The sequence below is a fragment of the Cetorhinus maximus genome, chromosome 21, assembly GCF_964194155.1.
Source record: "Cetorhinus maximus chromosome 21, sCetMax3.hap1.1, whole genome shotgun sequence".
Taxonomy (NCBI): Eukaryota; Metazoa; Chordata; class Chondrichthyes; order Lamniformes; family Cetorhinidae; genus Cetorhinus; species Cetorhinus maximus.
Window position 1 is genome coordinate 20,500,550 of NC_135899.1, and position 72,089 is coordinate 20,572,638.

General features: G+C 46.0%; 1 protein-coding gene and 1 long non-coding RNA gene across 2 annotated transcripts; both read left to right on the top strand.

The window, feature by feature from the left end:
• Positions 1-9,255: 9,255 nt before the first annotated feature.
• On the top strand, positions 9,256-21,762 carry LOC144695357 (uncharacterized). Its single transcript, XR_013579942.1, has 3 exons — positions 9,256-9,376; positions 17,481-17,807; positions 21,537-21,762. It is a non-coding gene; the product is annotated as an uncharacterized LOC144695357 (long non-coding RNA).
• A 4,353-nt stretch (positions 21,763-26,115) lies between these two features.
• On the top strand, positions 26,116-52,312 carry LOC144695533 (uncharacterized). Its single transcript, XM_078566409.1, has 9 exons — positions 26,116-26,168; positions 26,539-26,672; positions 36,120-36,236; positions 44,694-44,798; positions 45,881-46,006; positions 46,090-46,185; positions 49,175-49,273; positions 50,837-50,883; positions 52,149-52,312. Exons 1-9 carry the CDS (start codon positions 26,116-26,118, stop codon positions 52,218-52,220), a joined length of 849 nt encoding a protein of 282 aa, XP_078422535.1. The 3' UTR covers positions 52,221-52,312.
• Positions 52,313-72,089: the final 19,777 nt, after the last annotated feature.

Sequence of the window (72,089 nt, forward strand, 5' to 3'; positions counted from 1 at the left end):
CTTAATGTAGATTTCTGGAATTGGCACTGGTCCAGTGAATATATTGTGAGTGAAATATTTTAAATTGAGCAAAACTAATCAGAATCTACCTATCTTCTGCCTGGTATCAGGTTGCACTGCCAACATTAACCTAACCACTTTTGTTCACGTTGAGCGGCTAATAAATAATTGATGTCCAGCAGTTAATTCTGCTCCAAATCTTTCATCAGCAATGAAGCATCTTCTGGAAAAAAGAACAGCTTAATGTTTGTCGTGATCAGGAACAAACTTGTGCATTCAATGAGGTTGTTGTCTCTCTCTACTATGCATCTATGTTCTGCAATTCTTGGCTCAGCTGTGGTCCATCTGATCCGAGGCAAACGGCCAAGTGTGAGACTGTCTGAGAGGCGGATATGAGCACAGACTGACCAAGGGTTCCATTTAGACTGTCTTGTTTCGGTCTCAGTATCACAGCAGCTAAAGGTGGCGATAATAATCGGTAACAATCAATAACGAGTGACAATATCCAAAAATTGTTTCAACAATTGACTATAACCAATTTAAATAAATATTCACAGTCTTATAATTCAAAACATAATAGGCTGACAGCATATGGTTTACACAGGCGGTTCCAATGGTATGCACTGTGTACACAGGGAAGACTGGGGTGCCATGGTAATGTCACTGATTAGTAATCCAGAAACTCAGGATATTTCCAGCGGAATAGGTTCGCAGCTGGTGGAAATTGAATTCAATTAATAAAAAGGTCTGGAACTGAAAGCTGGACCCAGCAATGCTGACCATGAAACTATCATAAAATGTTGTATAGGGAAGGAAATCCACTATCCTTACCTGGTTCCAACTCCTGGCAGAGTCTGAACTGTTCATTCAGTTCAAGGGCAGGTAGGGATGAGCAACAAATGCTGGCCTTATCAGTGACACCCATACCCCATGAAAGAATAGACGGGGCGGTGGGGGGGTGGGGTGGTATTGAGAATGTGTAGGACAAGATCCGAGCAGTGCAACAAGTAAAATCTTTTTTTTTGGTGATGGCAACATTTTTATTTGGAAGATGCTAGTAAGAATGAACAGCATAGCTTTCTTGAGAGTTGAGATATCTAAAGTTGGGTGGCTGCTGCGGAAATGGATCATTGGCAAAACACTAGGATTTGAGAAGAACCGGTAGCAGGACAGAAGCAAAAGCGGAATTGTTTATGGGGAATGCAAAATCCTGGCAACACCAGAGTCTTCGCGCCTAAGTGGACGTGGGTTTGAAGCTCCGGGTCAAAGGAGATACGGAGATTGTACATTATCTTCAGCAACCTGTGAACTCAAGTCTTTTCAGTCCAGTATTTTACCCTGTTGGACATTGATCCACGTTAGTCTCACACATACGATCACACAGTTACAGGCAAGGAAGGTGAATTTTGCTGCTGAGCTTTGGGGAATGGGGGAAGATGGAAAGGGTCGCATTTGCTGTTCATTCCGAATTGGGTAGGAGAAATTCCTGTGTTTTACATTTCATTCAGTGTGAAGTTTCCAGTTAGTACGAATAATATCCACTTGTTCCTGTGGATTGATGCTCGCTTTCTGCACCAGTAGCCACTCTCCCTTTGTACAGGTGAGGTTTAGCCAGTCCCTCTGCTGCGATTTTAACAATATATAGATGTGGGTTTCCGTGTTTATGGGTGGGGTTGCGGTGGTGGATCTCCCGAGTCCATCACTGTGACAGGAGCAGCCGTTCTTGAGCTGTCCCCTGGGTTCACAAGAGGTGACGGGAGCAGCTCCGCATTCTGGACCAGTTCTCAAACTCTGCCCGGCAGCGGAGAGGCTGGTACCCCTGCCTGCTGGGAACCCACCACTGTGCCAGCCTGAGGGACCCGTCACTTCTACACTCAAGTTTAAAGGCGGATCTGACCAGCGTTGCCACTTTCCACACACGGGGCAAACTCCGGTGCATATGCCTGATTCCTCATTAAGCACCGAGATCGGAAAGAGTTCAGGAATAAAAGTAATAACAATAGTGAAACACCGCAGGCTCTGTTTGCTGCCTGTTTGTGGACTGACCCAGTTGTCCTATCATCTCCTTTGGCTCGGTGTTACTTTTGTCATGACTCACTGGGGATGGTGCGCTATAATTTCAAGCCTCACTGTTCACCGAGCCGCGACAAGTGTGATCAGTTTGATCAGACCACCAAATTGCCCCAATTCTACCTAACTGTTGAATTTAGGTTAACAAAATACAAGCACCAGGTATGTAAATTTAACAAGTAAATGATGTTTAGTAAGCAAATTGTCTTTAACCAGTGGCAAAAGAAAGAAATATGAACTAATTTCTAACTCTATAACTTAAACTCTACCCCTTCTTAAACCCCTATAAACAAACACACACACACACACACACAAAACATGGATTTTAAGGGTGAGATAAAACAGTTCAATAGCACCAATCCTGAGTACAGGATTAGATGGGTTGATTTTGATTGATGTCTTCCAAATTCCTTGCAGTTTGTTGTTGATGACATAAGATGGTCTCCCAGCACTTCATTCTTACTTGCTTTTCAATGTCTCAACTGGTGATTTTTCCCCTTTTCCTCTTTACAGGGGTTTTCAGAGAAAGTAGGTTACAGAGATGTGAGGAATAGCCAGCTAGCTACTATGGTAGAATTACTGGAATCTTACAAACACAAAGGAGAGAGGTTTTTGGTCTTCCTTCTTTGCAAGCTAGGAGCTGTTATGCCTGCACTGTTGCCACAGAAAACCTTGGTCAGGAGCTAATTAAAATTCTGTCTTTAGGCAGTTCCCCTTAGTCCAGGACTCTTTTCTGGCACCATCCTGTTCTTTTATGACACACTCTGTTCCAGGATAGCAACATTGCAGATATTCCTCATCCTGTTCCAGTGAACATGTCTTTCAAACTGCAGCCATGGTAGTTTTTGAAGCTACAGTTCAATTTTAAAGCCACAGTCTAAGAAACCTAAAAATAGGTTCTTTACACTTTGGTGAAGAGCCTTCTGACGCCTGATAGGTTAAATGGGCTACAGAATTTCAATTTGCTGCTGTTGACTATCACTGGGCTGGGGAAAGTACCCACATAACTGATTTGGATCTTAAGATAGGACAAGAGTTTTTAAAAGGTGACATTTATTTGTTTTGTTTTAGTGTTTTTTTTTTAGGTTTACAGAATTTTTTTTGTGGGGGTGGGAGGGGGGGTGATTGAGCAAACTAGGTAAAACTAGGTCCTTTACCAAATAATTCAGCTCTGGTGACAAAATGCTGTTTTTTTTGCAAAATATACTTTATTCATAAAATATGCGACAGAACATCACAAAACATTTCAAAATGGCTGTCACAAAACGTGCAATCAGATTCAAGTTTCCCACATAGATCATGTCACCTGATGACAACATTTTGTTTTGTTGCTAAAATATACGTTATTCATAAAATATCTGGAAGAACATTACAAAACATTTCTAAATCACCATCACAAAAAATGCAATCAAATTCAACTTTTAGACATGGATCACGAGGTGCTTCAATACAATCAATGAATATTACAGTCATTTCAATATGGTCATTACAGACAGTCAGACAGTGCAATGGTATTGGAGTTATCGACATACATCCTGTTGTACTCTGAGGTGCTTCAATACATTTAGTATTTACTGCATACATTCATTGTGAGTCGTACAGCCCGAGGGGTCTATACAATTCCCAGTCTCTCGGTGCACTATGGCAGAAAGGTCTTATTCCCCATTGTCTGATGACAAAATACATCAGAATTCAAAGGAAATTGAACAAAAGATGCTATAACTTCACAATAGCATTACATGAATGTGGTTTCCTGCAACCATTTTAACATATTACCTGTCACTTCTGCTTTTATATTATCATTTCTGATGGCTTAAGGAGTCCCAACTCAACGAGCAATTCTTGCAACCTTAGCAAAAAAACAAGTAAGGGTCCATCTGGTAATTATTTCCATCAACTCAGCTTCAACACCTAAACAAGAATACCATATTAGCAAAGCTAATAATATGCTGGAGTGATACTATTCATGTCATGTTTTTGTATATTGCCATTTTACCGTAATTGTATGATATTGATCTGAGTTTTACACCTGTGCAACAATGAGTATTTTACTTAAAGGTGAACAGAATTGAACAGCAGGAGTATCAGAAAGCCGCCGGGCACAGGGGGTACAGACTACCCGCAAGAGGGGAGGTGGGAAGTGCTCTGACACAGGGAAAACTATCGATAATGGGGGGAGGAAGGAGGAGCTCAAGTACAGGCTCAAGAAATGGGACCAACACTGCCCACCACAGTGCAGAGAATCCTCAGCTGAGGAGGGTGGTGGGAGAGGAGCTGAACATCATGTTAAGATCGGAAATTTATTGAGGCGAGGCCCTCGGAGAAGTGCCTTTTATGACCACAAGATGTCGCAAAAGCACTTAGCCCGGGACTTCAGGTTTGTATGATATTAAAGCTGAAACGTTTGAATGGACCATGTGGAATCTGAGCGATGGATCGGCAGGGAGGATAGTCCAATTGCACAGGAGTCACTTTTTCTTTTAAAATCATCGAATAAATGCGTCTCGTCACCGAATCTTTTACTATCATTTACCTAAGAGACAAATTTTTGAATGGTCATTAAAATGGATAAATTAAATAGCTTGTGCCCAATGGAATGCCTTTGAAGTGTAGTCACTGATGTCATGAAATGTTGAATTTATCTGCAGGATCATAGCCTCACGCTATATGCTCAGGTGACCTGCTGTGGACCTACCTCAACCCTGGTTATTGAGTAACTCAGCCTCACGTCAGCCTTGTGGGGAGGAGCTGAGTTGAACATTACTGAGCTGTTCTTGCTGACTCTCTTCAGGAGGCTGACTCGAGGCTGGTGGGCTCCCGGGGGTTTATTGCAGGTTTTTTTTTTGGGGGGGTGGCTTCTTCACCAACACTGGGCACCAGCGCCCGTTCTGTTAACGACTGGCCCGGCATTTAGCTCTGCCGAGCAGGTTCCAGCCGCGGCAGCGTTCGGGGTTTTAATGACACTAAAGCTGAAACGTTTGAATGAAAAAACAACAACAATCCCTGGAAAAACTCAGCAGGTCTGACAGCATCTGCGGAGAGGAATAGAGTTAGCGTTTGGACTCCGTATGACTCTTCATCAGAACTAAGGAAAAATAGGAAAGAGGTGAAATATAAGCTGGTTTAAGGGGGGTTAAACGTTTGAATGAAACATGTGGAACCTGAGCGATCGGCAGAGAGGATAGTCCGATTGCACAGGAGTCACTCTTTCTTTTAAAATCATTGAATAAATGCATCGTGCATGCAAATGATTCTCTGGCTGTTGTGAACCGGAGGGGCATTGTCTGATCAGGAAAAATATCAACAGGAAGCTTGACTTAATTCAGGAGAGCCAGCATGGATTTGTAAAACGCGAGATCGTGTTTGTTAATCTGCTTGAATGTTTTGATGAAGTAAACAATGAAGGTTAATGGAAGGAATACAATGGGTTATTATCTATATGGATTTTAAGAAAGTGTTCGACATGTATCTAATAAAAGTCTACCCGACAAAGTTGGAATAGGAGGGTCAATGTCAGCTTGGATTAAAAAACGTGTGGTGGTCAATGGTTGTTGTTTCAGACTGGAGGGTGGTGGAAGCCCAAGGGATGGTGCTGGGTCATTTTTTTTCTCTCTCTGAGATATTGTAAGTAAAAGTTTAATATTTGTGGAAGATACCAAACTTGTAATTGTGCTAAACTGTGGTGTCGACGACAATCGACTGCAACAGGAAATGGCTAAACCAGCAGAATAGATGGGCCAGTGGCAGATTGAATTTTGTAGAGAAGCTTCAGGAGATGCATTTTAACGGAAGTAATAAAGAGTGGTAGATTTAACGGCAAAGCTCGAAGGATGTACAGGAAGAGAAGGGTTCATGTGCTTACATCTTTGAAGGTGGCAGGACTCATTGAGGAAGTAATCAGCACAGCATAAAGGACACAAAAACAAAAATTGCTGGAAAAACTCAGCAGGTCTGACAGCATCTGCGGAAAGACAGAGTTAACATTTCGAGTTTGTATGATTCTTCATCAGAAGGTGCTGTCAGATCTGCTGAGTTTTTCCAGCAATTTTTGTTTTTGTTTCAGATTTCCAGCATCCGCAGTATTTTGCTTTTGTCACAGCACATAGGATCTTGGGCTTCATGAGCAGAGGTGTTGAGTGCAAAAGCAGCAAAGTTCTACTCAGCCTTTAGAAAGCTCTGGTTAGGGCACAACTAGAGCATTGCAGCCAGTTCTGGTGACCACACTTTATGGAGGATGTGAGGGCCCTTGCCAAGCCGCAGAGGAGGTTTATTAGAATGTTGCCGGGGATGAGGGATTTCAGCTACCATGTTAGAATGGAGAAGCTGCAGTTGTTCCCCTTGGAGGAAAGAAGGTTGAAGGAAGGCTTGTTAGAGATCCACAAGATTATGACATTTCTATAAGATGTGTAAAGAAAAGCTATTCCCATTTGTTGTTTGCATGAGGACTAGGGGACACAGATTTATGGTTTTGGGAAAGAGATGCAGTGGAGGTTTGAGGAAGAACCTTTTTATGTAATGTGTGGTGATGACCATGGAACCCGTTGTCAATGTGGGTGCTGGAGGTGGAAGTGAAGGATGATTTCAAAAGGAATTTGAATGGGCACTTGAGGGAAATAAACTTCCAGGGCTATGAAACTGAGGAGGGAATTGGACTGGTTGAATTGCGCTATAGAGAGCCAGTCAGTATTCTATGGGCCAAATGGTCTCCTTTTATGCCACAAGGATTCTATATGCATAAATCTTTGAAACTGGAGGAATAAGTTGAGAAGGGGGCAGTAACAAAGTGGTAATGTTACTGCATTAGTAATGTAGAGGTTTGGACTAATGCATCGGGACACAAGTAGGATAATCAAGTCACAATGCTGTTGTTTAGGTGGATTGCCTTGAATCTTGCAGCCACATCATTCACAATATGATGAACAGCCTGATCCAGGTAGCCACAGTTGCATGCTGGGGTGGTGTTAATCTTCTTGAATGTTGTTGGAGCCACATGAACCCTCAGGATGTAGATAGCGGGGGATTCAGTGGTGGTAATGCCATTGAATGTCAAGGGGTGATGGTTAGATTCTGCCTTTTTAGAGATGGTCATTGCTTGGCACTTGTGTGACACAAATGTTGCCACTTATCAGTCCAAGCTGAATGTTGTTCAGGTTTTGCTGCATATGGACGTGGACTATTTCAGTATCTGAGGAGTTGCGAATGGTACTGAACATTGTGTAATCATCATCAAGCATCCCCACTTCTGACCTTATGATGGAGGGAAGGTCATTGATGAAGCAGCTGAAGATGGTTGTGTCTAGGACACTACCCTAAGGAACTCCTGCAGCGACGTCCTTGGACTGTGTTGATTGACTTCCGACATCCATAACTATTTTCCTTTTGTGCTAGGAATGTCTCATTGCTAAACTAACAATGTCTGCACTGATTTGGCCATGTTCATCACATGGCTGATGACCATACACCCAAAGATCTTCTATACAGTGAACTGGTCACTGGGTCATGACCTGCAAGGCGTCCATGCTTACATGGACCCCTGCCTGCATGGACCCCTGCAAATGAGATATGAAAATGGTGGACATTGAGACTGAGAACTGGGACATTGACACCGGTGGCTCTGACCTCTGGAGGCTGACTGTTTGCAGGGATTGGAAGAGGCGAGCAAAATCGGAAAGTTCAGCTGGTCAAGAAGAGGTGGGGGAAACCATCGTCTTATGAGATGGAAGGCTACCAGGAAGCACTATACAACATGATGGAGGGTGTCCTCAGTGTGAAGATGGGACTTCACCTCGTCAAGGATTGTGTGGTGGTCACTCCTAGGAATGCTGTCATGGACAGGTGCATCTGTGAGGGAAATTGGTGAAGGAGTTTTTAATATGTTTTTCCCCTCTTGTTGGTTCTCACCACTTGCCACAGGTTGAATCTGGCAGATGCGCCCTTCAGACCTCGGCTAACACAGTAATGTGGTAATTCGGTAACTTGGCTGACGGCTCAGTAGTAATGCTACCAAGCCCATTGTGGTGATGGTCATTGAAGTAGATTCTACACCCTTGTTACCCTCAGTTCTTCTTCCATCAATATGGAGGAGAACCAATTCATTAGTTGAGGGAGGGCAACATGTGGTAATCAGCAGGAGGCTTCCTTGCCCATGCTTGACCTGATGTCATGAGATTTCATGAGTTCTGGAGTCAATGTTGAGGACTCTTAGGGTCACCCCCTCCCTCCTGCCTGTGTATCATTGCCTCCTCTGTGTCTTCTGGTGCCTAGGTCGATGCTAGGCCATTTCAGAGGACACTTAAGTCAACCACATTGCTGTGGATCTGGATTCACATCTATGCCAGACAGGATAAGGATGACAGATTTCCCTCCCTGAAGGACATCAGTGAACCAGATGGATTTCCCCATGGCAATCTAGTAATTTATTGATCAGCGTTACTAAGACTAGTCGTTTGTTGTTGTCCAGATTTGCAAATTAATGGAATCTAAATTCTTGTCATGTTGGGATTTGAACTCATATCTTCAGAGGACTAATCGAGGCCTCTGGATTACTAGCCCAGTAACATTGCCACTATGCTACTATTCCCTGAGGTCCTATACCCCTAGCTCTGCCAAAAATAATTAAGCCAGTGATTGCCTTGTAAGAAACACAGAAAAACCATATTACGCCCCCATGTGAAAATGTGTTGAATCTTGTGTTTGTGTGTGTGTGTGTGTGTGTGTGTGTACAATGATAAATAGATATCTGTCTGTGGACACTTGCTTAGGATCCATACTGAATGACAGCATGCTTGAGGTCGACATACCAGTGTAGTATTGACGGGATCGCTGCACTGTTCGAGGTACCGTCTTTCAGATAGACATTAAGCTAAGGTCCTGTTTTGCCTCTGGACAAAAAAAAAATCCTCATGACACTATTTTGTAAAAGAACTGGGGTGTTGTGAGGCCCTGGTCAATATTTATCCCACAATCAAAATCACTAAAATAAACCTGATTATCTGATCATTATCACATTATTTGTGTGTGGTAGCTTAGCTGTCGTGTTTCATACATTCGAACAGTTACCACACTTGAAATGTAATTCATTGGCTGTAAAATGCTTTGGGACATCGTAGGGTTGTGAAAGGCTAGACTTTTTATTTTTAAACATCTCATCACAGTCTCTAATATACTTTAACTTCTAACTTTGTAGATAGCGAATTAAATAGCTTCACAAGGATTTTTCCATCTTGACTGAAACTTCCCCCAGACAGAATGTGCTGCTTACTCCAATTGACCATTGCACTCGGTTACTTCATACAACTTATCACAGGTAAGCGGTGTTTCCTGGGGTAAATTTGAAAGGTTTTGCTTTTTGGAGTTATTTAGACTGCCACCATTTCATTTTCTGATGTGTGCGGAGTTGGTGCTTAGAGAAATATTGAATTAAACAGGATGCTGCTGTCAAGCCAAAAAGACATTCTGTCGATGTTGAGTAATGTGGTATACGAATTTCAATGCCGGTGTGATGCCAGGTATGTAGGCTGCACATCCTCAACCACGTATCAAACAGCATGCCCCTTCAGCTTGCAAAACTCAAAACATAAGCTGGAATTTGCCATTCCCATCATTGGTGGGGGTCATGGTGGGCCAGGACAGGGAATTTGAGGGGATGGGAAAAATCAGGTTCCCGAAATTCCGGTGGGAACTTGCGGTCCCAACTGTTATGGCAGGTTGCCTTTCCCACTGAAGGCCAACGGGAACCCGATTAGTATAACATTAATAGAATTAAAATGAGCACCTGAATTCTCCTCTCTGCCCCCACAAACCCAACCCCAACCCCCCAGCACATCAGCTGAGTTTACACTATTGCGAAACATGACCGGAAGGAATTACTGGTAAGTCCCAGCTTAAACGAGATTTATGAGCCACTGTCGTGAGAGTCTCCGGACTGGTGGAGGGTACAGGTGAATGTTGTGACGCCTCTGCAGGTGAAAATTCATTGTCTTCATCCTCGCCTGAGGTCCGCTGTGAGCTGGGGCTCCTTTCAGCTGCAGGGTCTGGCCTCACCATCTTCCTGCTGGCACCCGTAATGGAAGGAGGAGAGAATGAGTGACTGAAGAGGCTGCACAGAGCCTCACCCTCAGGTTTTGAGTTGCAGAGATTAAGCACGCATCCTCACTGGATGGTTGGGGGAGGCCGGTCTCACCTTCACCACAGGCATGGTCACAGTCCTCCCCTGGCAGCTTGGCAGCCCACTGTTCACACTGTTTGAGGGGGTGGATTTCGGCCATGCCCCCTCCTGTCTTCTCCCTCCCGTGCGTGTGCACTGTCTTCTCCTGTGTAAAGGTAGGAGATGGCTTGTGAGCACCTTCTGCTGCAAGTGCAGGTCACACGCTAATCCTGTGCCTAATGAGTGGCCTTGTGAGTCCCGAAAGATTGTCCACCATGTGCAAGGCACGAGTGGGGTGCCTGGGGAATACTGTCCACTTGTCTGGATAAGTGTAGCTCCAACAGCATTGCGGAAGCTGGAGACCATGCAGGACAATGCAGGCCACTTAAGTGACACCCCATCCAGCACCCTCAACATTCAGTCCCTCCACCACTGACCCATTGGCAATTGTGTGTTCCATATGAAAGATGCTCTGCTACTAGTGCCCAAGGGTACTTTGGCAGCACCCTCCAGACCCGCGAACTCCAGCAGCTAGAAGGACAAAGGCAATAGAGGCCTGGCATCAGCAGCATCTGCAAGTTGCCTTCTACGACAAACACCGGCCCCACACAATTTGTGGCAGCAACCCACAGTTGCCTCCCTACTAGCAGACCACATGGACTGCAGTGGGGCTATGAGGCGGCACCCAGCACCTTACAAAGAGTTTTTATACATGAGTGGCACGGATACTGGCCTTGCCATTGATACCCATGTCCCAGGACCGATTCCGTGAGGTCAGTATGGGGAGTAGAGGGTTCAGTTACCCTGGCTGTGTGGATTAGGTCATTCACTTTCTGCACTTCAGGGCAGTCCTCCTCTGTAGTGAGGTGATTGGGCCTCCTCCTTCCATCCCTGGGGAGCAGGACATCCCTCCTGCCCTCCATGGCCTGGAGGAGAGTCTCCAGTGAGGCATCACTGAAGCTTGCGGCTGGTGCCCGCTGCTTCCTGGATGACGCGTCAGTGTTGGAGAGTCCTGGCGTGGTGCAAGAATGAATGTCTAGGTGCTTTTCAAATATGGCGCCCGGACATGACGGCAGGACACCTGACTTCCTGTCCCCCTGACCAAGCAATTCAGTGTCAAACCCCCAGCTGCATAATTTAATGATGTGAGAAGTGCACAATTCAGCATGCTCACCTGCCCTGCTCTCCAGTGGGAGTCCCTCCGGGTTTCTGCTCCAGCCACCGGACTTAGGCCCGGAGCAGTAAATCTTGGCCATAGTGTTGAACATTAGATGTGATTCTGCGATTGGACAGCACTTTCTAAACAATCCTGATTGTCCTAAGAATTTCATTGACAACCAATTTAAGTTTAGCAGTTGGGCCTGCATTGTGGCTCACTTACGCATGCTAGAAGCTACATATATTCCCACACAGGGCCCTGACCTTTGCAGACAGAAGGAGCATGTCGTGCATTTGTCAACTAAACAAGAGCTTGGGGGATAGCCATTCCACGGGGCAATGCCTTGATCAATCAGAGTCTACCTGCCTGCTTTGAATTTAAATAAAATTAACCGTTTCCATGACAATGCCTCTACCAATCAGAGCCTACTTGCCAACCAGTCAGTGCTCTATTCCCATGCAGTATAAATTGTTGTTCTCTTTGGTGTTATTGTGAATTGTTCTGATGAGTGCAAGATGAAAAGCTTTAACAGCATGTCTCTTTTTCTCAGCATTACTAAGTCTGTTTCTGAAAATCTCATGGTTATAGAGTTACACAGACAGAAACAGGCCCTTCGACCCATTGTGGCCATGCTGGCCATCAAATACCTATCTATTCTAATCCCATTTTCCAGCACTTGGCCCGTAGTCCTGTACGTTATGGTGTTTCAAGTGCTCATCTAAATACTTCTTAAATGTTGTGAGGGTTCCTGCCTCTACCACCCACTCAGGCAGTGTGTTCCAGATTCCAGGCACCCTCTGGGTGAAAAAGCTTTTCCTCAAATCCCCACTAAACCTATGCCACCTGGTTATTGACACCTCTGCTAAAAAAGTTTCTTCCTATCTACCCTATCTATCCCTCTCGTAATTTTGCATACCACTATCAGGTCTTCCCTCAGCCTTCTCTGCTCCAAGGAAAACGACCCTAGCCTACCCAGTCTCTCTTCATAGCTGAAATGCTCCAGTCCAGGCAACATGCTGGTGAATCTCCTCCAGTGCAATTACATCCCTCCTATAGTGTGGTGACCAGAACTGCACACTGTACTCCAGCTGTGGCCTAAGTAGTGTTTTATACAGCTCCAACAGAAACTCCCTACTCTTATATTCTATGTCTCGGCTAATGAAGGCACGTATCCCATATGCCTTCTTAACCACCTTATCTACCTGTGCTGTTGCCTTCAGGGATTTATGCACATGTAAGCAAGGTCCTTCTGATCCTCTGTACTCCCTAGGGTCCTACCATTCATTGTGTATTCCCTTGCTGTGCTGGTCCTGCCAAATGCATCACCTCACACTTCTCAGGTTTAAATTCCATTTGCCACTTCTCTGGCCATCTTACCAGCCCATCTATATTTTCCTATAGCCTAAGGCTTTCCTCCCCACTATTTATGACACTGCCAATTTTTGTGTCATATACAAACATACTGATCATACCTCCTATACTCACGTCTAAGTCATTAAGTAATGTACACTACAAACAGCAAGGGTCCCAGCACTGATCCCTGAGGTACACCACTTTTCACAGGCCCCCAATCACAAAAACAACCTTAGACCATCACCCTCTGCCTCCTGCCACTATTTGGATCCAATTTGCCAAATTGCCCTGGATCCCATGGGCTCTTACCTTCTTAACCATTCTCCCATGCGGGACCTTGTCAAAAGCCTTGCTGAAGTCCATGTAGATGACATCAACTGCACTACCCTCATCTACACAACTAGTGGCCTCTTCGAAAAATTCAATCAAATTTGTTAGACATGATCTCTCCCTGACAAAGCCATGCTGACTATCCCTGATTAATCCCTGCCTCTCCAAGTGGAGATTAATCCTGCCCCTCAGAATCTTTTCCAATAGTTTCTCTACCACTGATGTTAGACTCACTGGCCTGTAATTACCTGGTTTATCCCAACTACCCTTCTTGAATAATGGTACCACATTCGCTGTCCTCCAGTCGCCTGGCACCTCTCCTGTGGCCTGAGAGGATTTGAATATTAATGTCAGAGCCCCTGCAATCTCCTCCCTTACATCACATAGCAGCCTGGGATACATCTCATCTAGGCCTGGGGATTTATCCACTTTTAAGTCCGCTAAAACTGCTAATACCTCCTCCCTTTCAATGCTAATTTGTTCAAATATATCACAGTCCCCCTCCCTGATTTCTACACCTGCATTGTCCTTCTCCATACACAGAACACAGATTAAAAAATAATAATTTAAAACCTCACCCTTGTCCTCCGGCTCCACGCACAGATTGCCACTTTGGTCCCAAATGGATCCTACTCTTTTCCTGGTTATCCTCTTGCCCTTAATACATTTATAAAATACCTTTGAATTTCCCTTTATCTTGCCTGCCAATGTTTTTTCATGCCCCCTCTTCGCTCTCCTAATTACTTTTTTAAGTACTCCCCTTAACTTTCTATACTCTAGGGCTTCCCTGTTTACAGCCCTCTGTATCTGCCATAAGTATCCTTTTTTTCCTTATCCAGTCCTCTATATCCCTTGATATCCAGGGTTCCCTGGACTTATTTGTACTACACTTCACCTTTACAGGAACATGTTGGTCCTGAACTCTCCCTATTTCCTTTTTGAATGACTCCCACTGGTCTGATGTGGACTTTCCTACAAGTAGTTGCTCCCAGACCACTTTGGCCAGATCCTGTCTTATCATATTGAAATTGGCCTTCCTCCAATTCAGGACCTTTATTTTGGTCCATCTTTGTCCTTTTCCATAACTACCTTAAATCTTACAAAGTTATGCTCACTATCCCTTAAATGCTCCCCCACTGACACTTCTACCTCTTGCCCGGCTTTAATCCCTTAGATTAGGTCCGGTGCCGCCCTGTCTCTTGTAGGACTTTCTACGTGCTGGCTCAAAATGCCCTCCTGGAAGCACTTTAAGAATTCTGCCCCTGCTAAGCCTTTCACACTAAGACTATCCCAGTTAATATTGGGGAAATTGAAATCCCCTATTACCCTAATAGTTTTACACTTCTCTGAGATTTGCCAACATATCTGCTCCTCTATCTCTCCCTGACTGTTTGGAGGCCTATGGTACACTCCCAGCAAAGTGATTGCCCCTTTTTGTTTTACCAGATGGCCTCATTTGAGGAACCTTCTAAGATACCATCCCTCGTTACTGCAATAATTGACTCCTTAATCAATGGTGCAATGCCACCACGTCTTTTACACCCCCCCCACCCCCCATCATGCCTGAAGATTCTACACCCTGAATATTGAGCTGCCAGTCCTGCCCTTCCCTCAACCATGTCTCTGTCATAGCAACAATATCATATTCCCATGTGTTAATGAACACCCTCAATTCATCTGCCTTACTTGTAAAATTCCTTATGTTAAAATAGATGCAACCCAGCCTTGTATTATTCCCTTGTGCCTTAACAGGTCTATATTTGCTCTGCCTTCCAGACTGACTTAGTTTCTCTTCTATACTTTTTGTTTGTTTTTAATTAAAAGACTATTTCCTTTAATACCGGGTATTCATCCGAGTGAGATTAGGAGTAAAATCATGTTGCTTTAATGACATGCGGAGTGTCAGACAACAGGTAAGTAATCCAGCCACCCCCAGAAAGTGAGGACGGCTTCGGTTGCTGAATTCCCAGAGTAGAGGGAGTGTGTGCGACCCTTAATGGAGGAAGTGCCATCAGAAGGTGATCAGATTAATCCCTGAGTTAGTGCTTTCAAACCGTAGGCAAAACACAACCATGTACAGAACAAATGATCAAAAGAGCATTTCTCCAAGGATAATGATTTATTAATGGTTTTAATGAGTTAAGGGTAAACAACCCATGGCAGAAACTGATAGCAATAAAAAGAGGGAGAGAGAGCAGGAGTGAGAGAGAGAAAAAGGAACTGAGAGAGAGAGAGTTGGAGTGAGAGAGAGCACAATAGGGTGGGAATGTGAAAGAATGAGGGTAGGAGTGAGAGAAAGAAGAGGGTGGGAGTGAGAGAGATTGCAGGAGAGGGAGTGCAACTGTATGGAGAGATAGATGATGAGAGTGAGGGGGGAGCTAGAGTATGAAAGTAAGAGAAGGAGCAATTAGGTGGAGGTAGGAGAGCAAGAAGGGGAAGTGAGAAACAGAGGGAGTGATGGAGAGGGATAAGTGAGAGAGAGGGGGAGCGAGAGAGAGGGGAGATTGAGGGAAACAGGTGAAGGCGGAGGGAGAAATGGAGCAGATAGCAAGGAAAAAGAGGGGGAAATGAGAGAGTCAATGGGAGGTCTATCTTACTTGGGTTGTTCACACTGCTGGTGGCTTATCAGAAAACCATGCCTGTAATTTTCTGTCTACTGACCAACCAATATTTGATGGAAAATAATGGACTCTGGCCCTGGGATTTTCCAATCTCTTGCCTGCTGTTATGGCACAGTTGATGGTAAATGCCGAGTTGTTCAAATCCCAAAAGGCAACTTGAAACAATTGCCACAACTTGTTTTGCAATTTGTATATATTTTGAGATGCGTGCCTTGAAATCAGTAGTAATAAGACCACCAAGTCTTATAGGTTTTTACAAAATTAGATTAAACATTTATTAACAAGAAAAATGATTTTTAAACACATATAAATGTCTACAAATTACTACTGTAATAACTTCTAAATCCCCTAATTAATCTAACTCCCAGTTACACTTTCGTAAAGGCAACAGTAAGACATACAGATTTCATTTTTTTTTAATTAATTTTTTTATTTTTTATCATATATATATATTTAATATATTCATTTCCCATCTATTTCTACGATTATTTTAAAAGATTATTTCCATTCATTGTTTTATCCCCACCTTTTAGCCTATTTCGATCCCGTCCCCCCACCCCACCCCCACTAGGGCCATCTGTCACTTGCTCATCCTGCTTTCCACCCTTAATGTCACCATTAGCACATCCTTTAGCTAATATCACCACCGTCAACACCCCTTTGACCTTTTGTTTATGACATCTTTGGCAATCTCTCCTTTGCCTCCACCTAACACTGGCCCTCTACCCAGCTTCACCTGTCCAACCCCCCTTAAACAGCTTATATTTCACCACATTTCTATTTCTCTTTAGTTCTGCTGAAGAGTCATATGGACTTGAAATGTTAACTCTGTTTCTCTCTTCACAGATGCTGTCAGACCTGCTGAGTTTTTCCAGCAATTTTTGTTTTTGTTTCAGATTTCCAGCATCCGCAGTATTTTGCTTTTATCTTAGATTTTGTAAGTCCCAGGCAAAGAAGCATGATTCCCTGAACAATCTAATTCAAAATGAGTTTCCTTAACTTCAGTTCTTTGTAGACAGCAACTTGAGGCTTAGATGCTGAAGGCTTTTCACACTTCTTAGATCTTAGAATTCCTATCCTTACACATAGCCTTCACTCCTTTATACATATTTTCCCCATTGAATGAAAATTCTGATTGTTTCACTATGTCTTTGGACTTTACATTTCTAATAATAATCTCTCATAGTACTAAGTTTACCAGTAATCTTTAGGAAAAATAAACACACTGTTTCTGAACTTCACCTGGCTGGGTGACACATTTCACCACTGCTTTGAAACAATCTAGTGTGGTTTATTTAAAAATGCAAATGTCCTTTCACCCCTTATATTCTGAACTTCCCCCATGTTTACCTACTTAACATTTCAAACCTAGCTTTTCCTAATACATCAAAACCTTCAGACCAGCTGCCTTTAATCCGATTAAGTCTCTCTCTCTCTCTCTCACACACACACACACACACACATACACGCACACATATATAGACACAGCTACCACTATTTTACAATAACCTCCAATAACATTGTTATATCTTCCTGACACTGCTGCTTGTGAGGTCACACCCAGTGATTCAGCACCTGGTAGTGTGCACCATGGACAACACGGCCAATTTCACACTGCCAATGTGAGCTTGTGGACATTATACATTAGGCCCTGCCTCTGTACATGCATCAGTTGTATCATTGACAGTAAAGTGGTGATGATTCAGATAAGCAAAATTTACTCTCAGCTCATAAAGCAATGCTGAACACACATTCCAGATTGCACAGAGGCTGGGGTAATCATTGTTTCTATTTTTCATAGGTCAAACTGAAACTGAAGTTTACTGTGCTCCTGGGAGTTCTGTGCTCTTTCTTGGAGTGAATGAGGATCAAAGGGACCAGGTGAAGGTTTTCCAATGGAAAGTATCCCATGGCAACACAGAGAATGGAACCACAAGTGGAGTGTTGCAGTTTCATGCAGGGGCTATGAAACCTTCCTTAATGAAAAAGTACTCAGGTCGCCTTGAGTTCTTTCCGTTTAATGGGTCATTTATCCTTCATAATTTAACTCCTTCAGATGAGGGACGTTATATTCTTTACATCAATTTATGGAATATCACTGCTCGAGGTGTTCGGCTATGGATAATAGGTATGTTTGCTTCATGGTTTTAAGTAGCGATGATTTGAATTATGGCAAAATACATAACATCACCACTGCCACCCCCACCATCACTGCTGCGTCCCTACTCCACCCTCCCCCCAGCTGACCCACCATTCCTGATGGGTTTGGGTGGTTGAAAAACCTGGTGTAGCAGCTATGGAATTTCCTGAACAGCTGGCCCTGGAACAGTCTGCACCTGGAAAACTGAAGAGGAAAACCTTGATGGTGGAATGTCCCAGGTGTGAAGGTCCAATTCCCTTTAGAAAGCCATTGATTGAGTCTGCCGCACTCCTAGGCAATGAATACCAGATCCTAAATGCTGACTGTGTAAAAAAAAATGTTTTTCCTTATGTCACCATTAGTTCGTTTGTCATTGACCCTAAATCAGTGCTTTCTGGTTCTCAACACTTCAGCCAGTGGGAACTCTTTCTCTCCATCTACTTTGCCTAGATCCATCAGGATATTGAATACATCTGTCAAATCTCTTCTCAATCTACTCCTCTCTAAGGAGATCAGCCACAGCTTTGCCAATCTATCCACTTAACTAGTCTCTCATCTCAAAAAACTGTTTTTGTAAATCTTCCCTTTGTCCTCTCTCAAGCCTTCGAATCTTTTTTAAAGTGCAGTGTGTAGAACTGGACATAATACTCCAGTTGAGGCTGAACCAGTGGTTTCTAAATACCAATTAAATACCAGCTCAATTGACACCTCTTGGCTGTTGCCCACTGTTCCTGGTATTGCTCTCTCTCAAGAACACCAGGACCACGGCTGCAACACAGAGTCACCAAATGATGCTGAGCAGAGGGACCTACATGAACACAGACTCCCTTAACAGCAACTAGTCAATCCAATTCAAAACTGTCATATCACACCGAGGTAATGCATGAATGCAGCTGGATTAGCACGTGAGAAGAAAAATCATTTAAGTATAAAATGAATCCCCATTCTTCTTAACTCACAAATATGAAAATCACCCTTGTGAACCCATGTGTGAGTAATGTAGTGTTTTCTTAAATCTTTTCTGGGTTCTCCCCCCTCACTGCCAGCTATGCTAGAGACAGGCTGCTGACCCTTATGCCTCTTTGCCTGGGATGACTTTGGCAGGTGTTCTCAGGTCGCTGGGGGCCTTGAGGGCTCTGGTATTTTGGGAGTCTCCTGCACAGGGCCAGGAGGCTCAACTGTCACTGCGACACTCTTGAGGCATCTGTACCGGTGGCAGAGAGCCGGAGGAAAGGCTGCCCCCACGAGAAGTGCCCTAAGGGGTGACCCCGATGGCAGCTGCTCATCCACCACCGAGAGGTCCATTTGGCCCTCCCTGCTTGCTTGAGAGGAACAAGAACCAGGCTCCTTGCGTGCCCCCCACCCACCTCTTTCCCTGGCTCTGGGCCCTGGAGCTCAGAGAGAAGGCCATGGAGTGCAGATCAGAATGCATACCCAGTATCCCATCAGTGAGCTGCTGGGGTTGGGCCCCCATGGCAGCCTCTCAATGGAGGAAACCATGTGTTCCGAAGAGGGATCAGCACAGTGCCCATGGCCTAGATGGACTCCTGCACTGTCTGTGCCAGTGTGTGTGCAACCCCTCTGGAATCTCTTCCACACCTGCATGTACCTCGTGCTGTACCTGCAGCATCTGCTGCCTGACGAATGACTCCGGGGGCTTGTCACCAGCCTGGGGCTCAGCATTGCCTCCAGCACTCCTCCGAGTGCCAGATGCCTGCTCTACCTCTTCCTCCGAAAGCTGATCTTGCGACTGTGATGCACAGTCACCAGTGTGTGAATTCCTTAGAGCCGATTCACGCATACCCGCTGAGGAGAGGGTATCTGTGCTGGAGCTAGTTGCTGAGTAAGGATGTGACACCACACCCTCTGGGGCTTCCTCCTCCTTGGAGGTTAGGGTTGGTCCCTCGGGGCTGGGGGCTGCAGCTGCTGATGTTTGCCCCATGGGGGAGGAAAGCAAGGAGAATGAGGGGCATCATCATAATTTGAGGTGAGTTCAAAGAGACACACTTCCTCGAGACACACACTGGGACTGCTGGGGGATAGCAGCCAGCGTTCGAACCTTCGACCCTTCAACATTGAGATACCCATTCCTCCTTGTATTCTGCAAGCCTCCAAGGTCAAAATGCATCAATGCCACCTTCCCGCCAGCGTCCCCAGTTTCCAACACTATCCCTACCCCCACTCCCAACCCCTTCAGCACTTTGTAAGGCAGAGAAATGTGCCCTTGTAATCTCAGCACCTTGGGCTCTTCCTCCAAACTCACCTCGTCCAATGGATTAACCCCATTGCCCCAGGGACTCCTTCTCAATGGTCTGTTATCATTGTTGTAGGTCTTAGCTTAGGTTGCTCTTGGTGTGGATTGATAGAGGCTACTGGAGACAAGGCTGTTGGTAAACTTTGACTTTTATTAAACATTCTTCATTCTTCTCGCTATATATATAGGGCTTAGCACAAGGCTTCACACAGAACTTTACCTCAGCAGGCGCTGTTATGTAATTGTACATCACTGTAGACTGTCTATTTACATACTGAGCATTAACCCTTTACAGTACAAACAGGGGTGAGAATGGCCAGGTTTGCATTTCCACCCCTGGTCCTGGCCTTCCCTCGGGCACCTTTCCTCCTGCAAATATGAAGGGACATTAGGAATGAAGGTGCTGTGCTAAATCATGCCTTCAGGGTTGCGGCCCGCTGGTGGTGCAATAGTCCAATGCATTTCAAAGTGTCGTACAAACTTCTGCTACCAAACAAGTTCTTCTGCTGCAGCTGCCACGGTCCCGTGACCGGGGTGCCTTTGAAATGGGTGACCATGATCGACGTACGGTTTACAGCCTGACCCCTTTTCTACAGGCGTCCCAGTTCTCCTCAGTAGTGGGCCGGCTTCCTGCCGAGCGGCTGTTACTCGGCCACAAAACGTTTAATCCACACACTTCCAGGTCGGACTGGCGGCCACTGATGAACAACACAAAATCCTCCCCTGTCCCCTCCCGCCGACCCCCCCACACCGAGACTTAAGATAAAAGCAAAAAGCTGCAGATGCTGGAAATCTGAAACAAAAACAAAAATAGCTGGAAAAACTCAGCAGGTCTGACAGCATCTGCGGAGAGGAACACAGTTAAGGTTTCGAGTGATATTGCAGCGCTGGATTGAGGGAGAGCTGTACAGTTTGAAGGTATCATTTTGCAGATAGCTTTTCAAACGGAGAGCCGGGTTGCACACTCCAGCGGTTCAGGTGGAGACTGAAGATCCACTTTTGCTTTTCAAAGAGCAGAAAATTCACCTTTTGTCCTGTTCCACTTTCTTCCTATTCCCTCAAAACCACATCCATCACATTCCTGTTTGTGACGAAACTGTGGGCATATTTGCGACCGCGCTCATCACGCAACAACTGCGCTTTGAAAATGACTGTGAAACACTTTGGGATTTCATTTAAAAGGAATTCCTTTACTTAGAGAGTTACTCAAATCTTTTGTCACAAGGAGAGACCATCTTTTAAGAGGGAGCCAGTGGATTTTACAATGTAAACATTTCCAAATATTTATGCGGTGCAATATGCGGGTTTATAGGCGGGAGGTGTGGATGTGTTTTGGATGCAATATGGTGCTGTATAGATGCAAAGTCCTGCAACACGTATTGCAACCATGCTGTACAGGGAGATTTCATTGCAAATGAAGGCTTCAGTATCACAGTTCTTTAACCAGTAATTTTCCCCTGCAGATCAGCTGTCGAAAGCTTCGATATTAAGCAACTCCAGCTCCCTCGCTTCCACCATCAGTCTGACCTGTGATGTTTCTGGAAAACCTCATGGGTATCAATGGCAGAAAGACGGAAAGGAAATCTCTCGGCCTCACCAGCTAATAAACAGGAACAGAAGCCTCATCATCCCGAGCACTAGGAAAGGTGATTGTGGGAAGTACACATGCATCGCAAACAACCCCGTCAGCTTTACACAGGCAGATTACACATTAACTATTCATGGTGAGCTTGATTTACGGATGGTACTTTGAAGGTGAAGTTTGTATCATCTGCTACTGAATGGATTTTCTAAATCAGTCTGTGCAAATCAGCACTGCGGCAGAGAATAAGAGCAGAATTAATACAAACATTTAAATAAATTATAAACAGTTTTGATAAGAGTGAATAGATAAAGACTATTTCCTCTGGGGATTCAGTGAGAAGGGATCATTAATTAGAAGCTATCGCTCAGAGAGAGGGGATTTCATTTAAAAGGAATTCCTTTACTTAGAGAGTTACTCAAATCTTTTGTCACAAGCAGAGACCATCTTTTAAGAGGGAGCCAATGGATTTTACAATGTAAACATTTCCAAATATTTATGCGGTGCAATCTATTCACTTTCCAAGCTATGTTCAGAGCTGCCCCGCCGGCCGATCCTTGGACAGAAGTTTACTGGTCTCCCGCCGGTGGGTTTATAGGCGGGCGGTGTGGGTGGGTTTGGGGGGGAGGGGGGGTGGGGGGGAGAGGTGTGCGTGGTGGGGTTGGGGAGGTCACCCTGCTCAGGCTTTGGGTGGGTCAGGTGAGAGGTGTGCGCCTCGATCACTGGTTCCCTTTCCAGAACAGGCACTTCCCACCACCCCCACCCTTCAACCCACAACCTCCGCCAACGCCCCCCCCACCACCCCCACCCCCCAACCCCCCAACCCACAACCTCCCCCAACCCCCCCCACCACCCCCACCCTTCAACCCACAACCTCCGCCAACCCCCCCCACCACCCCCAACCCCCCAACCCACAACCTCCCCCAACCCCCCCCACCACCCCCACTCTTCAACCCACCCCTCATGACCCCCCCTCATCCCTCCTTCATTCACTCCCCCTTGTCCCCTCCCCTCACCCCCCCGCCTCATCCCCCCTGCCTCGTCCCCCCTCTCGTCACCCCCCTCGCACCCCCTCCCTCATTCCCACCCCCTCCCTTGTCCCCACGTTCCCCCCTTCCCCCCTCCCTCCCCGCCCCCCCTCCCCCGTCCCCCTCTCCCTCCCCACCCACGTCCCCGTCCCCATCTCCCTCCTCTCCCCCTCCCCCAATCCCTCCAACCCCACCTCCTTTCCCCCACTCCCCTCCTCCACCCCTCCTCCCCTCTCTCCCCCACTCCCCTCACTCCCCCTCTCCTCTCCCCCACTCCCCTCCCCTCTCCCTTCCCCTCTCCCCCTCCCTCCCTTCCCCTCCCCCTCTTCCCCCTCCCTCTCTTCCCCTCCCCTCTCTTCACCCCCGCTCCCCTCCCCTCTCTTCTCCCCTCTTCCTCCTCCCCCTCCCCCCTCCCCTCTTCCTCCTCCCCCTCCCCCTCTCCTCCCGCTCTCCTCCCCCTCTCATCCCCCCTCCCCCTCTCACCTCTCCCCCCTCCCCCTCCCATTCCCCCTTCCCCTTCCTCTCCCCCTCCCCTCTCCCCCTCCCTCTCCCCCTCCCCCTCCCCAACACCCTTTCTCTCCTCTCTCACCCCCTTTCTCCTCTCCCCCCTTTCCCCCTCCACTCTCTCCCCTGCCCTCTCTCCCCCCATCCCCATCCTTTCCCCCTACCCCATCCTTTCCCCCTTCCCCTCACTCCCCTCCTCCATTCCCCTCCCCTCTCTCCCCGCTCCCCGCGCTACCCTCTCTCTCTCTCCCCTCTCCCCCGCTCCCTTTCCCCCCTCCCCTCCCCTACTCCCTTTCCCCCCCATCCCACCTCCCCTTCCCCCTTTCCCCTCCCGATGACGTTGCTAGGACTACGGAGTTGCTGTCCAATCCTGGGTAAGGTGAGGAAGCCCCGCCTCCAGCAAACTAATGCCCGTGCATTAAACGGCATGTCCAATGGCAGTGGGACCGCTGTGATCATTGGCGATATGTTCCCCACCAGCTGTTTCATCGGTACAGTGGGAAACCTCGCCATCCGAAAAATCTTGCCCCTTATTTCCTTTTTCTTATCTCCCCTTCTCTCCTGAGAATGCTGACTCATGCTGAGGTACTGTTCCCTGAGCCTTCACGTACCTGACTTCTAAATATGGGAGCCTTGGCAGCGAGGGTTAGTTGGATATTTCGCGATGAGCGACCCTGTAGTCACTTTTACCTGACATAAATACACAGGCTCTGTTCCACTGGAGCTCATTCAACAGTGACCAGGAATGGGGAAGCCAGACTGATTCCCCACCTCCCCCCCACTTATGGGCATGAAGGCCTATAATTGCATCTTAACTCCTGCTATTGCTGAGATCAGTTAACTGAGTACAGATTCTGGGCTGCTGCCCAAGTCAGGGTAAAAGACAATGTGTTGAGACATTTGTTGGGTTTACAATTAATAAAGAGGAGGTAATGGGTAGGCTGGCTGTACCTAAAACTGCTAAGTAACCAGGATTGATTGAGATGCATCCAGGGGTACTTGGAGGATTAAAGGTGGAAATTGTGGAGGCATTGGCCATAATTTTCTAATCCTCCTTAGATACAGAGGACTAGAGAATTGTTACATGCTTGTTCGAAAAAAGAGGGTTAGCCCAGCAACTACAGATCACTCAATGGTGTGGAAACTTTTAGAAATTATAATTTGGTGCAAAAGTAAACATCACTTGGGCAAAAGCGAGTTAATTAAGGAACGCCAGCATAGATTTATTAAGGAAAAAGCATGTTTAATAACTTGCTAGAGTTTTTGATGAGGTAACAGAGAGGGTAGATGAAGGTAACGTGGTTGATGTGGTGTATATGCACTTCCAAAGGGCATTTGATAAAGTGCCGCACAACAGACTTGTGAGCTAAGTTATGGAATAAAAAGAACAGTAGCAACGTGGATGAGAAATTGCCTGAGTGACGGGAAACAGAAAGTAGTGGTAAAAGGTTTTTTGGATTGGAGGAAGGTATATAATGGAGTTCTCTTGATAGATATTAATGACCTATTGTGAAATATGAGGATTATAGTGTTACAAAATGGGAGAGACAATGTAAAATAAAGAGTATAATTCTAATGGGGGTGCCCGAGCAGAGAGACTTGGGGTCAGGGCCCAGGACTGGAGGGTGCATACGGAGCTAAACATCGGGGCCCATGGCTATGGGGGATCCTGGGCTTGGGCAACAGCATCCCCTCTCTCAAGGCCTCGTGCCTCAGTGTGCTCGCACGCGAGTACACAGTGGGCTCTCTGCTCAGGGATGAGGAGTTATTGAAGCGAGAGCCTGAATCCCTGCAGCCATATGCGTTGACAGCCAGAATGCATTCTGGGTGATATAGTCTGATCTTGGTCAGGCTCTTGCCCTTCTGCGTAGGCTCCGGCCCACTAAAGGCCTCCAGGAGTCAAGATGGCTGTGTAGGCTGGGAGGACAGGAGGAGCAGTGGTTTCAGCAACAGCAAGACCTGGGGCTGAAGTGCTAGATGGGGTGGGGAGGAAGTGCGTCTTGCTACCTTCAAAGCTATCCTGAACTCCTCCTCAGCTATAAAATCTCAAAACCTCCCGGGCCTGGGGAATGATTGAGTGAGAGAGTAAGCGGGCGTGAGGGTAAGCGGGCGTGAGGGTAAGCGGGCATGAGGGTAAGTGAGAATCCTGAGACTGGGAATGAGCCAGGCACGCACACAGAAACTCACACATATATGCATGCACACGTGCGCGCAAACACAACCCATCCTCGCCCCTCCCAAAAACCTATTCACACACCGGGCTGGGAGAGGAGGAAAACCCAGGCTGAATGCAATCCATTTCCAACTCCTGCTTTGCTATGAATTCTGTAGCTGCCAACTCAGAGTGTGTGCCATGAGAAGTGAATGCAAGTCAGATGTTAAACCCAACTCCTTGGCTTAGCCCCTGTTCCCTCCCTCTTCTCTGGTGACCAGGACTTGAGGCCCTAGTCTGCATCTAACTAGTTCTGTTTCTTAAGCAAAAAGGGCCAAAAATGGTTTAATTAGTTAGCTCTGCTGCATGGCACTTATTAATGGTTATTTTTAATTAATTACGCGTTTTTAAAAATGATCAATTTATTGTTTTGCCATCGGGTGGAACCAGGCCAGATTTGCACTAAGTGTGATGTGAAAAAGGACGTTTTACAATGGTGGATTTTCACGCCGTATCGTTCCTCTTCCTGCCTCATAAACTATGCAGTCACGGAAAATACTTCGGATCACTGGTGGGTGGCCTCCGATTTGCCTGCCATGCCACGCTGTTACATCATCATTTCCTCGCGCTGGGCGCCATATTTAAACTGCAGCCACGTGCACGCTTCTCGATGCTTGGAGCCCAGGGTGGCTCCTCTGAGGACATAGCCCCCCAAAAGCCGGCAAAATTGCAGCCTCCGATTCAGTGGCACATCCCTGGGACACATTTTGGACATCATGGAGGCTCGCTGCGGTGTCCTGTATACCCCTGCTCTGGCCGTAGGAGGCCCGTCAGTCTCACCCACTCCGGCTTGGGAGGCGGTGGCGGAGGTGGTCAGTGCCAACGCTGCACACAAGAGGTTGGCCATCCAGTGCAGAGAAAGGATGAATGATCTCACCCATGCCGGCAGGGTAAGTCAACCATCTCATCAATCTCAACTCATCCACTCACAAGCCCGTCACACATTCACTGGCATCTCACTCACTGTCAGCTCAAGGGACATCACCACTCACTGTCTCACACACACACCCTCATCTCCTCCGGAGGCTGCCTCCCCACACCATGCATTGCTCCACTCAGCACCTCATGCATGGCTGGCATCCTTCTCATTTGGCCTGGCATGTGCCTTGCTCAAGCTCTCTCCACCTGTCTTTGTGCAGGGACAAGATTGCACACAAACAATGGGAGCGGCCCCAGGCCGGGAGTGGAGCGTCAGACATCAAAGTCCTCAATCCATCCGAGAGTCGCGTGTTGGAGCTGGCTGGAGAGGACGTGGACTGTTCCTGCAGCGATGGTACACTGTTCCGTGTATAATGCGGCTGCCAAGTACTGATAATCCCCACTTTCTCTCCTAGGCACATCAGCCACGTTGCCCTCAGGCAACTTTGGCCCTGAACCCAGTGCCGAGAATGCCTCAGATGAGGACCCTGAGGGCAGCGCCATCGAATACCCATCACAGTGCTCACCCACACCCTCCACCAGCGCAGCGACACACACCTCGGGGCGATTAAGATGTAGAGTAGCCTCGGGATTACAATCTGGTGAGCACAGCGCACAACCTGTTCCACAGCAGGCGGAGGCAGCAACATCTGAGTTCGCTGACACTCAGAGGACTGCAGGAGGGAGGGATGTGCTGAGTCTGAGTCAGATGACGAGCCTCTGGACTCGGTCCTCCATCAGTTGCTGGAGCTGCAAAGACAATCACGGGAATGTCAGGAAGGGATTTCCGCTGCGCTCCTCAGATTGCAAGGGACGATGGAGGAGTCTGTTGGCCTTCAGTCCAAGCTGATAACACCAGCCGACGTACCGAGGTCAACACTGGCAGGATGGTAGCCACCATGGAGACCTTGGTCCAGGGCATCAGTTTTGCACTGCTGTGCGGGCTGAACTCCATCGCTGACGCCATAGTTGGCCTCCAACAGTCGAGGTATACAGGGCAGCTCAATCTCACTTCAGCTTACTCTCCTCCTCAAGGAGTCACCAGGGGTCCTCGGACACCCATAGGGAGGAGGATCAGCAGGTGCACACCCTGGACCCATCCACCCAGGTGGCTCCAGGAATGTCGGGTGATCCGAATCCCCTCTTTCTGCGACCCCATCATCCCCAGCTCCACAGGCCGAGGAGGGTGCACCTGGTCCACAGCAGGACCCCAAAAGCAGGCTGGGGCCCTACAGGTCTCAGCCCTCCAGAGGACACCTGCCAAGATCATCACAGCCAGGGCGTAGCAGGCTGCAGGCTGCCTCCCCTCCACTGTGGATGCCGGAGAAGAAGGAAGATGTAATGGCAGGGTTAGGAAAGTTAAGAAGATGTAGGTGCACAGCCTGGGCATGGATGTTAATCACTTGTACATACTGTTCACTATTGTAAATAAACTCCCAAGAATGTCTCCTTGTCTACGGCTCCTTGTTCTGATGAGCAGTGTTCATGACACTCAGATGTAAAACCTTTCTGCACAAGATAAAGGCAGGTGTCTCAGTCCAGGGCCTCTTCCCTGGGCAGTGTGTAACCTTCAGACCAAAGTGATGGTCCAGCTTCACACTCCTTGGACACATTAGTGATGCCTGCACCTCGATAGTGCTTGTCATTGCTGCCAGAATGTTGTGGGCAGGCGTCACAAAGTTCCGTCATTCTCTCTGTGTGCTCTCAGCACCTTTTAAAATGGGGCTGGCTCCCATCTTTTCAGCATCTGAGACCAGTGACACTGTGCTCCTGAAGGGGACAGGTGCTGAAGGCTGACAAAGGATCAGGTGCATTTAAAGTTTCATGGCTGTGTCTCTATGATACGACCCTGATCACAGAGCGCAAGTGAGCTGCCCTCAGCCAGACAGGAGTCAGAGATTCACAGTGACAATGTGAAGATCTATGCAATGTCCTCACTGCATGTCATTTTCATCCTCCTGGAATCTAGTGACTGTTAGGGCCTCCACTGTGTCTCCATGACATGAGCCTGAGCACTGAGGGTGTGTGCGCTGCAATCAGCCACACAGGAGTCAGACATTCACAGATGCAAGGTGAGGATGTCAGGACTGTCCTCAATGCATCTTGTCATCATCCTCCATGAATCTTACAGCTATGAGGGCCTCCTGAGTGTGCCTGCCTTCTTTGGCCAGTGCGATGGCCTCATCGTCGGCATCCACGACTTTGAGGACCTCATCACCCTCATCCCTTTCGACGTCCTCCTCATCGGAGGAGACCTGCAGCTCCTCCATCTCCTCCTCAGCCAGGCCCTTCCCCATTGCAGCGCCAGGTTGTGTAGCACGCAGCAAGCTACAATGATGCGTGACAACCCCTGGGGACTGGATTGCAGGGCTCCATCAGGCCTGTTGAAGCACTGGAACCTCATTTTCAAAAAGCTTATCATTTGCTCCACCAAAGTCTGAGTTGCAGAATGAGTCTCGTTACACCATCGCTCTGGTGCAGTCTGAGGCCACCACACGGGTGTCATCAGCCATGCCCTCTGTGGGTAGCCCTTGTCCCCAAGGGGCCAACCCTGCAGCCTCTGTGGACCCTGGGAGATGTCAGGGATCTGAGACCTGCTGAGAGTGTAGGAGTTGTGGACACTCCCTGGGAATCATGTGCATTTGTGCTGATCGCACACCAGCTGAACATTCAACGAGTGGAAGCTCTTGCAGTTGGCTGCTTGTTGCCATGGAGATCTAAGCACCATGTGAGTGCAGTCCATGGCACCCGGCACCTGTGGAAAACCAGAGATCTGCACAAATCCCAGCGGTCTTCCTCCTGGCTTTCCTGATCCCAGGCGAAATGAACAAAGTTCTGTGCCTTCGCAAAGATGGCATCCATCTTGATGACCTCCTGGATGCACTTGTGGGTGGAGGCTTGCGAGACCCCGCGCAGAGGTCACCTGTGGCCTTGGAAGGAGCCGCTGGTGTAAAAATTGAGCTCTGTGGTCAGTTTCTTGGTGGATGTCCTCCATGTCCCCATGGCGCCAAATCCTGCAGCAGGTGGCATTGGTGACCAACCAGTTCCCTTGACATGTGCAGTCTTTGGCATTACTGGTTCTCAGTCATCTGCATGAATAACAAACACTCCCTATACACCCTGGGTCTAGAGAGGCACCTAAGAGCAGCGGCTCTCTGTGGATCTTCAGCAGCATGTGCAGCAGGCTCTGCCGCACCTTTGTCTTGAGGATGGTGCTCCTCCCATTGGCGAGCCAGGCGCCTCCATCGCTCTCTTTATTTTCCTCTCTGCTTCCTGTCAGCCATGAGGAACACCACTAAATCATCAGGCTGCATGACCCTGATGCTCTCCTCTTGCAGGGTCAAAGAGAGAGAGTGGGTTAGCATATGTGTGCTAAGGACGTCTCTTGGTTAAATCTCAAGGCCCTTTCTTGCATGCAGGAGAATGCTGGCTGTCACTTGAATGGCCAGTGTGTAGTGCACTTCATGGCTGTCTGAAACCACACCCACATCCACCCCACTTCCCTTGACCGATTGGTGGCAGCTCCGTCCACTGGACTGCATGCTGTGCTCTCAGCTCAGGCACAGGCATTCTCCTAACCTGCACTGCAAGGCTGCGCTGTTAGTTTGAACCATGGGGGAGACTGGTCCACACCTGAATAAAGACATTGCAATGGCCCTCTGAGCACCTCCATCAGTTGTTGCACCATGACCACCTTTCGCAAGGAGGTTCTACAACTTGCCCTAGCAGCCAATTGTTCTGCTGCCCCGTAAAACTCAGGTTACTTCGCAGTCTGTGCCCAAGGGGTGAAAGGTTCTGGAGCATTTGGTGGCACATTCGTGCTTTTGCGTTGCTTGAGTGGGCAGAGGCCCGACTCCAAGCATATCAATGGATCTGCAGCTGAATGGCCTCAGCTCACTTTTGATGAGCTTTTCCAAGTGCATGGCTGCTTCCCTCAACATCCCCCCTCCCACCATCCCCACCCTGGTATGCTCTTGTGTATCTCCTTCAGTCTGGGCTGCCTTGCACCCCTTGCCTCGGCCCCACCCACACTGGAGCCCTCGCCCTGGCACCGCACTGAAAGCCAGCCGGGGAAAAAGCGGCTTGCCTGTGCCCCCCACCTGCGCCATCCCCCCCCTCCCCCGAATGCGCATAGCCACTTCATTGATGTCGTATGGGCAATGCTCCCGAGCATCTCACCCCCCTGAGTTCCCCTCAAAGTTCAGCTCGTCGGGTGCACACCTTTTAAAGGCAGGCGTAAATCTTGCCGTGCTAAAGCCATGCCAATGTGAGCGGTAAATTTGACACGGGGGAGGTGAATCCAATGTGAGGGCACAATAATGAGATGCAAATGCGTGGAAATGAAGTTCCTGATGTTGAATGGCAGGAAACGTGGCCTGCCATTGACGGTGGAGCAGAACTGATTCTCGGCCTCTCACCATATTGTCCGCTCGTGCCCGCCATTGTTCTTTTGGGCTCAGCAAGTTTTTACGTTTCCTTCATACCTTAACTTTCTTTTAGAAATTCATGTTTAATGTTGTGCCAAAGCACGTCCTCAGGCAGCTGCTGCTGGCTTTCTCGTTGAAGGCAAATGAGAAGCTCACAATATTCTGATCGCTTTTTAGGGGGCTGGCAAAAGAGGGCTAATTATGCTTCAATAGAAATGTGAAGTGCTGGAAATGCTCAGCACATCTGCCAGCATCTGTAAACAGAGAAACTGGGGTCTGTGATCCTTCGTCGGATGCAAATCATGGGCCTGAACCATTGACTTTTTCTTTCTCCACAGACTCTGCCTTCGCTGCTGAGTATTTCCAGCATGTTCTGTTTGTAGTTCAGAATTCCAGCATCTACAGTACTTTGCCCTCCTATTAGATGCTCCATGCTGGGCATTTGTAAGTGTGTTTGTTTAAAATTTAAACTGAGAAGCTACTTATCACTCAAGGCAAAGTATAATTTTTCCATTCATGAAGCCCATTTATGTGGATAAAAATAGTACATGATTGCAGGTGAATAGGTTGCTGCTAATTTACTGGAAGGTTTTGCCATTTTTAAACTTGGAAGATATGTTAGTTCAAGGTATCTTCATGTGTACATGGGATTGTTGTTTGTGTTGCTTGTGGTCTTTAAGCCTTTCAGATGTCACCGTCCGGATATTGCATAGGGCTAAGTTCAAAGTTCATGCTGGTTGCATGATATGAATGACCAAGTTGTGTGTAATTGTCTGACAAAGCAGTGGTTGTAAAATGTGTTATTAAGTGACAAAATGTGTTCTCTTGTCTAACCACTCCTGGTCAGAAATTCTTAACATTTCTAGGCCTACCACTTCTTCTAGGTGCTGCCCTGACATCCGCAGTAGGGGTGGAGACAGCCTGTGCAATGGTTGGCCTTGGTGCCTCTGATGGCTTCGGCATTTGTCTGGAGAGCCGAGGACATGAGGCTTGCTTTGGCTGCCCTCCTGTGGTCCAGCTGCTCCATCTGCGGTGACAGAGGACAAGATTGGGGGGGTCACAGGCAAAGGGGACACAGAGGGAGAGGACAGCCTCTGAGATTCCTGAATGGATGACCCAGGGGTGTCCAGCTGCTGCTGCTCCTCCTTTTGTGTGCCCAAGGGCCCTGGCCTGACCCCTTCAGAAGAAGGAGCACCTGGAGGGATGTTGAGTGTTGTCACTTCAGGAACTCACCCGTGGCTATCACAGGTCTGCGTGCATCTCCGTGTTCTGCTAGACCAGTGCCTCCATGGCGGTCACCGTCCTTCCCATGATGACCTCCATATGCGCACATGTGGGCATCACTTTATCAGAGAGCAAATGGAATCATTCCTCTGACTCGCGTGCCACTCTGTTAGCTCTGGGTGATCTTCCTCTACCTTCTGCTGATGCTCCATGATGAGCTGGGAGGCCGAATCCAGAGGCTCATCATCTGACTGGGACCTCACAGATGCCTCTTCCCCAGCAGTCCTCTGAGTGCCGGGGAGCTCGGCTGAACCTGCCTCCTCCTGCTGCGGACATGTGTCCATGCGGTGACCACCAGATGGTGAACCCCTCTAGATCTAGGTCCCACCGAGGTGTGTGTCTCTGAGCTGGTGGAGGGTGTGGGTAAGTGCTGTGATGGGTCTTCCAGGCTGATTATTACCAGCTCTTCAATGGAGGAGGTGTCCTCTTGGCTGGAGATGGGGGCCTTGATGGAGCTGAGGGACTGGCTGGCTGAGGGTTTCGGTCACTTGGCAGAGCTCCCTATGAACCAAAGTAGGGATAATGTGTACATGTCGGCAGAGTCAAAATCAGGAGCGAGAGCACTCTCAGCTGTGTTGAGAGAGGGAAGATGTGGCGCAGGATCCTCACTTGGGTGTTTACCACCGACCCCACCATCACCGCAGGCAGAGTCCACATCCTCAACAGTCAGCACTCTGGCACGCTGCTCAAAATGGGTAAGGAATCTAACGTGGGCCACTCCACCCTCCTGGCCTGGGACCTCTCCCTGCTGCTGTGGGCCAGCTTCTCCTGCATGAAAACAGATGAAGAGAGTGTGAGCAGGACGCATGTCACTGCATGGAACATTTATATGGTGAGCGGAGCCATGGACAGGATGAGGGCGCGAACTTCAGAGGATATGAGCCTGATAGGGATGTGAGGGTGTGTGTGAGAGTTAGTTGTGTTGTCCCTTGAAGTGTGAGATTCTCTCAACTATGCAACACAAACCACATTAAACGTTAAAGAAAGAAGTTTCTGGGAGATTTACAGCTTTGGCACATCCAGGGAGCACATATCGGACTAAAGCTAGTGGTGAAATTGCTGTTGGGCACCATCATGAATTGGGCGATGGGAAGCAGCCACCCATTTTACAACATGCCCAATGGTCTTTTCCACATATCAAAATGGAAAAGAATTTCAGGCACAGTGTAAAACAGGAAGCTGATTAACCATTGACCCATTTCATGCCACTACCCAAGACCAATTTTCCTCCCCTCCCTTCTCCAAATATTGTAAAGATTTGTGTAAGCTTGTGCAACCTCCAGATGTTCTCTCCCTTCATTTAAAGGCTCAGAGCGATGGGTTGCCACCATTAGAGCTCTGTGTTCCTCTATTCTTCTCCGCCTGATTTTCCTGTGCGCCTACACACAAACAATTACATAGTTCCAGACAGAGGAACACAGGGATCTACTCCCATGTGTTTATCTCCAGGCTCAGATTCAGCCTTGTACCAAGCACCACTTTGTCCAGGTACTAATGGGCAATAACGTTCAATGCCATTTTCGAAACCACAGAAGGTGGCTTTTGTTACTCATGGCACAAGTTTTCACTTTTTCTATTCCACTTATATCGTATCACCCTCTTGTAAGTACACCCTAACTTTAATCCTCCAGTCTCGCACACTCTGGGAATCCAGCCAACCTCTCTGCAATTTTTCCACAGATAAGTAGCTCTCAGCATTCTGAGTCAGAATCCCAGTAGGGGAGGCTTTCACCATCACCACTCCTCCCACCACCCCAGGACTCCTCATTGATGAATATGTTTCTGTAAGATGTTTTAACTGCTGGGGTGTATTTTGACTGCATCTAATGAATTACTGGTATATCTGCAACAAAACTCGCTTTATGTTGCTTTTCACATTGACCCTTTCCTTAAGTGTCAACTGTGCCTCAGTTTGTGGCACTCTCATCTCTGAGTCAGACAAAAGCTGTGGGCTCAAGTCACGCTGCAGAGACCTGAGCACATAATCCAGGCTGACACTCCTGTGCAGCGCTGAAGAAATGCTGCATTGTTCAAGTTGCCATCTTTCAGGTGAGATAGGAAAACGTGGCCCTGTCTGTCCTCGTAAGGTGGGCATGAACGATCCCATGACACTGTTTTCAAAAAAAATCAGCGGGGGAATTCGCCCTTACGTCCTCGTGAATATTTATCATACAACCAACATCATTACAACAACGTCAATGTTCAACAGGACAATGGCTATCCTGATCAAATCGTTGTTCGCTGTGTATCGTACAAACATATAAATGGGCCAAAGGCTGCCACTTTCGGACCTGCACAGGGCCTAACTTCCCTCAAATTACCTTGGAAAAGCAAAATATCTCAACAATTTGAACTGGTTAAGCAAGCTGTTTCACGCTGCTACTCTGCAGTAGCTACTTGAGTGGTATTTTCCACTGACTGCTGTCAGTCCAAGAAGATGTTCTGTCTACCACACAATTGAGCAACATCGTGAATGAATTTCAATGCTGGTGCAATGCATGTACATAGGCCCTACGTGCCAGCGACTGGCCAATCGAATCAAACAGCATGATCCTTTGGTTATTCGTAATAGGCAGTGTAAGACTACTCAACCATCCAATGCTGTCAGACATAATTCCGCAGTTGGGCAGCACCTGCTGAACAATCCTGAATGTAATAATAGCTACACTAACAACAAATATAAGATAATCGGTCAAGTTCATGACATGTTTCATTGACACTTGCTAGAAGCGACATACGTAGGGATCCATTCCCTGAGAAAAGAAAATGTTCAAGCCTTGCACCTTTATTGACTTTCCCAGGAGCTTGGGGTGCCTATAGTTTCCCATTGTTTTCTCCATGGCAATGATTCGGCCAATCAGAGTCGACTTGCCAACTGATAAGCACCCTTTGCTCCTGTAGTATAAATTATTGTGGTTATTTGAAATTTGGCATTCTTTCATTTGTCCTGATGAGTGCAAGTCGAAAATTTTCAGCAACATGTCTCTCTTTTCAGCAATATTCAAGATCTGTACTACCAAGCGACTGTTCGCAAGGTATTTATTTTTTGCTTTGGATAAGTTCACTTAGTCCTTCTTTTAGGAATTAGAGGTAGTTTAAGTAAGTTATATTTGTATTTGTGGGTGTTAGGAATAAGTTCTAGTTTTAAGTTTAAGATTAATTTGTATTTCTGTATTGGTGTTAAGGGGGAAATGTGAGGTTTTTTTTTCATTTTAAAAGTTGCCTGCAAGTCTGTAGGTTTGTTTGTATACCTGCAATCCAATGAGGTTTTATGACTCCTGAAGTAGAAAAGCTGGGCTGCTGCCTAGCAACAGGGGGCCCACAGACACAGGGAGAGACAGAACAGCAGTGTTTTAGTTCCGTTTAGTTTAGTTTTAGAAACCAGGAGCTAGGAGAAGCTAGACACAGCAGAGGGAACTGCAGAGAGCAGATTTCCCAAAAGAATCGAAAGGTCCCAAACCCAAAGTGGTACAGAAAGGAAGGGGGCCCAAGAAAACATTCTAGTTAAAGGAAAAGAACAGGAATCTGGAAAATGTTCTGTTAAGGGAAGTTAAAAGTGAGGAGCAAAGGAAGGCTCCAATCTTAAAGGGAGAAAGCTGAAGGACGCAGAAGTAAAGCAAAATAGGCTTGCGAGAAGTCAGAAGATCCAAGGAGACAACCAAAGGTTGGTGACTCCTTACTATGGGCATGTGAAGCAGTGGTGTTCTGTTGGCACAGCTGAGTATCTGAGAGAGTGTGTGGAAGGCAAAGTTTGAGTGCACGTGGCGATCCAGGGGAGAGGAACATTGGAAGGAGAGTTTGAAACCCTGGAGGTGAACACTTGTGGAAGGCATCCGAGAAATGCATCACCAAATCTTGGTTTCCATAACCATTTAGCAAATAGTGAGCTCACTTCAAAGAGTATGAAGAGTCAATGACATGTGGCTGGGCTTGAAGCCACATGTAGACCAGACCCAAGTCAGGGGAGGCAGATTCCCATCTCTGAAGGTCATCAGTGAAATATTGGTTGTTGTGACAATTGATAGCTTTCATGTCATTTTCTAAGGTTCCATGTGTTCAATTTTTTTAATTGTGTTTTCTTTTCATTATAGGCATTTCACCAGAGCAGAACATAATTGTTGCTGCATCGATCATAGCACTGATGTTTTCTGCAGGACCGTTCCTTGGAATAATGCTTCTGTGCTGGTTGAAGGGAGAGACCAGTCAAGGTATCTGTCAATGAATCTAATGGATATTAAATATGCACTTAAAGAGGAGGCTATGAAATAATATTTAAGTTATTTTTGACTAATTTTGAGCTTTTAACAAAAACATGTACTTACTCTAAAGAGATTGGGAAAGGGACTAATCAACTTCACCCCATCCCTTTGCCCTGTCAAGTGCAATTATGCTACTCTTTTATTGTTGTGATGTGGTTTGCACTTCAAATTAACAATGAAGAGTTAATCTAATTCTGAGTTTCCCCTTACCTGACTGTAAAGGGGAGGAGTGGGTGAAATGTCCTTGTGAGCTGGCAGTTTCAATTCACCTGTGTGTGTGACACTACCTGCAGTCAAGCTCCAGTGTATTGCCAAGTGGGTTTACGACATTGGACAAGGGTCTCCTACGAGCTTGGTGTTGCTGGCAATGGCAGGGGTTTCCCTCCAGCCCAGATAGCAGGCCTATCCCTTGGATCAGGAAGACGGCTGTCCATTGGCTTTGCTATGGGAGGAGTTTTCCCTTGGACCTGATGGTACGGGGCCTCCCGCAGACCTGGTATAAGAGTTTGCCTTGGATTTAGTGCTAGATGACCCTTGAAGCTGGCTCAGGAGTTAGCAGTAGCCTTTAATAAGAAAATAAGAACATAAGAAATAGGAGTAGGCCAATCTGCTCCATTGTACCTGCTCCACTAGTCAATAAGATCATGGCGGATTAGATGTGGCCTTAGCTCCAGTTTCCTGCTTGTGTCTCATAACCTTTGACTCCCTTGTCAATGAAAAATCTGTCTAACTCAGCCTTGAAATATATTCAATGACCCACTCCGTACTGCCCTCTGAGAAAGAGCATTCCAAACACTAATGATCCTCTGAGAGAAGAAATTCCTCCTCATCTCCACCTCAAATGGGAGACACTTTACATTAACACTGTGCCTCCTAGTTCTAGATTCATCCAAGGAATCAGCCTACTGAATCCCCTCTGGACCACATCCAATGCAAGTGAACAGAAAATGCTGGAAAAACTCAGCAGCCCTGGCAGAATCTGTGGAGAGAGAAACCGAGTTAACATTTCGCGTCCATATGACTCTTTGTCAGAGCAGTATTTTCCGCAGTATTTTGCTTTTATCCAATGCAAGTATGTCCTTCCTTCTGTAAGATGACCAAAACTGTACACAGTACTCCAGGTGCGTCTCACCAAGGCCCTGTGTACTTGTAGCAAAACTTCCCCACTTTTACACTTCATCCCTCTGCAATGAAGGCCGATATTCTGTTAGGTTTCTTAATTACTTGCTGTACCTGCATGCTTACTTTTGTGATTCATTGATACACAAGGACACCCAGGTCCCTCTGTACTGTAGCATTCTGCAGCCTGTCTCCATTTAAATAATAGCCTGCTTTTCTATTCTTCCTGTCAGAGTGGACAACAGCACATTTTCCCACATTATATTCTATCTACCAAATTTTTGCCTGCTCATTTATCCTATCTATATCTCACTGAAGACTCTGTACCATCTTCACAACTTGCTTTCCTCCCTATATTTGTATTGTCAGCAAATTTGGCTACAAAACAGTTGGTTCCTTCATCTTGATGGGTTGTTGGGGGTGGTTGTAGGGACAAGCAAGCAGTGATAGGAGCAGATAATCAAAAGATGTCACAGACAAAAGGATCAAAGAGGTGTTGAAGGTGGTGATATTATCTAAGAAAAGTGCTAATTAAGAATGGATGGCAGGACACTCAAGGTACAGTTCTAGTGGGGATGTCACAGACAAAAGGATCAAAGAGGTGTTGAAGGTGGTGATATTATCTAAGTATGTCAAACACTCCTTTCAAGTGAAGCAGCATTTCACTTGCATTTCCCCTAACTTAATCTACTGCATTCGTTGCTCCCAATGCAGTCTCCTCTACATTGGCGAGACCAAACGCAAACTGGGCGACCGCTTTGCAGAACACCTGCGGTCTGTCCGCAAGAAAGACCCAAACCTCCCTGTCGCTTGCCATTTTAACACTCCACCCTGCTCTCTTGCCCACATGTCTGTCCTTGGCTTGCTGCATTGTTCCAGTGAAGCCCAACGCAAACTGGAGGAACAGCACCTCATCTTCTGACTAGGCACTTTACAGCCTTCCGGGCTGAATATTGAATTCAACAACTTTAGATCTTAAACTCCCTCTCCCCCCCATCCCCACCCCGTTTCCTCCCCCTCCCTTTTGTTTTTTTTTGTTTTCAATAATTTATATAGATTTTTCTTTTCCCACCTATTTCCATTATTTTTAAATCTACAACTAATATCTTGTCAATCAATCCACCCCACCCCCACTAGAGCTGTACCTTGAGTATCCTGCCATCCATTCTTAATTAGCACTTTTCTTAGATAATATCACCACCTTCAACACCTCTTTGATCCTTTTGCCTGTGACATCTTTTGATTATCTGCTCCTATCACTGCTTGCTTGTCCCTACAACCACCCCACCCTCAACTTCTCTCCCCCCGCCCCCCACCTTAAACCATCTTATATTTCACCCCTCTCCTAACTATACTTCAGTTCTGTTGAAGGGTCGTGTGGACCCGAAACGTCGACTCTTTTCTTCTCCACCGATGCTGCCAGACCTGCTGAGTTTTTCCAGGTAATTCTGTTTCTGTTTTGGTTCCTTCATCTTAGTCATTAATATGGATCATAAGTATTTGGCACCTGAGCTCTGATCCCTGCGGCACTGCAATTGTTACAGGTTGCCAATCTGAAAGTGACCCATTTATTCTGACTCTCTGTTTCCTGTCAATTAGCCAGTCCTCTATCCATGCTAATACATCTCCCACAACATCATATGCGCTTATCTTGTGCCATAACCTTTCATGTGGCATCTTATTGAATGTCTTTTGGAAATCCAAATACACTACATTGACCAGCTCTCCTTTATCTACCTAGCTTGTTACATGCCCAAAAGAACATACAAACATATGAACAAGGAGCAGGAGTAGCCATTCAGCCCCTCAAGCCTGTTCCAACATTTAGTAAGATCATGGCTGACCTGATAGTCACCTGAAATCTGCCTCCCACCTACCCCTGATAACTTGTCACTCGCTCGCTTACCAAGGATCTATCCACCTCTGCTTTAAAAATATTCGGGAAGAGAGTTCCAAAGACTCACAACCCTCTGAGAGAAACAATTTCGCCTCATCCCCATTTTAAATGGGTGACCCCTTATTTTAAAACTGTGATTTCCAGTTCTAGATTGTCCCACAAGGGGACACATCCTCTCCACATCCACCCTGTCAAGACCAATCAGGATCTTATATGTTTCAATCAAGTCGCCTCTTACTCTTCTAAATTCCAGTGGATATTAGCCTAGATTGGACAATCTTTCCTCATAAGACTCTAATAAATTTGTCAAACATGACCTTCCTTTCACAAAACCACATGGCCTTTGCCCCGTTGTGTTATGATTTTCTAAATGTCCTGCTACCACCTCTTTAATAATGGATTCTAGAATTTCTGAATGACGGACATTATGCTAACTGTCCTATAGTTTCCTGCTCTCTCCTTCCACCCTTTCTTGAACAGAGGTGTTACACTTTTGGCTTTCCAATCTGCTGGGGCCTTTCCATAGTCTTTTTGGAACATTACAACAAAAGCATCCATTATTTCTGCAGCCACTTCGTTTAAGACCCTAGGATTGCAGGCCAGCCAGTCTAGGGGACTTGACTTAAGTCCCATTAGTATTCCCATTGCCCTTTCTCTAGTAATACTGATTATTCTAAGTTCCTCCTTCACTTCTGCCTCTAGATTTTCAACTATTCTTGGGTTGCTTTTTGTGTTGGTTTGCTACTGTGAAAATGCATAAAATACATTTGTTCAAAGTCTCTGCTGGTCCCTCATTTTCCATTATTAATTTCCAGTCTCACCATCTAAGGGATCAATGCTCAGTTTAGCTACTCTTTTCCTGTTTTTATATTTATAGAAGCTTTTACTGTCTATTTTTATTTCTTGCTCATATCCCAATTTTCCCTCTTATTATATTTTTAGTTACGCTTTGTTGGTTTCTAAAACTTTCCCAATTATCTTCCCCACTACTAACCTTCACATTGTACATTTTTTCCATCAATTTGATGTCACCCTTAACTTCCTTAGTTAGCCATGGATGGTGCATTCTTCTGGTAAGGTCTTCTTTCTCAATGGAATATATATTTTTTGAGAATTATGAAACATTTCCTTAAATGTCTGCTGCTGCTTCGCTACCATCTTAACTTTTTAACCTATTTACCCTGTATACTTTAGCCAGCCCTGTCTTCATATTTTTGTAATTGCCTTTATTTAACTTTAAGACACTAATTATGTACTCACATTTCTCACTCTGAAACTGAATATGAAATTTCATCATGTTATGGTCACTCTTGCCTGGAGGATCCTTTACTATGAGGTCTCTAATTAATACTGTCGCATTACACATGACCTTGTCCTTAACACATTCCAGAATATATGGTTCTAAAAATTGTCCCAAATACAGTCTATGAACTCAGCCTCTAGGGTATCATTTCCAATTTGATTTGTCCAATTAATTTGAAAGCCAATTATTGAGGTACCTTTGTTGCAAATCCCAATTATTTCTTGATGTATACCCTGTCCTGTGTAGCTACTGTTAGGGAGCCTGTAAACCACTCAACCAGTGACTCCTTTCCTTTGCTATTTCTTGTCTCCACCCAAACTGATTCTGCAGGGTGGATTGTACGAACCCCCTCCCTCCACCACCCCCCAAACCAGGAGCGTTTTTCTGGGGGCATGTAAAATATATTGGGCAACTAGACAAAGTGTCTCCTCACCCACCCCCAACCTAGTCCCCATAACATGTCGGGGGTTGTGGGGTGTGGATGAGGCACTCACTAGCTTGCCCATCCTTATGCCTATAGAGGCTCTTAAGTGGCCAAATAATGCCCACTTAAGGCCCTCAATGCACCTCCACTAGCATAAAATGCTGGGCAGTGGATGGCAGGCACGAGTGAGAAGCCTTTTTTTAAAATCAAATTTGGTAAAAAGGCAGGTGGGTGCACATCAGGGGCACTCCCCTCCTTTTCACCCCAACTCACCCCCCCCCCACCAACTTGCCAAGATGCTACACCCCTTTTGTCCCTCCCCATCTTGCCTACAAACAACACCCCTCAACTCTCTCTTCTGGTGGCCGATCCCTCCCCACTCAAAATGCCTGACTAGGGCACGGTCGCCATGATGTTCTTGCCAGGACTCCTTGAAGTCCCAGCAGTACTCACTGCTGAGTTCTGGCGCTGCAAGAGCCGTTGGCCAATAAGCTTTGCCGGCATCTTGGAAGGGCAGGACTTCTTTTCCACTGATGTGTGGAAGTCCAACCCTCAGCTTTTTTAAGCCACCCACAGCGCGTTATTGCAGTGGGGCAGCCTTTTTAAAAGCCGGTCAGTAAAATTAAGCACCACACCTCGATCTCCTGAACCAAGATAATTTCTCACTTTTGTACCGATCTCATCCTTTATTAACAGGGTTATCCCACCTCCTTTACCTTTCCCCTTGTCCTTTCCAAATGCCAAATATCCTTGAATATTCAGGTCCCAGCGTTGGCCACTTAACATCCATGTCTCAGTAATGGCTGTCATACCCTAGTCATTTATTAATATTTCTGCTATCAATTCATCCATTTTGTTATGAAGGCTGCGAGCATTCAGATGAACAGCCTTCAAGTCTGTCTTTTTACCATTTTTGCTAACTTGGATCTTATTTGCTGGTGCACACTTATGCTTGTACGCTCTGTTCCTTCTATCATTACCCGTATCATTACCCTGCACTACTGCCTTGCCCTTTCTCTTTAACTTTCCAAATCCCCCCTCACGTGAATCCTTCCACCCCAGCCACTATTTATTCTAAAGGCCTCCCTAGAGTCCTAAGTATACAATTCACCAGGACCCTTGTCCCAGCACAGGTAAGGTGCAGGCCGCCCCACCAGTACAGTTCCCTCTTTCACCAGTACTGATGCTAGTGCCCTATGAATCAAAACCCATTCCCTTTGCAAAGTCTTTGAGCCACTCATTCAACTCTCTGACCTTATTTACCCCACGCCAATTTGTTTGTGGCTCAGTTAGCAATCCAGAAATTATTGCCTTTATGGTTCTGCTTTGCAATTTAGCGCTGAGCTGCTCATACTTCCTTCGCAGAACCTCGTTCTTAGTCCTACCTATGTTGTTGGTACCCACGTGGACCACGACAACTTGCTTACTTCCAGAAAAAGAGGAAATAGTCTGCAGACCTGGTAGCATCCATGGGGAGAGAAACAGAGTTAATGGAAGAATTTTCTGCTGATAAATTCACTTCAGGAGTTGGAAATATTTCTAGTCCTGACCCCGCACAAATCTGCATTATCTTCCAGGAAGTGGCCTCCTAATTGGCTGCCTGCACCTCTACCATCCAAATAAGTGCGGTGGGAGGGTTCCTGAGGCTCTAGGCCAATTCAGAGGGCCTGTAGCTGTGGATGGAACCAACAGGAGAGCTAGGTGCTGCTGAGGCAGTTGGGGGACTGTGGGTGGGTGACTCAAAATAGAGCCCTTGAAATGCTGAAGGAGGCCCAAGAGAGATAGGGACATTGCAGTGAAGGGGAACCCTCTCCAGAGGATTGGTGTTGGCTGAGGGTGCGGCTTTTCAGCTCCATGGCCCAGTTACCGGGGCAGCGAGCCTCCAACTCCGATGGCCACACCTAGCCTGCCACCAGGATACCACCTCCACGGAGCTGCCGGTCTCCACACTCAGTGGGGGCCTGCTCGAAAGCTGGGAAGATCCCAACCAAGTTCTCACCGTCCTACCCATTGGGCACATTGCTGGACTAATTGGTCAGCTACCACTGATGTGTCAGTAGCTGGTGGTGCATTGACCCCCACCTCCGACAATGTCGTCCTGAGGCTGGAAGGCGTCACTATGCAGACCCAATGCCCTCATCTCTGATCTCGCTCCCAATTTCCACCTTCAACGCCATGACCACAGCACCAGGAAGGATCCGCCCAATGTTTCACATCTGTGACGTTTCCTCAGAAATGGGAAGAATTGGAAATATAATGGGCTTTGAGTAATGAAAGGGGGGAGATTGAAAATAAAGAACAAAAGGGAATGTCTGTGATACGATGGAGTGCAGGAGAGATTAAATGACAAAAAGTTTCATGGTCCACAGCCAAAGGGAGCGTGCGGGACAAATAATGAAATAATAGGTTTGTTTTGAGGAGGTGTGGCATAGCTGCCATCTGAACGTGTAAGAAAAGGGAAAAGGAAGAGAGAAAATCAGCAAAGAAGGAAACAAATGGGGGCAGATGTTATAGTGTGAGATAGTTGAATTCCAGTTGGGTCCAGAAGGCTGTAAGGTCCATTACTGGTGGATGAGGAGCTGTTCCTCGAGCTTACATTGAGCTTCATTGAAACCCTGCAGGAGGCCGAGGACAGAGATGTCAGAGTGCGGGGTAGGTGGAGAATTAAAGGACTTGTCCACCAGAAGCTCGGGATCAGGTGTATGGACTGAATGGAGATGGTCCACAAACTGTTCACCCAGGCTGCATTTTGTCTCCCCAGTGTAGAAAATATTGATACGAAAGCTGAACTCAGTTTCTCTTTCCAGAGATGCCGACAAACCTGTTGAATGTTGCCAGTATTTTCTGTTTTAATTTCAGATTTCCTATATCCACTGTATTTCGCTTTTGAATTAGCAGCGGAGCTCCTGCGCATCCTTTACCCTTAGACAAAGCATATGTTTTAGGCTCTGAGCATTTGGACAGTCCTGTCTGCACTCTCAAGAGTAGTTAAAATTTCCATCCAGGAGTGGACTTCTGCCTATGTCTATAAACATCCAGGCACAGTTATGTCCTGTTTCCAACCATCAGAACAGATTTCACTGCCAAACAGTATAATTTGGATATAGCAATTGAGAATCAGTACTGTAGACACTTGCCTAATATTATTCACAACAATATAAATTTTAAGTCTTGAGATCGTGAGATTATTATAGCAGGCCAAATTTGCAGTGGACACCGCTAAAAGGGAACATCACTCACTGATCACGTACATGGGACAAAGTTGGTGGCCTACCCGCCATTTCATTCTCCGGGCAAGGTGTGCAATTTGTGGTGCACCTTATAAAATTGGCTCCTGTATGTAAATTGTGTCCAGAAGTTCCTAACCAGATGGTGTATTATTTTGCACACTCTCATTGGTGCCTCCACATACACCTAGTGCGAGCAAGCTCATGGAGCTCCTTCGTTCTACTGACCTAATGTGTGGTCCATTGATAAGTGGTTGGTTTGCCCCATAACTGGGATACCAGTATGGCCTGCAGCCTGTCCAACCCAGAGACCAGCACTGTTACCAGTTACAAGCTGTCCATTGTTGAATGTGTAATTCACCTTCTCATAGATCTGCTATACGTAGGTTACAGTGGATTTCAAACAACTTTAATGTTCTTGTTCATTTCCCCATAGCATCTGTGATGAATGTCAGACCTTGGTTTCTGATCCTGCTGATTAGTAACATTCTGTCTCTTGTTGCCATTGTCATTGATCTCATATCCTGGATTGCAATTAAAGGTACATGTACATAAAATATTCTTTATTTATGTGAAAATGATCAGTTAAGACAAGGTAAGCCAGTATTCTGCAGGGTAACTGGAAAAGAATGAATAGCTAAGTCAATACATAGTAATCCTCTTCATATAGACCGCCCAATACAACCCTCTGCCAGGTGCAGGTAAACCTGTTAGGTTTTGTGGGCTGATGTCCAGGAAGACCTTTTTAGTGTCAGTCACTGGTCTTCCCACAGCTTAAAAAAGCAGTCTCAGCAGCAGAGAGATAAAGTGTGGCACTCTAGTTCCCATCATTAATTACTTCAGGGTGTCAGCACGTTACACCCCTAATAATGGTAACATCAGAATGTCAGCATGTACATCCCTAGTAATGGTGACATCACAATGTAAGCTTGCACAAACCTAGTAATAATGACATCAAAATGTCAGCAAATACACAATAATATTAGAGCGTCAGCTTGTACACTGCTAGTAGGTGTGACATCACAACGTGAGCCTGCAAACTCCTAGTAACAGCAACATCACAATGTAAATAAGTACACTCCTAGTAATGGTGACATCACAATGTCAGCATGTTTCCCTAGTAACGGTGACATATCAATGTCAGCATGTACACACCTAGTAGCTATGACATCACAATGTGAGCATGCGCACTCCTAGTAACGGTGACATCAGAATGTCATGTACACTTTTAATAATGGAGAGATCATAAAATGTCCCCCGAGTAGTGGTGACATCACAATGTCAGTATGTAACCTCCTAGTAAAAATAACATCACAATGTCAGCATATACAAATGTCACTGGGTTTGTATCCTGGAGTCCCCTACCTAACAACACCATGCTTATGGTGTTGTTGGAGAGCTCCATCAGAACAAAGACATCAGCATTCCTGGTAGAAGATCCACCTCTTCATTCCTCGGTCAATTGGAATGGGGAATTAATGCAGCCTCACTAACGTAACCCCAGAACAAATATATAAAACATGTGAGCTAGGGTGGGGCAAGAACATTGGTGCACCATGTTAGTTTAATATCTCATTAAGTAATATGTATATTAACAACCATTATTTTGGATCATTGGTACAGGTGCTTCCTTTGTGGCTGTGGTGGCTTTAATCGTTGGGGTCATCCTGCTAGTTTTGGCCTTAACAGCCACCATAGCCACTTGGAACTTGGGCTGTCTGTGCATCAAGGAATTCCTGAAACGTGCAGGTAAAGAGCAGTTTCCTTATCTAAAAAATTTTCCAATCTTAAAAATGAAACCACACCATCTAAATCATCACATCACTTGACAGGTTTTCGAGTTTCACTTGATGCAAGCAGTCTCATATGCTCCATCATTGTGATCGTCATCTCAATCTCCACCCTAGCGGAAGAGATTCAGCAGAATAGTGAGTTTACTGAAACCCTTCATTACTCTTCATAACATTTCAACCAATTGAATTCGCTTCTGTGTAATCTGAATGTTTTCAGTAAGTTTCTCCTACGAAAGGTTGAACCTTGTGGAATAGAAAGAACCCAGGTTTGCGTTGAATAAGTAACTCTTGATCTGGCAGCAGCAGTGAAATACCAGATTTACAGACTGCTCAACTTTGTTCTCCATTGGCTTCAATGTGATATGAAATTGTCTCCTCAGAACATCACTGAATGGCCATCAGGATTGGGAATCCAGCCAATTTTACCCTTCTTGGGCTGGACTTTAGTGCCGCCCCAACCTCACTCCACCATCTTCCAACCCAAATGAGGAAGGGTAAAATTGGCTGGATTCCCAATTCATTCAGTGATGTTCTGAGGAGACAATTCCATATCACATTGAAGTCAGTGAGAAACAAACTTGAGCAGTGTCTAAATCTGGTATTTCACTCATTCCCATGGGTTTCCTGCCCAATAAATTAGGTTGGCACCCCTCTTTGTGAGGACATTACACGAGAAAGGGTTAACCTGAGACAGTACTTCAACACATGCCAGGATAACTGGTGAAGGGACTTGGTTAGGACGGCAGCAGCAGGAAGCTTTGGATAGTTGTCAGGAAGCATTCTCCACTTGAAGAATACCTGATTCCTGAAATGGTCTTTTAATAGACAGCTGACAGTCACCCAGGAGTGAGTTAGAGTGATGTGGGAATCTGGGTCTATTGTCTCAATGAATTAGTAAAAACACGGAAGATGGCTTGTTAGTATTTCCTCCTCTGTCCAGAGGCAAATCTGACCTACAGTACCACAACCTCCACCATAGGTAGGGCAAGGAGGTGGGTTGCAAATCCACCCCAGCCAAAAACAGGGATCGCAATGTGTGCATGCTGATGGAATTAGCATGCTCTTGGACCTCCAAGTTGGTGACTTTGTCCTGCCAAGAAATGTCAAGCTCATATGTAAGGCAGCAAAGATGATAATTGTTCAGCCTTTTCTGCTGCCTAGCATTGCCCAGGTCTCAGCACTATAGAGGGGTGCACTGAGGCTGCACACTTGATAGACCCACAGATTGATGTTCTCAGTCAGATTGCTGTTGTTCCACATTCGCTCACTCAGCTTGGACATAACTACTGCGGCTTTTGGGCTGCCTGTGTTGATTTCAGCTTCAAGTGACAAATTGCTGGTGATTTTGGAGCCTAGATATGTGAAGCTATCAACAACCTTGAGCATCACATTGTCAATACTGATAGGTGATGGTATGGCAACATCCTGGACCATGACATTTGCCTTCCTGATGCACTTGGTCAAACCAAACTCATTACTTTCATGAGAGGTGCTGTTCATTTGCTGCTGCGGTTGTTCCTCGGTATGGAATGCTAGTGCCGCATCATCAGCGTAGAACAACTCTCTCATGATGCCAAGGCACATCTTTGTCTTGCATCTCAGGCGAGCGAGGCTGACAGCTTTATGTCAGTTCTGGTATGTAAGTAGACGCCCTCTGTAGATGACCTGAAGGCGTAAGACAGCAACAAAGAGAAGAATATGCCAAGAGTGACAGTGCCAGAAGACAGCCCTGTTTGACGTCACTGTAGATCCAAAAGGGTCTGTTGTTGCCCATCATAGGTGACCTTCTCCATCATGTTGTCATGTAAAGAGGAGCTCGCATTGAACAGCATCGGCAGGCAGCCTGTTTTCTCTTAAAAGGCCGCCCACCTCTGCCCACATGGTCGAAAGCCTTGGTGATATCAATGAAGGCAATATACAGACATCTCTTTTATTCACGCCATTTCTCTTGCAGCTGCCTGACTGAGAAGATCATGTTAATTGTAAATCTTCCAGTTCTGAAACCACACTGGGATTTGGGGTAGATTCATTAAGCCAGGATCTCAGTGTGACACAAGCAACACAGGCAAATATCTTGTAATAAAAGCAAAATACTGTGGATGCTGGCAAATCCCACCCCAAAACACTATGTTTGACACTGGCTTTCTTTACAGGGGTTTCTGGAAAGATGACATATTTGGACTTCAGTCCACCTTTGTGCTTGTGTGATCATACCATATCCCAGCACAGAAACTGGTTGTCTGGCTCATCAAGTTTGCATCAATAGCACTAGACCACTGATCCCATTCTCCGGCTAGCTTCCTGTACCCTTTAATATTCCTTTTCTTGGGATCTACATCTCCATCTTAGAGGGCAAACAGGACCTTTGGTTTTACGCCTTGTTCTGAAGCCTCAGTCCTCTCTGAGCACTGCACTGGAGCATCACACTAGACTTTGTGCTCAAGCGTTTAGAGTGGGGCTGGAACCCATGACCTCCTGACTCTGTAGTTGAGAGTCATGACTGACAGTTATTGAGATAGGAAGGATTCACGGAAGGAGGAAAGTTATTAAAAGAACTGTCTCTGATCAAAAGATGGATTTTCCTCTTCAGTGCTGGGAGTGAGAGCTTGTGCGGAGTGAATTATTCTGACTTGAAGATTCAGATGCTTTATTCACTTGAAATTACTCAACTTCAGATCTTGAGCAGCCAGTGCCTGAATCTGTGGTGATCATGTCTACCACACCCAGCTCTTTCACCCTGTGCTGAAGAGGAGAATCTCTCTGAAGGTGTTTAAAAAATGGAATGAGTCCAATTCTGGCTTTTTGCACCTCCCCATTTTAATCACTCCACCATTGTAGGCCATGATTTCAGCTTCCTAGACTCTAAACTCTGGAATTCTTTCTCTAAACCTCTGCACCTCTCCTCCCCCTTTAAGATGTTCCTTAAAACCTACTGCTTTAAACAAGTTTTGGTCACCTGCCTTAATTTTTCTTATGTAGCTCAGTGTCAAATTTTGTTTGATATCACTCCTGTTTAGAGACCTTGGGACATTTTACTATGTTAAAGTTGCTATATAAATGCAAGTAGGATATGGAGATACTTTGTGTGAATTAACTCAATGTTTTCACTGTTATACATTTTCAGACCAAGGTTGCCATGTAACCTTTTTAACCTGGAGCATACTGGCCTCCATATTGGTCACCAGTGTGATATTCCTATCGGTCGCCTCTGCGATCTGGTGCTGTAAGTATCACATGCATCCAAGGATTCACCCGTCTAGTCACTTTCTGAGGAATTCCATTATAAGGAAAGCTTTAATCAGTGATTCTGCTATCACTTTAATTTTCAAAATCGAACAATTGCAAAGAAACCTTGTGAGTACATTACCCATTCTGCCTCTTCATGTTAACACAATATCATTGTGCATCAGGTAAGGGCTGAAAGCATAGCTGGGGTGTACTGACTTGGTGATGTTGTTGCATCCAGCAACATGAGTGAGCAGAACCTGAAGAAGAAATGTCTGGGTGGGGGGACCTAATTAAAGTGAGTGAGACATTTAACCGTTCCCAAAACTCTTCACCACTGGGATTTTCCTCATGCAATGTCTGGGGTTGTTGTAGACTAACTGGTAGAGATTGATGCTGTGATTCGTCAACAACTCTATTATCATTATATCATGGGACTGTCAGTCTCGTAGACGGTGAATTAGATGGGCCTTGATATTCTTTTCATAAATTCCTATGTTCCAAGCAGTGAACCTGGATCCTTCCTTTAAGATACAGGTTTGGTGTTGTGAAGACAGGATTTAGAAGCGATGTCAGGAAGTATTTCATTCGCAGAGGTAGATCAGCCTCTGGAACCATTGCTAGGAAGGGATGAGTGGGCATGGATACAGGATTCATGTAAAAAAAAAATAGCTGGATACTGCAATGGGAAAATGGTAGGGGTGTGGGATTCTGGAAGGATGAGATCAAATGGGATGTAGGATATTTTCCTTATATAGCCCATCTTGTGACAACACGTGAACACACACGTGTGCGCGCGCACAGAAACACACACACGCTCACATAATGGTTAGTGGAGCGGAGGCGGGGGCCCCACAGATGGGGAGCAGTTATCAGAAATTGGGAGGTGATTCCCCATTCATTCATTTTAAACGGACGGAGTGTGCTGGAATGTGGAACGTGAGTCTTTGTTGAGAGAATGGATTCAGAACATGGGATGGAATTTTACGCTGGTGGGATTTTCCAGTCCCGCCGAAGTCAATGGACCTTTGAAAAGTTCACCTCATTTTATGGCCCAGCCCCCGCCATGACGGACCATAACACTCTGCCCATAATTCCTGTGAATTCAAAATGAGAGGGCAGGATTTTTCCCAAGGGAGCCTCACACTCTCTGTGAGCAGATATTTAAAGAACGGGGGGGGGCGGGGGGGCAGTTTTTCTGTTCTGATTCCCGATGCACATTGGGAGTCTACATCCTGACTCTGTGCTCTCCGGGCTCAGGAATTTCTATCCAGCTAAAATCACAAGCCAGGTTTGCACAGTTCCCTGATGCGAACTGAATGAAAATTCTCCCGAGATTATTTCTGGGACCAGATGGGAAAAGTGACATTCTCCATGGATGGCCCAGCCTCTCCACACTGTCGGGTCCTGTACCTTCCCCATAGAAATGTCCAAAAAGTACTTGAGCAAATCAAAGGCCATTGTAACTTTTAAAGGGTCTGGTAACGAAGCAGACTCAACCTCGAATAATATCCCATGTCAAGTTTCTGGACTTTACAAAGGATCGTTTTATTCATTATAGGCAGAAATGAAGATAGAAATGAAGACGAAAATCAAAATGTGCAGCAGGTATCTTGTTCATTAATATAAATGTAAATTTCTACAGTGTTTTTGATTAATGTACTAAACACACACACACACACACACACACACACTTTCTCGGATGGCTTTCCCACTGGGCTCCTGCCCACCCCGACCTCGCCACAATTTTACACTTGGATGGGGAAGGCCTAGGCTGGGCCCCTCCTGCCCTTGCATCAATTGAGGCCCTTAAATGGCCGATTATGGACCGTTTAAGGGCCGTTTCCCACCCAGCAGCAATTTCAGGCTGGCGGGAGAAGTTCAAGGGCGTGGAGAGCCCGAAAATGAACCATGTTTAGGCCTTGGATGGGAAAGGGAAGGAGGTGGTGGTGTTGCGGGTAGCCTCCAGCAGCAGCCTTCCTTCCCCCAGAAGGGCCGGACCCTGCAGTTCCTCCCACACACCCCCAGGCCTTTCTACCAACACCCCCACCACCAACCCCCCTCCACAACCACTCCTCTGGGCCTCACCTCCCGCCAACCCCCCCTCACCTTGAGACGCCCACGCTTACTTGTTCCTGGAATGTTGGGACTTAAGCTCTGGGGACTGCTGGCAGCCCCAGCCCTGTCCACTGCAGCCTCTGGCATTGCAGGGCCTAGAGAGCTGCTGGCCAATCAGATTGGCCGGTAGCTCTCTGCAGCCGGACTTCCCCCCCCGAGTTGGGGGCAGAAGTCCTGTCTCCAGCCAGTGAACACTTGTTGGAGTACTAAATGGCTGTAGGGCAGGTAGTAACAGAGGGGAACACTTTGGATGGCAGGAACGAAAACCTTGTCATCCTAAAAATCCTGGTCACTGTGTTTATAATGTTGCTGACACACACACACACACACACACACACACTCATATTCAGACCAGAAGTAATCTTGGTCTCTGGGGTAATTTTTATGATTGTACATGATATGTTTGTTGGATTTCTTTTGGGGTATGGTGTTGATTATTGTTTCATTGTTCCTGCATCTAGACATGTCAACCATCTAATTTATGGACATTTACTATAATTAGGACACTTTCTCCCTGTTTGTGTGCAGTTCAGCAGATTATTCTCTGCTTTGGTCTTATCCATTCATTTTTCCCCCCCCATTTCGCTCTCTCTGCCTCTCTCTTTGTCTCTCTCTCTCTCTCTGCCTGTCTATTCCCCAGCCTCTTTCTGCCTGTCTCTCTCTGTCCTCTCTGTATGTCACCATCTGTCTATGTCTCCAGTGTTTGTGTGAATGTTCAGTCATTGCAAATAATTAATGCAATTGATTTATTACAGGCTGACGAAGAATTGCAAGAAATACATTGTCTAAACCCAAATCAGGAACCTGAATCTGTTCAGCCCTCTTAGAATGGGAATGACAGCAGCCATTTTCTGACTTGCCAGCAAAAAGCTTTTCCTTCAAACAGCAAACTAGAATCGTCATTTCTTTTCTTAGCTACAGATGTACTGCATCCTGTCATGTCAAGGACTTCCTTGTTAATTAACGTGTACGCCCAGGCTCAAAACAGCGAGCAGCTGGCCACCCTTCAGCACCTCCCACTGCTTCAGGTGACATCTAGGCCCGTCGTCCTGGACGATGACTTCAACAGCGTTATGGATGCAGCCGGACGATCCAGCAAGGCCGTGCAGGCTGGATGGCATGACCAGGCTGCTGGTGGAAATGGTAAAAGATGCCAAGTCCTGTCCTCAAGTATGGCATTTTCTATTTTTGCACGGGCCAGGGTTCACACATACACTACTTGCAGAGGCAGCTGCCTATTTAAATCAGCAACAGCCTCTACCGAAATAGGGTTTCCGGTAGGACAGGTGCGTAGATTTCCAAATGTGCAGATTAGGCCAGCTTTTATCTGGATTTATGAAAGGGTAAATCATTTTTTGAAAACCCTGTTGGAGTTTTTTGGAGGCCGTTACTAGCAGAATAGATAAGGGAGAAACAGTGGATGTGGTGTATTTGGATTTTCAGAAGACTTGCAATAACTTTCAGCACAGGAGGTTAATAAGAAAAATTAGTGCTCATGAGATTCATTAGACAGTGAAGGCCACACCCCATCAATGAATACTAAAAAGCTTTTACTGTTTTTATATTTCTTTCTAGTATTTCCTAATATTCTAATTTCTCCCTCTTTTTGTTTTGTAGCCATCATTTGCTGGTTTTCAAAAATTTACCATCATTGTACATCTTTTCTTTCAATTTGATATCATCTTGAACTTCCTTAGTTAACCATGGATAATGTATCCTTCTCAGAGGGCAGAATTTTATGTATGATGTGTGGGTGGTGAAACCCGCACATCAGTGCTGAAAATGTCGCGCGCTGACGTTGGGCGAGCGTCCCGATGTCAGCGCGCGCCATCGCGATATTTAGCTGGGCGGGCGCGTTATGTAACTGGACTAATTAGTAAGTTTACAGACGACACTAAGGTTGGAGGAGTTGCAGATAGTGAAGAGGATTGTCAAAGGATACAATGGGATATAGATCGGTTGGAGACTTGGGCGGAGAAATGGCAGATGGAGTTTAATCCGGACAAATGCGAGGTAATGCATTTTGGAAGGTCTAATACAGGCAGGAATTATACAGTAAATGGCAGAAATCTTAAGTGCATTGACGGGCAGATAGATCTGGGTGTACAGGTCCACACGTCACTGAAAGTGGCAACGCAGGTGGATAAGGTAGTCAGGAAGGCATATGGCATGCTTGCCTTCATTGGCAGGGGTATTGAGTATAAAAGCTGGGAAGTCATGCTGCAGCTGTATAGAACCTTGGTTAGGCCACACTTGGAATATTGCGTGCAATTCTGGTCGCCACATTACCAGAAGGATATGGAGGCGTTGGAGAGGGTGCAGAGGAGGTTTACCAGGATGCTGCCTGGTCTGGAGGTTATTAGCTATGAGGAGAGGTAGGAGAAACTCAGATTGTTCTCTCTAGAGCGACGGAGATTGAGGGGCGACTTGATAGAAGTTTACAAAATTATGAGAGGCATGGACAGAGTAGATAGTCAGAAGCTTTTTCCCAGGGTTAAAGAGTCAATTACTAGGGGACATAGATTTAAGGTGAGAGGAGAAAACTATAGAGGAGATGTGTGGGGCAAGTTTTTTATGCAGAGGTTACTGAGTGTCTGGAATCTGCTGCCAGAGGAGGTGGTGGAAGCAGGTACGATAGTGGTGTTTAAGAGGCAGCTTGACAAATACATGAATAGGATGGGAATAGAGGGATACGGACCCCGGAAGTGCAAAATGTTTTAGTTGACGGGCAGTATGATTGGCGCAGGCTTGGAGGGCCGAAGGGCCTGTTTCTGTGCTGTACTTTTCTTTGTTCTTTTTTCTTTGTTATGAGGGGCATAGAATGGGTGGACAGAAGGCAACATTTCCCCTTGGTGCAGGGATGACTAACGTGGTGGCATTTATTTAAGTTGAGTGCCATGAGGTTGACAGGTGAGGTGCTGAGGACCTTTTAGACTGAGAAATATGGGACGCACTGGCTGAAAGGGTGGTGGAGGTACAAACCCTCCTAAGATGCAGTAAGTACTTGGATGTGGCAGCAGCGATGCCACGGCATGTTAGGCCATGGGGATAGTGGTCACAAGTGGGATAAGGCGACTTTGGAAGGTGCTAGAAACGCGCATCCTCAAGGGGCTGAGGGACCTTTGTGTATGACCCACACGTCTGACTGTATCAGTCTGTGAATGAGCAGTGTTGCTGCATTAACGATTGCAGCAACCATCAGGGCTTTGGATGGTGGGGAGACAGAGTGGATGGGACTGTGGACCTCAAATACCTGGCCGCTGCACCCCAGCCTCGCCAACACCTGCTGACCTGGCCGCTTGCCTCCTCCCCAGCCCCATTGCCTGCTCCTCATAAGTGGTGATGTGCTGCAGCACGGCGTGCCCACCACCAGTCCGCTGATGCTCCCGGCTATTGCTCTCAGTTTTTGCCTGCAGAATGGAGAAGAGCATTTATTGGGGCTGATCGCTCATGTACTTTGCACGCGCACCATGCACCCCAAACACAGTGGCCCACCTGAGGCCTCCAGCAGCTCCTGTCCAGATTACTGGTGATCAGTCACCAGAAAATAGTATGGCTGCTCCCAACCCCCTCCCCCAACGGACACCTTCATCGTCCATCACTTTGAATAACACACAGGTCTTAGCGCCCATAGCAAGGAAGTGCAACTAGGTGCGACGCCGAGGCCAACAGATGGCTCTTGGCCACGACACCTTGAGGCTCCCCTTCCACCATCTCATTACCATCAATAAGACATGTGTTGGAGTTCTGAGTATTTGTCCAGCTGCCTCCCCTGCAGGTTGCCCCCAGACTACTCAAATGCGACAAACACCAACATATGCTGCGGGGAGAGCCCATCTTCTCCTCAACCACTAAGGCTGGTGTAAGCATGGTCACTATCTGTTTGCCCACCCAGCATGCGCCAAATGCCCAATGCAGTAACAACACTAAGACATGGGTGGAGGGGCCTCAAAGGCTAAGGCTACCTGCTGGGTAAAATGGCTAAGGCCGACATGGTACTTACCCTTTCAGAGCGCAACAAATCACTGAAGCGCTTGCGGCACTGGGTTCCTGTGTGCCGCACAGCATCTTGGGAGCTGACCACCTCCGCCACCTCCTGCCATGCCTGCCTGGTTACGTGGGGTGCCCTCCTCCTCCCATCCTCCGGAAACAACACCTCCCGACATTCTGCAACCTCTTCGAGGAGGGCAGCGAGGCAGGCATCGGAGAACCGAGGGGTACACTGGCCCCCTGCTGGCCTACCCTGCAGCCTTCTCCCCCCCTCTTCCTCTGCCCTTCCCTCCTCTGGAGCCCGCTGTGCAGACCCCCTAAAGGAGGCTGTCTAGCTTTTCTTTATACAGGCTGTCGGTTCCCCATTGGAACCAGTGGTCTGTACATGCCCGCTGCACATTTGAAATTCGCGCTGTCCACGGAAGTCTGCAACGTGCTGGGCGGGCCTTAATTGACCCGCCTGCGCAAAATGGCGGCGTGGCCCGTTTCGCCGGCGGAGATCGGCTACGCGCCCGCCACTGATTGGGTCGGGCCCGCCCACCCGACAAACATAAATTTCTGCCCATAGTCTTCCTTTCTCAATGGAATATATCTTTGTTGAGAGTTCTGAAAAATCTCCTTAAATACCTGCCACTGTTTCCTACCATCTTACCTTTAGTCTTATTTTGCCATTTCACTTTAGACAATGCTTCAAACCCTTGTAATTGTCTTTATTTAAGTTTAAGATGTTAATTTCAGACCCACATTTCTCAGCCTCACACTCAATGTGAAACTCCATCATGTTATGATCATTCTTGCCTACAGGGTCATTTATAATGAGGTCATTAATTATTCCTGTCTCATTATACATTACCAGGTCCAAAACTTCCTGTTCCCTTGTTAGTTCCAGAGCTAAGAAACCGTCCCAAGTGCACATTATGAAGTCATCTTCCAGTCTACCTTTGACAATTTGATTTGTCCAATCGACATGGAGATTACAATCTCCCAGGATTATTGCAGTACCTTTCTTACAAGCTCCCATCATTTCTTGATTTATACTCAGTCCTACACTGTATGTATTGTTAGGGAGCCTATGAACTACTCCCACGAGTGACTTCTTTCTTTTGCTATTTCTTATCTCCATCTGAACTGATCTACGCTTTGATCCTCTGGATCAAGATCATTTCCCAATGTAGCACTGATCTCATCCTTGATTAACGGAGCCAACCCATCTCCTTATCCTTTCTTCCCGTCCTTCTGAGATGTCAAATACACTTGAATACTCAGGTACCAGACTTGTTTACCTTCTAATAATGCCTCTGTAATGACTATCATATAGAGATATGATGCAGAGATGCAGGTGTTTACTTTGAAGCTTCATTCCAATCAGCCCTGTAACAAAGAAACTCCTCATGGTGCTCCACAGGCTGTTCCAGGGATGCACACTAACTCAAACATCAATTGCTTTTGGACTTATTGGTCTTCCTGTGTAAAGAGTTGCCCATCAGCAAGTGTTGCAGACTAACACATCCCAAGGTCCAGGACTACATGCTGAGGGATGCACTAAAGCCAAGGGCAGGGACTGTCACGGCTCAATGGGGAAAGGCCAGTGTCTAATTCCATCATTGTACAACAAGGCCTGGAAATCGTGTAAATCCCTTGGGTTGCATTCGATCACAGAATGTTTGAGATGAGATCAGATACATTGGAAATATGATCTGTAATTTGAAATGTGAGGTACTGTATTTGTACTGTATTAGAAGAAGCTGTTTGTATTGCACTTTATGTAACATTACAGTTGGATTGTTGTGTAAAGTACTTTTACAAATTTTATGAATAAACTTTCTATTTAAAAGCCTCAGAAGTACATTGTGATATGGATGCCCATCAGTTGGATCGTGATGAAGATTTGGAAGTTTACAATAAAAGTTGATCTGTTCAGTCCTGTTATGAACAATGTGTAAATTTTAAGCTGAACATATATGTATATATAATATATATATGTATGTGTGTGTATATATAAAAGTTAAGATCTATCAAGTCAGGTTTCACTCTGGGATCTGACTTGTCCAGCATTAACATCAACTGGAGTTATAACAATGTCAAAAGAGTCTTGACATGGAGCATGGTAAGGCAAACTATCTTTGGATAGTCAGTGGATCTACAGCTTACCAATCAGTTCATTATTGTATCCCATTAAAAAAAATGATGTTTCTCATTAGACAGGTATCAAATGGCACCAGGTGATAAGAATCAGAGAGGAAAAAAAAGCAAATTAAGTTACATAGACAATTTACCTCCGAGCATGTCAGTAATGTCTCTGAAAACTCCAGTAGTTAATTAAATCCTTGAATCTATGCTGCCTCTCTGTTAACAAATTATGCTGCTCCCCATGTTTTCATCCATTTTGTGACTGCACACTGTTTCAATGATTTTTTCATACGGATGATGTTTGATTTATTAGTCTGAACTCTCCAGTTTGTGTATTGAGCTTTTTTGAAGAAAAATATTTGAGTCGCTCTGAAGTTCTGAGGAACAGTCATAAATTTAGTGAACTGGGCCAAGAATAGTAAAAAAAAAATCTTCTGGAATGTCAGCACTCCCACTTATCTAAGATTACATAATGAGGCTTGGCTGAGACCCCAGACATCGATAAGAATAATGGAACAGCTGCTCCCCAGAGAAAACATTGTTTTATTGACAGCCCTGGCTCTCTGATCCCTGCAGTCAATTTCACAATGTTTGTTGACCTAAGTCAAATGGTTTCAAGTGTTGGGGTTCGTGGTTTATAAAACTTCAAAGAGCTTGGACGTATGACATTTTTATCAACTTGCTATCCAGATTTTATTTTTCATAAGAGAAAGTAATCAATGGATTACATTTTTTCAAAGCTTTTTTTTTTACACATAAAACTTTACACTGTGGTGTTCATTTGTTCTAGAAAATTTACAGTGGATCAATGAGTATGCAAGTACCAGAATCTGGCATAAGGGGCATGAGGGGACATAGGAGTATGGGTAAAAGGGCAGACATTGGCAAAGGGGAATCTTTTGAACTTACCTTTTAAAAGGCCCTCTCATGCATGTTAGGGTTCACAGCTCCGCTAAGGGGCTGTGAACCACAACCCTTTAAAAACCATTTTTAAAAATTCATTCACGGGATGTGCCCTTTGCTTGCTGGGCCAGCATTTATTACCCATCCCTGGTTGTCCTTGAGAAGGTGCTGGTGAGCTGCCTTCTTGAACTGCTGCAGTCCCTGTGGTGTAGGTACACTCACAGGGCTGTTAGGAAGGGAGTTCCAGGATTTTGACCCAGCAACGGTGAAGGAACGGCGATATATTTCCAAGTCAGGATGGTGAGTGACTTGGAGGGGAACCTCCAGGTAGTGGTGTTCCTATCTATCTGCTGCTCTTGTCCTTCTACGTGGTAGTAGCCGTGGGTTTAAAAGGTGCTGCTTAAGGACCCTTGCTGAATTGCTGCAGTGTATCTTGTAGATGGTACACACTGCTGCTCCTATGCGTAGGTGGTGGAGGGAGTGAATGTTTGTGGATGTGATGCCAATCAAGCGGGCTGCTTCGTCCTGGATGGTGTCAAGCTTGTCAAGTGCTGTGGGAGTTGCACTCATCCAGGTAAATGGGGAGTATCCTATCGCATTCCTGACTTGTGCCTCGTAGATGGTGGACAAGCTTTGGGGAGTCAGGAGGTGTGTTACTCGTCGCATGATTCCTAGCCTCTGACCTGCTCTTGTAGCCACAGCATTTATGAGTAGTCCAGTTCAGTTTCTGGTCATTGGTAACCCCCCAGGATGTTGATAGTGGGGTATTCAGTGACGGTAATGCCATTGAACATCAAGGGGCGATGGGTGAATTCTCTTTTGTTGGAGATGATCATTGCCTGACACTTGTATGGCACAAATGTTACTTGCCATTTGTCAGTCCAAGCCTAGATATTGCCCAGGCCTTACTGCATTTGGACAAATGGCCCAACTCCAGGAAAATTGTAAAGGAGTAAGAGATACCTATCTCTGCAAAGGAGCAGGCCAGGTTGGGGGTATCAGATGCGGGCATCCGACAGGAAGCAACCCACAGCCTTTAAAGGCACTCCCAAAAATTACACAGGCTGGGAATGGGGCCTGGAATCCCAGATTCAGGACCCGCCACCGTTCTTAAAGGGCACCCGAGTCAACACAATTCAGTAAAAATCCAGGCTTATGATTCAGACTGACATTTCCCTGGGTGCATTTAGATGAGCAACATTTCCCACCAACCCTCCCAGGTGAGGACCCTGCTCAGCAAACGCACTGACAATTGCCACTTTGTCCTTGAGGCTGCAGAAGAAGCAGAGCATTAGCAACAACATTGACGAATAGAGCAAAATTTGACACCGAGCCTCATAAGGAGATATGGGGCAGGTGTTCAAAACCTTGGTTGAAGAGGTAGGTTTTAAGGAGCATCTTAAAGGCTGAAACAGAGTTGGAGAGGTGGAAAGATTTAGGGAGAGAATCCCAGAGCTTGGGACCTCGGTACTGCCACCAAAGGCAGTGTGATTAAGTGCAGGGTGCTCAACCGGTGAGGATTGGAGGAGCACAGGTTCTAAGGGTTCTTGGGCTGAAGGTGGAGAGGGATGAGATCATGGAAGAATTTGAAAACAGGGTTGATAATCTTAAAATGGAGGTTTTGGACGAGCAGGAGCCACTATAGGGAACAGGGCACAATGGATGAGTGGGATTTGGTGCAAATCCTTTGGCAGCAGAGTTTTGGATGAGGTAGAGTCTAAGGAGGCTAGAATGTGGGAAACTAACCTGAATGCTGAAATAGTCAAGTCCAGAGGTAACAAAGGCATGAGGAATTCAGCAACAGATGAATGAAGGTATGGCTGATTTGATGATGTTACAGAGGCGGAAATAGGTGGTCCTATGGATGGAAAACCTGACAAAAGAAACCCCCCCCCCCCACTCCACAAAGGAATTGGGTGTTCCAAACAAAGTGTTCCCAAGAAGAGTCATATTGGACTCCAAATGTTAACTCTGTTTCTCTCTCCACAGATGCTGCAGGGCCTGCTGAGTTTTTCTCACATTTTCTGTTTTTATAACAAAGGCGCAGGGACTTGCGCACATATCTGACCGACTGTTTGTAACTTTCCATCAGAATTCCGTGAAAACTGTTGTTTTATTATTTTTTGACAACTCCGTTGATGTTAAGCCAATGTAACAATTATACTTTTGGGAAGTGTAGGACTGTAGCTTTAAGATTAATCCTGTGTTGTAAGATCAAATGACCTGTGTAAACCAATGTGCTAACAGCACGGGGAACCTCTACAAGGGAGTTCTTCTTTAGTTATGGAGCTTGATGCACATGTGTAGTTGCTGCTGCCGTCTTGTAAATAAAGTTAAATGCTTCCATTAAGAAAAATTGTCCGAAGATCAACTCTATAACAAACTGGCGATGACGATAAATCAGATTCGGTGCTGTACCTCGCCCAGCAACCGTGATCTAAGTTTGTTAAAAATAAAAGAAGACATACTCACCCAAGGTGCCACAGTTTGGCAGAGTTGATCCCTTTGAGCCAGCCACAGATGATTGGTCTCAATATATAAAATGTCTTGCGAACTTTCTTCAAGCAAACAAAATCATGGGGGAGGAAAAGAGGAGAGTAATTCTCCTGAGTATTTGTGGGAGCAAGACCTACAGTTTAATTCAAAGCTTGACGGCCCCCAGTGTCCCAGATTCAAAAACTTTCAGTGGATTAGTCGACCTCGTTAAAGGACATTTTCAACCCAAGCCCTCAGTCACAATGCAGAGGTTCAAGTTCAATTCACGGAATAGAGTCCCAGGGAGACAATTGCTACCTACGTGGCAAAATTAAAACAACTCATGGAATATTGTGATTTTGGTGAAACCCTGAATGATATGCTCAGAGATTGTTTAGTATGTGATGTGCAGGAAGACACTATTTAGCGAAGATTGCTGGCTGATGAGCAACTTGATTTTAAGAAAGCGTTAGAAATAGCTGGCGATGGAAAGAGCTATAAGGGATTCACAAGCAATTCAAGGGGCACAAAATGGTGCCATTCTCCTAGTCGGGCGGGAACAGTCAGCTGAAAGTGACGCGAAAAGCTGGGACTCCGCTGCAAAGCGGGAAATAGCTAACCGAAAAATGAGAGGAAACAGCTTAGCAACTAAATTCAAAAATAATTTTCATCGACTTGGAAACAATCAGTCTTCTCGCGATTTGCAAATTTAAAAAGTAGAACGTTATTTTTGTCACAGAAGTGGACACAGAATGAGACAGCACAAAACGGGGCTCCAAACAACAATCAAAGCCCAATGAAGTCTATAGTGTGGAAGAGCCAGAAACAACCAATTCTGGCATTTATTCCTTATTCAACATGAAAGGTGGGAAGACGGAGCCAATTAATGTCACATTGCAAGTGAATGGTAAACCCTTAAAAATGGAAGTAGACACTGGTGCTTTTACCACTATAATAGGATAACACACTTCCAGGTATTTAAATAAAGGTGATCAACAATTACATTTGTAACAAACATCTGCCAAGCTGAAAACATGCACAGGCAAAGAAATCCAAGTGAAAGGTATCACCAGAGCAATTGCTCATTATAGATACCAATCGGCACAGCTACCAGTGATGGTGGTAGAAGGTGAAGGGCCAAGCCTTCTAGGCCATGATTGGTTGAAGGAGGTTAAATTAAACTGGTCCAAAATCTTCCAGTTGCGAGCAGGTGGACTGCTGTAGCTGCTAAAAAAAAATGACACCATCTTCAAGGATGAACTGGGAAAATCCCAAGGCCTACAGGCCAAGATTTACATGGACCCAGGAGCAACCCTTCGCTTCTTGAAAGCAAGTCCGATGCCATGTGCCCTGAGAGAGAAGGTTGACAGTGAGCTGAACCGGCTAGAGAGGCTGGGTGTCACAAAAGTGGTTCAGTTCTCAGAGTGGGCAGCACCCAAAATCCCTGTCCTTACACCAGACCAGACTGTCCGGATCTGAGGGGGCTATAAACCAACAGTCAACAGAGTAACTAAATTGGACAGATACCCTATTCCCAAGATTGAAGACCTATATATGCCAAACTAGCTGGAGGGACAACGTATACAAAGCTTGACATGAGTCATGCGTATCAGCAACTGGAGCTGGATGACGCCTCCTGGGAATTCGTAATCATAAATACCCTCAAAGGGTTATACCAATATACACACCTGCCCTTCGGTATTTCCCCAGCCTGTGCCATTTTTCAGAGGACAATGGAGAGCTTACTACAGGGACTACCTCAGGTTATGGCCTACCTAGACAGTGTACTGATAAGTAGATTCATAGAAAACTTGGCTAATCTAGAGGAAGTCCTGAAACGATTTTTAGAAGCAGGAGTGCACCTGAAGAAGGAAAAATTCACTTTTCAAGCAAATGAGGTCATTTATCTGGGCCACAGGGTAGATGCCGAAGGGTTACACCCTGTTGAAGAGAAGGTTAAAGCAATAAGAGAGGCACCTGCACCCAAGAACACCTCTGAACTTAAATCCTTTTTAGGGATGATAAATTATTATGGGCTATTTCCACCAAATTATCCACAGTTCTAGTCCCTCTACATTCATTGCTGAGAAAAATCCAGCGTTGGTTTTGGGAGGCACCCTAAAAAGAAGCCTTCATGAAAGTAAAACAGCTCTTATACTCTTCAAATTTGTTAGTCCATTATGACCAGATGAAGGAATTGGTGCTAAGCTGCAATGCGTTCCCCCTATGGAGTAGGAGCAGTACTAGGTCACAAAATGGACATGGCACAGAGAGGCTGACAGGCTATGTATCCAGGACACTTACCCTTGCTGAGAAAGGATATTTTCAGGTCAAAAAGGAAGGTCTGTCGATTATTTTTGGTGTAAAAAAATGCTACCAATACGTGCACAGGTGACATTTCATGATAGTATCAGACCACAAACCACTTTTGGGCCTGTTTAGTGAGGACAACGCTAAACCACCCATAGCCTCTACAAGAATACAAAGATGGGTCCTAATTTTGGCAGCATACAAATACACCTTTGAATAGACAAGGGGTTCATATTGCAAATGCCGATGCCCTAAGTCACCTTCCTTTGCAAGAGAATGATGAACATGTCCTAATCCCATAGGAGCTCGTGTTAGTGACGAACTTTCTAGATTCCTCACCAGTCTGTGCCAAGCAGATAAGAAACTGGATGAATCGTGGTCCAGTCCTGTCTCGAGTGAGAGACCAAATGTTAGGTGGTTATTCCAGGGGATCAGCCTCTAATGAATTGAAGCTGTTTTTTGATCAAAGACACAAAATGAGTTGGAATATCTCTCTTTTTCTTAAATGATCCACATGCTCATGCTGCAGTTGCTGCTGCTGTCTTGTAAATAAAGTTAAATGTTTCCACTGAGAAAAGTTATCTGAAGATCTGTGATTCAGGGAGCAGTTATTTATCTGCGGTAATTGGTTATTAGTCATACCCCATCCCTTTGGCCCCTGTTGCTTCTTATTGAGCTGTGATTCAGGGAGCTTCCATTTAAAAAGGCATTCAGTCTGATGAATACGTGAGCCTTAAACATAAATGCCCACAGCAACCAGGATGGTATTCTATTATGAGGTGCACAGGTAGTAGTTCCTGCACAAGGAAGGCACTTGCAGTTCAGTGTCTTCCACTCTGACAGAGACATCAGGCATGTCTGCCCTTGGGTGAGCAACTTCATCAGGAACCACTGGTTTAGTAACGGTTACAGGCGGAACATAATTTAGTTGGAATATCTCTCTTTTTCTTAAATGATCCACATTCTTATGGGTGATCGGGCCCTCTACTTCCACATGGTATGACAATGGTCCGGTCACAGAACTCACTTTACCAGGTAACCACTTCGGTCCTGCACCAAAATTCTCTACATATACTGCTTCTCCAATAGTAAATTGTCGCTCACAGCTATGCAAATCATGAGTCATTTTTTTGGTTCCCTTGGCCTTTCTCCACCTTCCCCTCCAACTTGGGAAGCATTGGGTTTAGTCTTATCGGAAGATGACGTCTCATCAGTAACTCTGCAGGTGTTTCTCCTGTTGTAGCGTTGGGGGGGAGGGGGGTGTTTGTTCTGTAGTGAAATAGAAAACAAGCAAGTTTGGTCTCCAATGAATCGCCTGTTAACTTTTTTGTTCCCGCCTTAAAAGTTTATAATGCCCATTCCACCGTCCATTAGATGACGGATGGTACGGTGCAGTCTTCACGTGGTTGATACCATTGAAGCTGATAAATTATTGGAACTCAGCCTCGGAAGCGCAGCACCATTACCTGAGACAATTACCTCTGGCAATCCATGGGCGGCGAAGCTCTGGTGTAGTTTTTCTACAGTAGCGCTGGACGTTGGGGACTTTACCTCATAAATGTCTAACTACTTGGGATAAGCCTCTATAATCAGTAGAAACATGGTTCCAAGGAAAGGACCAACGTAATCAATGTGCAATCGCACCCAGGGTCTACCAGGCCACTCCCATGGGTGTAATGGGGCTGCCACCGGCAACTCCTGTAGCTGTTGACATTGTGCTCAGTGTTTTATCACATTTTCAATATCACCGTCCATCCCCGGCCACCAAAGATAGCTCCACACTATCATCTTCATTTGGGAGATCCCTGGATGGGCACTGTGCAGCTCTACTAAAAGTGGTTCTCTTCCTTGTGAAGGAGCTACTACCTGTGCACCTGTAATAGAATACAATCTCGGCTGCTCATCTTGTGTCTTTCATTGAAAAACAGCTTCAATTCATTAGAGAATGGTCCCTGGGACTAACCATGCAACACTTGGACTCTCACTCGAGACAGGACTGGATCACGATTTGTCCCGTTACTTATCTGCTTGGCACAGACTGGTGAGGAATCTTGAAAATTCATCAATAACTTGAGCTCCTAAGGGATTAGGACATGTTCATCATTCTCTTGCAAAGGAAGGTGACTTAGGGCATCGGCATTTGCTATATGAATGATGTTAGTGTGGTTCCAGAGTATGTGTTTCCTACAAGAGAATCTGAAGTCGTGGAGCTGCGACGTTCCACATGGATCAGGAAACCACCGGAAAGACTGAACTTGTAATTTCATGACCTGTGTAAATATTGTAATGTCATGAGATAAACATCCTTGTAAATACAAAATATGCAGAAAAGTTAAAGGGGGAGGAATGTAGTAATTATAGTTTTGGGAAATGTAGGACTGTAGCATTAAGAATAATCCAGTGTTGTGAGATCACATGATCTGTGTAAAGCAATGTGCTAACAGCACCGAGAACCTCAACAAGGGGTGGGATTTTCCACACCCGCCGGGATCTTCCGGTTCCACCGCAGGTCAATGGACTTCTGGCTGGGGCGCTGCCTGGCCTGAGGTGGGTCCCACCCACGACTGGGCTGGAAAGTCTCGGCCAAGGGAGTTCTTTAGTTATGGAGTTTGATGCACACCTGTAGTTGCTGCTGCTGCCTTGGAAATAAAGTGAAAGGTTTCCACTGAGAAAAGTTATCTGAAGATCAACTCTATAACACTCCAAGCCTCGGTGCAGTTATTTATCTGCGATAATTGGTTATTAGTCATATAACCCATCCCTTTGACCCCTGTTGCTCCTTATTGAGCTGTGATTCAGGGAGTTTCCATTTATAAAGGCATTCAGCCAGGTGAATACGTGCAGCCTTAAACATAAACGTCCACAGCAATCCAGCTGGTGATCCTATTGCCTTGGTCCTGTCCTGGGTGAAATCCTTTATTCATCCTTCTGAACAGGCTCTGGGCTATTCAGTCTCCAAATGGATTAGAAAATTACACATGGTGCTGCCAAACGGGGAAGTTTCCTTAATGTGTTGAGAATTGATTGGCCGGCGTGCTTATGCATTGTATTGTCTACCCATCGAGCAAGACTGAATCTGAAGGAATTCCGTGGTTTCCAACGAGCATTTAAAGAGATAAAAACAAAAAACTACTGCGGTGGCTGGAAATCCAAAACAAAAACAGAATTACCTGGAAAAACTCAGCAGGTCTGGCAGCATCTGCTGAAGGGTCATGAGGACTCGAAACGTCAACTCTTTTCTTCTCCGCCGATGCTGCCAGACCTGCTGAGTTTTTCCAGGTAATCCAGCATGATGCCACCACCAAAAAACCTGTCCGGCCCATCTCCCGCGCATCCGCCCTCACGCCTTCTCCTCCCTCCCAGAAACATGATAGGGTCCCCTTTGTCCTCACTTATCACCCCACCAGCCTCCGCATTCAAAGGATCATCCTCCGCCATTTCCGCCAACTCCAGCATGATGCTACCACCAAACACATCTTCCCTTCACCCCCCCTGGCGGCATTCCGTAGGGATCGTTCCCTCTAGGACACCCTGGTCCACTCCTCCATCACCCCCTACTCCTCAACCCCCACCTATGGCACCTCCCCATGCCCACGCAGAAGATGCAACACCTGCCCCTTCACTTCCTCTCTCCTCACCGTCCAAGGGCCCAAACACTCCTTTCAAGTGAAGCAGCATTTCACTTGCATTTCCTCTAACTTAGTCTACTGCATTCGTTGCTCCCAATGCCGTCTCCTCTACATTGGAGAGACTAAACGCAAACTGGTCAACTGCTTTGCAGAACACCTGCAGTCTGTCCACAAGAAAGACCCAAACGTCCCTGTCGCTTGCTATTTTAACACTCCACCCTGCTCTCTTGCCCACATGTCTGTCCTTGGCTTGCTGGATTGTTCCAGTGAAACCCAACGCAAACTGGAGGAACAGCACCTCATCTTCCGACTAGGCACTTTACAGCCTTCTGGGCTGAATATTGAATTCAACAACTTTAGATCTTAAACTCCCTCCCCCATCCCCACCCTCACCCCCATTTCCGTTTCTTCCCCCTCCCTTTTGTTTGTTCCAATAATTTATATAGATTTTTCTTTTCCCACCTATTTCCATTATTTTTAAAACTATAACTGTAATACCCTGTCGTCAGTCTTTCCAACCCACCCTCACTAGAGCTGTACCTTGAGTGTCCTGCCATCCATTCTTAATTAGCACATTTTCTTAGATAATATCACCACCTTCAACACCTCCCTGTTCCTTTGTCTGTAACATATTTTGATTATCTGCTCCTATCACTGCTTGCTTGTCCCTACAACCAACCCCCACACCCCTTAAACCAGCTTATATTTCACCGCTGCCGATGGGTCATGAGGACTCGAAATTTCAACTCTTTTCTTCTCCGCCGATGCTGCCAGACCTGCTGAGTTTTTCCAGGTAATTCTGTTTTTGCTTTGGATTTCCAGCATCCGCGGTAGCTTTTAGTTTTTTGTTTTAATTCTGTTTTTGTGTTGAGCATTTAAAGAGACTCGCTCTGCGCAAGTGGACTTAAGAGCCTAAGCCGCTTGACCTCGTTCTCCGGTTAACTTTGTTTCAGTTTTTAGCGGATTGGCTGGGCTGCGTTGAGCACCGATTCGCTCTTTCGGTTCTGCTCCTCTTCTCCCGGCTTCGACTGCTCCGGCCGGTCGACGCAGAAGGTGAGGAACGAATTAAAATAGGGAAGCGGGCTGAGGAATTCCTGCGGAGCCTGAGAGAGAGGGGGTCGGGAATGTGAGCCTGGTCCTGGGAGTTGGTCATATCCACCTGCAGAGAGAGGGACATCAGGCCAGTGGAATCTCTGCTGCGATATTTAAATCTCAGAGCTGCTGCTGTTACAGCCAAGAGTTCAGAAATGACTTTATATCTGAAGGCCTGATAACGAATGAGGTAATGTTTGAATTGATATTGCCTTTGCCTTGGAATTCCCCTTCACTCCTCCGTGCAGGCAGTTATTGTCAAACATTATTGGAAAGCACAGCCTTAGTTTTCACATGTACGCTGAGGACACCCAGCTTTGCCACACCCCACTCGTCCACTGCTGCTAAATGGTCAGACTGCTTATTCAGGACTGGGTGAGTAGAAATTTCCTCCTCTTAATACTGGGGAGTCCAATAGTCATTGTCTTTGATCCCAACTACTGACTCTGTTCTTCTCTCTGGCAACAGTCTACCGAACAAGAGCGGCCTGGAATGTGAACCCGCCTCAGTAACAAAATGGTGGCAGCCCCAATTTGACTACGTGAGCATGTTTGTGGCTTGCACCCCTCACCCCCCCTTTCACCCCCCGCCCTCACCTTCACTGACTACAGGCCTGGGGTTATTCCCATAAACAATAGCCTGAGAGCGCCTTTAACATAATAAAACATTCCGACGTGCTTCACAGGAACACATCATAACATAAAATACGACACCAAGCCACACAAAGAGATCTTTGGTCAGAGACTAAAAGCGTGGTCAACCAGATAGGTTTTAAGGCTGTACTTCCAAAAATTTGACCTATTGTGACCCCAGTTTGAGACTTGAAAATTGGCGTCACAGCATAATGAGAGTGGTGGCTGAGGTTGTGAGGGTGGGGGTGGGGTGTGTGGTTAGATCTCTGAGAGCAGGAGGGGTAGATTTTGTGACCCCAGTTGCTCGGGAGGTCATGGCCCACAGTTTGGAAACCCTCGCTTTAAGGAGGATCTTAAAGTAGGAAAGCGAAGTGGGGGAGAAGTTTAGGGAGGGTATTCCAGGGTTAGATGCATAGTTAACTGAAAGTGTGGCCACCAATGGTGGAGCAATGAAAATTGGGGAGCACAAGAGGCCCAAATTAGAGGAGTGCAGATATCTCGCAGGGTTGAGGAGCTGGGAGAGATATGGAGGGGCGAGACCCTGGAGGGATTTGAAAACAAGGATGAGAATTTTAAAACCAAGGCAATTAAGATTGAACAAGAGCCAAAGAAGGTCAGCGAGCACTGTGGTGATTGGGGAATGTGACTTACTGCAAGTTAAAACATGGGCATGACATTGACCTTAAGTTTATGGAGGGTCCAGTGCAGGGGGCCAGCCAAGAGTGCATTGGAATAGTCGAGCCTAGAGGCAACAATGGCATGAATGAGGATTTCAGCAGCAGACGGTGAAGCCGGGCAATGTCATTGAGATAGAAATAGGAGGTCTTAGTGATGGCACAAATGTGAAATTGGAGCACATCTTGGAGTGAAATGTGACACTAAGGCTGTAAACAGACTGGCTTAATCTCAGACCGGTGCCAGCAGGAGAGATGGATTTGGTAGCTAGGGAATAGAGTTTGGAGTGAGGATTGAAAACAATGGTTTCTGTTTTCTCAATGTTTGAGTGGAAGACATTTCTGCTCATCCAGTACTGAATGTTGGATAAGTAGTGGGATAACAACAATGGAGGAGCCAAGACAGGTAGTGACGAGATAGAACTGTCTATTCTTAGTATACATGTGAAAACTAACACTGCCTTCGGGTGATATTGCTGAGCGGCAGCATATAATGAGAAAAAGGAGGGGCCAGGGATAGATATTTGGGAGATGTAGGAGATAACAGTGCAGGAGCAGGAAGAGAAGCCATTGTAAATGATTCTCTGGTTATGATCACATAGTTAAGAATGTGAGAACAGTCCCATCCAATTGGACGACAGTGGAGAGGAGTTGGAAGGGGATGGTGTGGTCAACCGTGTCAAAGGCTGCAGACAGATTGAGAGAAGGACGAGGGGGGGAGGTTTACCCGTATCACAGTCACACAGGTTGTCATTTGTGACTTTGATAAGAGGTTTCTTGGGACTGTGGCATGAGTGGAAACCTGATTTGGATTTAAACACGGACTTCCGGGTCCAGGAAAGATGAGAATGGGTTTGGATGGTGGCAACATGTTCAAGGACTTTGGAAGGAAAAGGGAGTTGGAGATGGGACGGTATTTTGCAAGTATGTCAGGCGTCAAGGGTCTTTTTTTGCAGAGAGGGGTGATGACGGCAGATTTAAAGGAGAGATGGACAATACCTGAAGAGAGAGAGAAACGTTTACAATATCAGCTAATGTGGAAACCAGGAGAGAAAGTTGGGGGTCAGCAGTTTAGTGGGAACAGGCGCGAGGGAGCAGATGGGTCTCATGGACAAGATAAGCTCGGAGAGGGCACGAGGAGAAATGGGAGACAAACAATTTCAGGTCTAGGGCATAGGTGAACATTATAGAAAGTTGGTAAGGTAGCGAGTGGAAGGGAAGAATGTGGCAGAGGGAGTTGATTGGATGGTCTTTAACCTAGTGACAAAGAAGTCCATGGGCTCCTCATGCTTATTGTTGGAGGTGAGAGTGGAGGGGAGAGGGATTTCAGAAGATGGTTTGTGGTAGAGAAAAGAAGTTGGTGTTATCTTTGTATCCAGGAGGAACTTGAAATAATGAGCAGTCCTAGCACACGAGAATAGCACCCAATAGTGTTTCAAGTGGACTAGCCAGAAATGGCTAAACCAATGGTCTGCCTTATCCTTTCAAGTCTGTGTGGGTCCAAATCCTACCATGGCAGCTGATGGCATTTGAAATAAATTAGTAAGATGTGGAATGAAAGCTAGTTTCAGTGATAGTGACCATGAAACTATCATTGATTGTTATGAAAACCCATCTGCTACACTAATATCCTTTACAGGAGAAAATCTGCCATCCTTACCTGGTCTGGCCTACATGTGGCTCCAGACCCACAGCAATGTGGTTGACTATTAACTGCCCCCGAAGTGGCCTTGCAAGCCACTCAGTTCAAGGAGCATTGGGGATGGGTAACAAATACTGACCTTGACAGTGATGGCCGTATCCCTTAAACAAATGGGGTCACAGCAGGTGGAATGACCAGGATGAGAGAGAGTAATTGGGGAGCAGATTTCAAAGGTGGAGGCAAGGGTATGGTAAAGTAAATCAGTAGCTACAGAAATGCTGTGGTGAATGGAGGGCCAAAGGTTAGTTGGAATTTTGTAAGTGCAGTTTGTAAGTGACACAAGGCAGTGATCAGAAGTGGCCTTATCTGTAATTGATATGATGGGTCTAACGAGAATGTCTGATACGGCAAGATCAAGGGGTTTGGTATTCTTGGTTCATTTGTTTTATTGGATCCTGGATATGGAGTTGATCAAACCTTGGATTACACCCAATTTGCTTGGAGCCAAATGAACAGTTCAAATATCGTTTACTTTTTAATGGTGCTAATGGCTCCCTGATGTTAAACAATGTAAAACTTGCTGACCAGGGGTTTATACTGTGAAGCTCTTGGGACAGAAACAGCCTGAGACACCCAGAATTAAAAACTGCACAAGTAAAGAATGGCTTCCTTTATTGAACTGCTTCTGCAGAGACCCTCTGGAACAAGTGTGTATGGTAGCTTCAAGTGAACAAAACATACATTACAATTTTCAATCCGCTACATCCCTTCCCTTCTTAGTAAATGAGAGACATGGGGTGGGATTTTATGACAGTGGGAGTTTACGGTCCTGCCAAAGTCAATGGAGTTTGGAATGGCGCGCCGCATTTAACGGTTCCGTTCCCACAGCGCTGGGGCCGTAAAAATCTGGCCATAGCGTTTCAGTGATTTGTTTCCAAAGTATAAACAATAAATTTAAACATAACTTGAACATTCAACTTAGTACGTATTCTAACTTTTGTATTAACAACAATACAATGCGTTACAAATGGGAGAAAGAGGCAAACTGAACTCCTTTATTTTTTGACCATCTGCACAGAAGTCGAGGTGTTTTTAATTATTTTAAAAATGGGCTGTGGTATGTTTCCCCAAACCCTCAGTTTGTGAAGTCCAATTTCTATGAGGGTCACAATGACTTCCTTTTAGTTAATGATTAAATCAGAAGGTTAGTTTATTCACA

What these genes read in the sequence shown, in the direction of transcription:
- LOC144695533 (XM_078566409.1), top strand. Translation starts at nt 26,116, where the DNA reads ATGGAGGCTCGCTGCGGTGTCCTGTATACCCCTGCTCTGGCCGTAGGA. An exon ending in GCTCTGGCCGTAGGAGGCCC is followed by an intron (nt 26,169 to 26,538) that starts GTCAGTCTCACC and finishes GTCTTTGTGCAG; the next exon opens with GGACAAGATTGCACACAAAC. An exon ending in GGAAGAGATTCAGCAGAATA is followed by an intron (nt 46,186 to 49,174) that starts GTGAGTTTACTG and finishes ATACATTTTCAG; the next exon opens with ACCAAGGTTGCCATGTAACC.